Genomic DNA, 72,089 nt, shown 5'->3' with positions numbered 1-72,089 from the left:
TTAGGTATAATGTTGTTTGTGAAGCCCCATAAGTGTGTAAGCTCCAAAAGGAAATTGTTTGGTACTCTTGGAGCACCAATATAAACTAAAATATAGATTACTATCACCATTGCAAGCACCATAGGAATAGTATATACAAACTCTTCAACCACCGATATATACTCATGGATCTCCTAAAATACTTGGAACCATGAAGAATACCTTCACCTTAGGTAGAAGCTAGCATGAGGTCAAACAAGTACTTCAAGTATAATAAAACAAGACAAAGGTGCATTGGGAAAAAGTGCATAGACTTTGCTACATGTACCTTGCAAAAATATATTAGCTTGAAGATTACCTAGAGTACCTACATGTAGATGCTAGTAATACTACCATGTCAAAGGAGTTGGTGCTCAGAAGCACCGATGTAAACTCATAATTTCTATTAGGGTCCTCATGTACAACCAATATGCATTTAATGGTCGTTTAAGACCACCTTTGTAAACTCATAGGTCCTTTACAACCATGACAATACATACTAATAGGCTCTCTTGGGTACTTGGAAGCTTCAAAAGTACCTTGAGATTAGGTAGAAGCTACCATGAGAACAACATGTACTTCTAGAATACAAAATCTAGGTATATAGGTACTTTAGATGTACTCTTTGAGGTACTCATTAAAGTATCAATTTCAGGGACTTAGGTACTTTGCAAAAATTGATACTTCATAAAGTACCATTTACAGTGGCTTAGGTACTTTGGTACCTAACAAAAGGTTTAGAAAAGTACCATGTTAGGTAGCATGTTCAAGTTGCAATGACTTTAACCTTGTTTTCACTACAGGTTCTGATGAGATTTACTTTTCATTGGACATGTGGAGCTTTATAGGAGATTCCAAATGCAATATTCACACATCAAGATCTCTCTCAGATGTTTTGAGGGATTGAAGCCTTGGTTTTTTTGCAAGTTGAAGGATAGTACACTTATTGTTGAATTTATCACATACAGATGATATACATCAAGGATGCATTCAACCAGATGAGACAATGCAAGACATGAGTGCACATTGAAGGGTTTGTCTGCAAGTGTGATGTATGTTTTGTAGAAGAGGTCCTAGGAAAGGGTGGAGCTACTAGGTACACACACAATAACATCAACAAATTGGCTAAGATGGTATTATCCCCAAAGCCAAATGATTCTATGTTTCATAAGTTGTCTTGCTTGAAGGGAGAATGTGATCAATGTGGATCGCAACGGTTAGTGCTTTGTCTAAAAGAAGAATCTGAAAATGCATTCAAGATTTTAGAAAAGGTGTTTGAAGAAGCTGCATCAGCTCATCAAGAGGGCAAGAAGCACAAGGATCTAATGGTCAAGGAAATGGGATGCAAGGATTTTACATCCTTCCTTAAAAGGAATTTAACCGACTACATCAGACATAATTTTATTACGAGGTGGCAATCTCAAAAATTCAAAGAATACATTCAAATGTTTCCTAGAGACGTGGTAGTCTTTGTTATAGACTTTGATGAGAATTACTCTTTCAAGGAGAAAAATGAAATCCAATCAATGCATTGGTACTCTTCACAAGTCGCAATCTTGGTGCACATTACCTATGTTCTGGACAAGGCTGATAGGGTGTTAAAGTATATACAATTTTACATTTTTTATGACAAAGAGCATGAGACATTGTTTGTGTAGCATTTCATGAAATTTCATAGTGTGTGGCTATAAGAGCAAGGATTCAAATCCTTGAAGCGGCACTAGGTCTGGTTAGATGGATGTGCTGCTCAATTCAAGGCATGCAAGCCATTTTTCTTTGTGTTAAGGTATTCTAGCTTCTCTGATCTCTTGAACATAATTTTAAGTTTTTTGTCTTTTCCTAGCCTTTGAGATGGGTCATTGATCTAGGTACTAGTCTTTGATTGGCATTGAGATGCTTTTAGTTTCTTTGCATCGGGCCATGGAGAAGGAGAGCATGATGGGCCGGTGTAATTGTCAAAAGGGACCTGACACATGAGCAATTGAAACCTGATGCATGGCACATGAAGGGTCCCAAGGATGTGGTTAGTTTGTTAAAACATAATTTTCATGATAAAAACACCCAGTTAGAGGAGGAGACTCAAATTTTTTGGGACGTCAAAGTGACTGATGTGACGAGGGACAGGAAATGGAATGGAGCTGCAAGCAAGTGGAAGGGTCATGCTCATTGCATTGTGTGAATAGACACTCTAGGAATGACAAGTGTGAACTTTGCTACAAATCTCTCTCATGTTTTTTCCAGTTTTGTATGTTGCAACATTGGAGGTGATGCCTTAACACCACACATGTCAAAAACCGGAAATACATCACCAGCAAACCCTTGGATGGCATTGATGAAGAAAGTGATCAATCATGTACGATGAAGGATCAGATTTTCCTATGTATGGTAGACATCATGATGAAATTAGTGATGTTCTACGTGTAGGTGACAACTATGCCACAAATACGAACAAAGATGGAGCAGACTTCTACCTCTTGATGTGTTTCTCGTCTATGAAGGTAACTTGCCGATGTTTCTCATTCGCATACTTTTTATATCTATCGCGTGCTTATTGAACATTTTGACAAGAAAATTTCACCACATCCATATGTTCTTGAATCCTACCTGCTAAAGTTTCTCAATTGCCAACCCTACCATAATTGGTGATCTAGGTTGAAAACCATACATAAGCATAAAAAGACTAAACTAATTATCACATGCTTGACACTATTGTAAGGAAACTCTAGAATAAGAACATAATCTTCCCAATCTGATTGCTTTTTGCTAACATGTGCTCTTAGCATATCCTCTAGAACTTGATTAAAATGTTCAATTAGAACAATCATTTCAAGATGATCTACAGTATTGATGTTGAGTTGTGTAGCTAATAGTTTAAACACATCCCTCCATAAATGATCGTTCAACTTTGGATCACAACCACTCTCAATATTGTTGGGCAACCCTTATAGCCTATACAGATCGTCAACAAATAACTTAGCTAACTCTAGAGATTTAATTGTGGATTTGGTTGGAATAAATCTACAAAGTTGATTTAACTGATTTAAAACCACCCATACCGAGTCATGGAATCTTATAGTGGTTGTTAAACCCACAATGAAATCTGTATGAATACTTTTCCATTTACCATTAGGAATCTCTAATGGATGCAAGAGACCTCTTGCTTTTACGTGCTTTGCTTTATTCACTTGGGATTTTTAGCAATGCAAGACATAGTCTTGAACATACTTGGCTAATAAAATTATCCTCATACAAGTGCACAAGTTTTCTTTATGCCTGGGTGTCCTACACTAGGACTATCATGACATTCATAAAGACTTTGGTGTCAAATGTGTGAGTACATCATTGCACAAACTCTCACATTATGAATTAGGTACCTATCATCTATGGAAAAATTCTTCCATTTCTATAGTTCATCACTCAAAAGAGAAGAATTGGGTGTGGAGGAAAAAGACATACTACTAGCATTGGATTGAGAAGGATCCCTCATTTTCACATGGCTCCACACTTTAAAGTATATTTCATCCCGCTCATATTTTTCCTTTAGAGATTCCAAAAATCATTTTAAAGCTCCATAAAAAGAAGAGAGTTTATCTAAGTCATACGGCTAAGAGTATCAACTACTACTACATTATATCGTCCTTTATGATACCAAAGTTTTGGATCATACTCCTGAAGAATCGCAATCCACTTCCTTTTAGCCCTTTAAATTGGTTTGTTGTGTAAACCATTTTATACATTCATGGTCAATCACAATCTTAAACTGAGCCCCATACAAATAATGGCACCACGTTTTCAAAGTGACACCATTGCATAGAGTTCTCTTTCATAAGCAGAATAATTATGTTGTGTGGAATCAAACTTCTTGCTTTCAAATGCAATTGGCCTTCCCTCCTATAGATGGACTACTCCAATAGCACGATCACTAGCATTAATTTATAACACAAACAATTTTATGGGATCCACAATAACTAAAATAGGAGTTGTAACTAATGCAACATTAAGATCATCAAAAATTTGTTGTTTAGCTTCTCCCCACTAAAAGATTAAATTTTCTCTTGGCTTTTAGTTGGTTTTTCATTGGAACAAAAATATGAGCATAGTTTTTAATGAACCGTTGGTAAGAACTTGCAAATCCCAAGAAAATTTGTACTCCTCCAAATTTTTGGGAGAAGGTCATATGCTAATGTCATTCACTTTGGATTTATTCATATGTAGCCTAACATTGAAATTACATGTCGTAAATAGTGAATTTTCTCCTTGAGAAAATCACACTTGGATTCCTTGGCATATAACTTGTTTTACTGTAACAGCTAAAACAACTACTTCAAATGTTGTAAGTGCTCTTCTTCAGAGGCACTATACACTAAAATTTCATTCAATAAAACGATAACAAACTTGCTTGGATATGGTTTTAACATATTGTCCATAATTGTCATGAAAGTAGTTGGCACATTGGTCAATGCAAAGGGCATAACCAAAAACTCGTAGTGTCCAAACCTTGTTCAGAAATCAATTTTGGATATATCAGCAAGCCTAATGGGTACTTGATGATATTTTGATTGCAAATCCATCTTTGTAAGATACAAGCATGGGTGAATTTATCAAATAACTCATCCACTCTCAAAAAAGGATACTTATTCTTAACAATAACCATGTTCAAGCCATAATAATCTATACACGTACGCATACTATCATCCTTTTTCTTCACCAAAAACATGAGAGAATAGATGACCATAGAGAGAAGATTGTAGATGCACCTGTAGAGGACTATATAAACACCCATATAGAAACTATATAGACAAGCATTTTCTAATCCATTATAAAAGGATACCAATGTAGATAACCATATACAGGTCTACATATATGGTCATAAAGATAAAGGTCCACATATATAAAGGATGCCAATGTAGATGACCATATAAAGGTCCACATATATATCCATAAAGCTAATCATCTAGATGAAAATATAGAAAACCATATAAAGACCCATGTACATGGCCAAAGATCCAACCATACCAGATGATTGTTTCCTAATCTATGATAGAAGGGCTAAAATGGATTGTATGAGCCATATGTCCCATTTCAGCAAATAGTATGGCCCTTGATCGCCCAAACGATATCGGATGGTTATGTAAATTTGCAAGAGTGGGTGAATGCTACTCACCCCCACTCGTGCAAAGTATCATGGCCATCCAGTATGGTTTGTGTGGTCTCGACCCATACTATGTGCTGAAATGGGTTGTATCAGCCATATGTCCCATTTTAGCACATAGTATGGGTCTTCACTATCCATGCAATATCAGATGGCTTTGCAAATTTATAGTGGTGGCAAAATAGTGCTCACTCCTACCGGTAAAAAGTCTCATGGCTATCCAATATGGTTTGGGCGGTCCTAAACAATATTATGCGCTAAAACAGGCCGTATGGCTCATATCACCCTTTTTAGCACATATTATGGGCCTTGACCGTCCATAGCATATTGGATGGTTGTGAAAATTTATAGAGTTGGAAAAATGAGAAAAGTCTTTGGCCATCCAGTATGGTTTGGGCGATATCGAACCATACCTTGCACTCAAATGGGCCGTATGGCTCATACACCTATTCTAGCAAATAATATGGGCCTTGACCACCCATACCAATTTGGATGGATCTACAACTTTGCAAGGGTGGGGGTCAGCACCATTGTCCCACCTGTGCAAAGTTTCATAGCCATCCAATATGGTATGGGTGGTCAAGGCCCATACTATGCGCTAAGATGGATTGTATGAGCCAAACATCCCATTTTAGTGCATAGTATGGACCAGGACCGCCCAAACCATATTGGATGGCTGTGAGAACTTTAAACGGGTGGGAATGAGTACCACTCTCCCACCCTGCAAAGTTGCACAACCATCTAGACTAGTATGGGTAGTCAAGGCTCATACTAAATGCCAAAAATTAGTCGTATGGCTCATACGATCCATTTTAGCGCATAGTATGGGTCGGGACCGCCCAAATCATATTGGATGGTTGTGAAACTTTTCACAAATGGAATTGATCACCATTTCTCCACCTGTACAATTTTCCATAGCCATCCGATATGGTATGGGTGGTCAAGGCCCATACTATGCGCTAAAATGGATTGTGTGAGACATACGACCCCTTTTAGCACATAGTATGGGTCGCGACTGGCCAAACCATGTCAGATGGCTGTGAAAATTTTCATGGGTGGGGTTGAACACCAGTCCCTTACCCTTGCAGAGTTTCACAACTATCCAATATGGTATGGGTTATCAAGGCCTATACTTTGCGCTAAAATGGGCCATATGGCTCGTACAACCCATTTTAGTGCATAGTATGGGTTGGGACCGTGGACGGTCAAGGCCCATGCTATGCACTAAAATGGGTCGTATGAGCCATATGACCCTTTTTACATATATTATGAGTCGGGACCACCCAAACCATATCGGATGGCCACGAGACTTTGCACAAGTAGAGGCAATCTCTATTACCCCTCCCTTAAAAAGTTGCACAACCATCCTAAGTGGTATGGGTGGTCAAGGCCCTTACTATGCGCTAAAATGGGTCGTATGAGCCATACAACCCATTTTAGCATATAGTATGGGTTAGCACCGCCCAAGCAATATCGGATGACCATGAGACTTTACACGGTGGAGGTGAGTACTATTCCCTTACCCGCGAAACATTGCAGAGCCATCTAAACTAGTATGGGCGGTCAAGGCCCATACTATGCGCTAAAATGGGTCGTATGGCTCATACGAGGACCTTTTTAGCGCATAGTATGGGCCTTGACTACCCATACCAATTTGGATGGTTATGAAATTGTGCATGGGTGGAGTAATAGTACTCACCCCTACTCGTGCAAAGTCTCATGGCCATCTGATATTGTTTGGGTGATCTCAACCCATACTATACGTTAAAATGGATTGTTTAGCTCATACGGAGGTATAAGCCTTGACCGTCCAAACCATATTGGATGGCTATTCAAATTTTCTAGAGTAAGTGAATGGTTCTCCCAACACTCATGAACAATCTCACAACCATCCAGGACGGTATGGACCAATACTATGTGCTAAAATGGGCTATATGAGCCAAATGTCCCACTTTAGTACATAGTATGGGCATTGACTGATCATACCATATTAGATGGCTGTGTAACAATGCAAGGCTGAATTAATTATGATTATCTCCACCCATGGAAATTTTGTGGCCATCTGCTATGGTTTAGGCGGTCCTGAACCATACTATGTGCTAAAATGGGTCGTATGGCTCATACGGCCCATTTTAGCACATATTATAGGCCTTGATCGCCCATACCATATCGGATTGATATACAACTTGAGGTGGGGAAATTATTCTCACCCCCACCCATGCAAAGTCTAGTGGCCATCTAGTATAATTTGGGTGATCCCGAACTATACTATGCGCTAAAATGGATCGTATGGCTCATAAGGCCCATTTTAGAGCATAGTATGGGCCTTGACCACCCAAACCATATTGGATGGACACAAGACTTTGCATGGGTGGGGTATTAGTACTCATCCCCACACGTGAAAATTCACGTAGCCATCCGATATGGTTTGGGCGGTTTCGACCCATACTATGCACTACAATGTGTTGTATGAGCCATATATCCCATTTTAGCACATAGTATGGGCCTTGACCGCTTATAACATATCGGATGGCTGTGAAACTTTTTAGGGGTGGGGGAATGGTGCTCAAACCCACCCGTGCAAAGTCTTGTGGCTATCCAATTTGGTTTGGGTGGTCCCAACCCATACTATGCACTAAAATGGGCGATATGGCTCATACCCTGGGGGATTCACTATGTTTTTCTGTATGGTACCACACGTGAGTGTACAATAGGGGGGTTTTTGGATTTTGTACATAAGTGTATACAATAGGGGTAGTCCCTCATTATTTCATACTCATACCGTACACATAACGGAGGGGGGGGGGGGGGGAGGGTGGTTACATTGGGGGTACATTTAACTACCTAAGCCACCTTAAATACATTAGTAAGCCTCTCTCTCTCTCTCTCTCTCTCTCTCTCTCTCTCTCTCTCTCTCTCTACATCAATGAATACTTTCATGGTGTGGTGAAAGTAAGGGAAAACTTGAAATTTTCTCCTTTTTTTGGTCAAAATTAGAAGCTTTTGTCAATAATTACACTAAAACTTATGCAAATTTCCTCGTTTGCTTAAAGCCAAGCTCAAACCCCTCTAATTTGTCAAAATTCCCAAAATACCCTTCAAATTTTTAAAATTCCCAAAGTACCAATGTATCTATTTTGGTCGGATTGATCAATCTTTTCTAATTTTTATTCCTTTTTGACAACTGAGATGCATTTTTGAGTGGTTAGCATGTAATTTGTCACATATTACGTCACAAAACATGCGACTATGTCCACAAACATAACACATAAGTGTAGTCGTCAACAAATGTCAATCATTGAAGGACAAAAATACATCCTAATTCCTCTGTCCTGCCATACATTGGCTAGAGAGAGAGAGAGAGAGAGAGAGAGAGCGAGGGAGGGAGGGAGAGAAGAAGAAGAAGAAGAAGAGAGTTTTAACGTCATAGGAAACCATCCCAAGATACCTTAAAGATCTAGCCGACGAGGAGAGTTGAACTCAAGACCTGTTATGAGAGAGAGAGAGAGAGAGAGAGAGAGAGAGAGAGGGATGGAGAATGTTAAAGCTGGTATTTATTATGCTAGTTCAAATGTAGAAAGGACACATCGTGAGAACATAGATTTTCACATTATATTTGTTTCACCACCTTTCATGGCAACATAATGCTATTCAAGCATTATCTACTTGCACTATTTGAACATAGGGGATGCACGAGATCAATCTTTTCTATCACCGTCGTTTGAATATGGGGGCAGCATAAGATTAATCCGAGCATCCCTCAAGTGCACGATGTGAACATAGAGAAGGTCGAAGTCACCTCTAGTCCTCTTCTTTCGTTGCATCGTGTGAATCCAGTCTACGTCTAGAAATCTTCATGCAAATTTGACTCAGCAACAAATTTTTTTTCCCAACCTTTGAGCATTTCCAAATGTTGGTCCTTTGTTGCAGACAATGAAGAGGCTTTGTACGACACAAGAAGATTTAGAAACTTTCTCATATAGGAAAACGGAGTTCTTCTCAATGTTTTTCATACAATGCATAACATCATGAGCTTCTGCTCGAGAGGCCTAGCTAGGTAAGATTGGGTGAAGGGACCCCGGACCCCCACTGGGCCGGCGGTTCCCTGCCCCCAATCGTACCTAGCTAGGTATGTGGTGCCTCCCTCTATTGAGGTAAGTCACAATGTGGGAAATATGTGAGATCCAAAACTTATTGTGCGAGTAGGTAGTACCCATTTAGAAAAATCACAAAAAGAGGGTATCTTTAGGAGATCCTAAGCTGGAAGGCAAAGTAAGAAAAATAATCATTGACTTTGTGTGTGTGCGCGCGCACGCGCGCGTGCACACGCACGCTCGAAAACGTGCGCGCATGTGCATGCAACTGTCGGGTAACAGATGACATTGGTCAATAGATGACGGCATCCGCGATTTCAGGTGGAGTTGACTGCAGGCTCTTCATATGGGCTTTTTTGTATGTATAGCAGCAATGAACTCGTCACGCACGACCAGGCTAGGAAAATCAATTGAAGGAGGTTCGAATCCTGTGCACCACACTTTAATAAACCAATAATGTGTGGGATATATTGACAAATCCTAAGGTTGGTAGCAGGAGGGATCTCAACGAGAAACCAATAAATTGTGGAGTGGAGCCAGTAGTAGGTGGACGAGTAGGGAGCATTATTTACACACGCTCACACACACAGTGTGTCACAGCCTGCTATTGGGCGGTTAGCGAAGTGGGCACTAGAGAGAGGCTGAGAGCGCAACTTCACACAGCCTGGACAAGCACTTGCACAGAGACATGTTCGCAAGCACTTGCGACAGGTGAGAGAGAGGAGAGAGAGTGTGGGCATCAGCGACAGACATAGCCGGAGGTTTCCAAGGTTTTTGTCCCAGCTCTCTCCCCCCGCGAGTCACAGACGAGCTTCCAGACTCCATAGCCAGTCTTGCAAGGCATCTCTCCCCTCCCTTAGAGCCTCCGATCTGACAAGGTACCGTGCTTACCTCCTTTTATCATTTTTCCACCTCAGGGCCTGCTGCTTCAGCATCATCTACATCGGCAAGCTCTGCCAGCTATTGGAAAGTCGTTCATGTCCTCTTGAATCCTACATACTGTGGTCTCATGTCGGCAGGGTGGGCATGCAAGGTGTAGATGACACCTATGCATGGACACGCTACCTCTTTCTCTCTCGCGCTCGTCTAGAGTGAAGTCCTCCAATGCAGGCACAGATAGTGAAGGGTTCGAGAGCATCATTAAAGAGGCATTGTGAAGGAGGGCAAGGCAGTGCCTTTGCGCTCCAGTATAGGGAAGGGACCTAAAGGTTGAGGGTAGCAAAGGAGCCAGCGGATGTAGATGCAACGGACAAAGGTGGAGCCAAGGCATGCGCTCTCTCTCTCTCTCTCTTTCTCATGCGCTCATCTGCAAGCATGCTACCTCTGTCTGTGCTGTTAGAGCTGATGGTCATAATGAGTGTTGGTATTGTGTGAAGCAGGAGGGCACTAGGAGGATGAAAGTAGTGGCAAGAGGGGAAGGGCACCTGTAAACACAGAGAATCGAGGGGATCGTAGAAGACATGCGCAAGGTTGGAAGCAGGATGTGTGTGGCCGCAGGAATGAGGGAGAAAGGGGAGTTCCACTTTGGATAAGCTAATGAAAGCAAATCTTCAGCATGAATTAATGAATAATTTTGAAAGTGGACCGACTAGGTGTTAGCTAATATAAACAGGATCCCCCAATCTCAGAAAAATAAAAATCATTTCAAAACATCTCAATTGCACAAGTGAAGCTGGTAAAGAACTCCCGCTGCCTCCTCAATCCACCTTCAAGATTTGCATGGTCAGTTGATGATGTGGACATGTATGGTCGTGCTTGTGGCGGCCGTTGCAATCTAGGAATGGGCCAAGATGCATGATTGCTATTTGGGCCGCATAAAAATGGTAGACTAAGCTCATTAGGATAAAGACGGGCCGGCACTCAAAACGGATGAGGATGGCGGCATGATGCATGAAAATGAATGGTGTTTTATCATGTGCGACAGATGCTACAAATCGAAGGGAAGGCCACATGGCGCTACCGTGGCGGTACAATAGGAGTTGTTCGATAGGATCTCCCTATTGGTGATGGTTGAGTGTGCTGCGGATGCGCTTGCCACCCCTTATTTGAAATTGGAATCTCTAAACATATTATGGTTTTTATTTTTTTGAAACCATTAGGAATACCTATTAATTAGGTGGTACCTGTTGCAAGATTATTGAAAAATCTCCAAAATCTTTGAAAATGCTCTCCCAGGTGAGTACGCAGGTCCTAGGAGATGCCCTGGTGGTGTTAAGCAAAAGAGAATGAAAGCAAAGGTGGAGATTGACCGTAGGTGTTGGGGAGGAGAATACGCCACCATGGAGCATAGGGCGAGCAGTGAGAGGCCGGGCAGGGATGGTGCAGGACGAACGTCTTTTTTTTTAAATAACAAACAACACGTTCACAGTCTAGGCGCTTCGATGCAATGGTTTGCCAGTATGATTTGTTTATGAGAATTCCAGAGTTCGTTTTGCATGCTAGTTTTGCTTGGAAGGTGCGCTGCAAAGGTGAGGCAAAGAACTATTATATAATTGGTTTTAGAAAAGGGGACATAGGTCAAGTACAATATAATGGTTAAGATAATCATATGAGCATGTTTAGCTCTCCTCATGTTAAAAAAAATGTTCAAGGTATTCACTGAATAAATGGTCCAAAGATCCTACCTGAATTCTAATTCTATGAATGCTTAATGAGATAGTTACATATCTGGATTGCACCACTTGCATGGCCATTCTTAGTCATTAAGTGTTGATTATTAGTGGGGATGTAGGAAACTTTTTTTTTCTTGCTATGATTGAAGTATTGTTTTATATGGATTTCAGGGAATGGGTAAGACAATTGTATTGCTATAAGATAATTGATGGTAAAGCAAAGGAATCAAAAGCAAGATGTTTTCAGAATAGTTATGGCCTTCTTTTCAGCTTTGAGTAAAATGAGGACAAAAATTTGGCAAGCTTGATTTCATGGAAAAAAATAGAAGAATGGCGGAAGCATGTGGCCTCGACCTTAGGGCAGTCCAAGTGCACCTCTGAGCTCTCTCTCAACCTCATGTGAAAATAGACAAAAATGAGTAAAAGAGGACAATAAGAAAATAATAGAAGTCATTGCTAAAATATCGTTGCACCCAATAGTGTAAGCCAGCATACAATCAAGATCGACAGTGAAAACACCAAACAAACGATGGAGCAACTCTTGACAATTTAAGATGTCGGAGCTTCTCATGGCTAGGTGAGGAAAGCTATGAGGTAGCCAATGCACAAAGTCCATGCGGTCAAGGTAGCCCCTGCAAATCAGCTTGCCAAAGGCAGGACCTATGATCCACATGGCTGCATGGGCTACCTTGACCACATGGACTTTGTGCATTGGCTACCTCATAGCTTTCCTTACCTAGCCATTTGCAGCCATGGGATCACAGGTCCTTCCCCATCCTTCCCCTACATTGCGTGGTGTAGGACTATAGTCAATGTGGCCTTCCCCTGCCTTGCATGGTGTATACAGTATTGTAGCAAGTGAGCAATTTTTTATTTGCGGACAAGCATGGTACCCATGTCGTTACAGTCGTACATATACAAAAACAGTCCTATAGTCCAGCCTTTTATTTAAAAAAATTGTAGGTCATTTTTCATAAGTTGTTAGCTCCTTTAAAATTATGTATAGTCCAAAGTCATAGGTAATTTGCATATGTTTTTTAGGTTTTATAGATTATTTTGAAGAAACACACTGTACTTATCCAAATCGTACGATATAATTTGAAATACAACTTCCCAAACGAAACCATACAGTACTTTATCATATGACCATACAGTGGCAACCCGACTCGATTGCAAGATATGCGTGATGGATTGGCCATACTACTTGATGCCTTTCTCGACATGGAGCCAAGAGAGTGTAGCAAAGTGTTTGTCTTTATTTTGTATATAATTACAAATATAGTCTCAATTTGTCACATGGTCATATGGCTTGATCGAGTGTGCGATCTTGAGCTATCGATTTATTACCTTCGGTTCTTCTAGCTATTCATATGGCTTGATCGGGTCTCTTAAGCTATTTATTCTTACCAAATGTGTAGTTGTGCCTCTTTTAACGATAAAAAGCATTGAAGTTTTTAAGACTGTTAGTTTCTTTTTCATGTAGTTACAAATTCTATAGTCTCAATTTCCCACATGGTCATATGGCTTGATTGGGTGTGTTATCTTGAGCTATAGTTTCTTGCCAAGACACGTCTAGCATACCTTGGGGTCTATGTGTTACACATACACAATGTCTTTATTTTGTATATAATTACAAATATAGTCTCAATTTGTCACATGGTCATATGGCTTGATCGGGTGTGTCATTTTGAGCTATCGATTTTTATCTTCAGTTCTTCTAGCTATCCAAATAAATGGCTTGACCGGGTCTCTTGAGCTATCCATTCTTATCAAATGTGTAGTTGTGCCTCTTTTTACGATTAAAAATGTTAAGACTGTTAGTTTTTTGTCCATATAGTTATAAATTCTATAGTCTCAATTTTCCACATGGTCATATGGCTTGATTGGGGGTGTTATCTTGAGCTATAGTTTCTTGCCAAGACACGTCTAGCATACCTTGGGGTCTACGTGTCACACATACACAATGTCTTCATTTTGTATATAATTACAAATATAGTTTCAATTTGTCACATGGTCATATGGCTTGACCGGGTGTGCCATCTTGAGCTATCGATTTTTACCTTCAGTTCTTCTAGCTATCCAAATAAATGGCTTGATCGGGTCTCTTGAGCTATCCATTCTTATCAAATGTGTAGTTGTGCCTCTTTTTACGATAAAAAATGTTAAGACTGTTAGTTTTTTTTCCATGAAGTTACAAATTCTATAGTCTCAATTTTTCACATGGTCATATGGCTTGATTGGGTGTGTTATCTTGAGCTATAGTTTCTTGCCAAAACACGTCTAGCATACCTTGGGTCTATGTGTCACACATACACAATGTCTTTATTTTGTATATAATTACAAATATAGTCTCAATTTGTCACGTGGTCATATGGCTTGACCGGGTGTGTCATCTTGAGCTATCGATTTTCACCTTCAGTTCTTCTAGCTTTCAAAGTGAAATATGGTATATACCAATGTGTCACATTAGGTTAATCTAGGAGCTTTGATGTGGTAGTTTGAAATAGAATCGAAAATGAGAGTAGTTATGATGGATTTGATTTGTTAACCAGTGCTGGTGTGCTAAACAGGATCGTCGAGATTCAATCAAGCTCCATGCTTGTTTTTCCAGCAGCACACTCTAAGCAAGAAAGCATATGGACTGTAATGAATCATGCACCTGGCATTCTATTTGCCAATCTTGGTGACTACATGTCCATATCTTGTGATGAGGACATAGTACGAGGTTTAAAAGAGGGCTTTTGTGAAGCGAAGGATGTGTGCAAAATACTAGGTATTCACGATATCTCTTGGTACCATGACACATGTCAAGAGAGAGATCTTGAAGATATAATGGTTGCAAATGCAAATGAGCAACTTTGGATTATGGAGTTGTTGATGACCTTTCTCTTGAGATAGAGGAAGGTGGAGATGAGTTAAGAACATGTGACAAAGATGTGATAATCGCAGAATGTGAGTTACGCCGTGTGTTTGATGAGTTAGTTGATAAAGAGGAGAAAGTTCAGAACCAGTTCTGTTCTTTTGTAGAGATAGATGGCAAGAAAATATGTAAGAGTACTAATGTGAGTCAGCTAAATGGAAATCCAACTCTGTCTAAGGACAGACTAACAAGGGTGAAAAGTGGGATTTATTCTTCAATGGATAAAAACATCAGGTTTCAAACAGGAACTTCTCTTGTAGTAAGCTCAGATTTTGCTATTTTATTTGAAGGTTTGTCTTCCAAAGATGGCACAAGGTGCAAGAGGAAAGGAAAGATATGTAACACTAGCGAAGGTGCAGATAAAGGTACATGGTATCTTGGAAGAGTTGTGTGTATGAGAAGAAAAGTGGGAGCTGATATGAAAGAGACCAGGGGTCCTATTGATCTTCTTGACTGGCCTGCAAATGTAGACATACATCTTGCATGGTAACAAAAAGCTAAGGGTACAAGGAGCTATACATACGATCTTGTGGACAATCAATGTGTATCCTTGGAGTCTATAATTTCACTTGCAAACTTGACGTATGGTTTGAAGACTAAGAAATACTAACTTGATGCTAAGGACTTCAATGAGTATGTGAAAGGTAAATTGACTTTATTTGCAAATTAGGTTCAAGCATGTGAAAGAGAAAAGTTTATGGAATTGGTTTGTACAATAAAGAGCTATATTTATTTGTTAATTATAAGCGTAACTATTTTGAATCTCACATGTTGATACTTATGTTGGATGCAAGTGGCAAAGATAAGGGAGGACTACGCTTTGAAAATATTGACTTAGAATTGTGCTCAGTAACTAGATAGGAGTACTTGCATAAAAAGATGATGTGATCTATGAAAGATGTTTGTCTGACATGGCATGTGGATCAATGAGTGTTGATTCAGGGGTGTGTACTTGGTTTAGGAAACTCTCTTCAGACATTTTATTTTGAAGTTTTGATTTATGTATTTTATGTACACGGCAGCCATATGACATGGACATCTCATTTTGTTGATTCTGTAGTATGAGAAGCATGACATACTAGCACTCAGGGTTCTGAAGTTTATTTGGTAGGCTACTTTTATGTTTTCATTTTGTGTTTGTTCTATACATGATTGCCTATCGATGTGGACATGGCCTTTTGGTAATCGTGTGATTAGACTATGTGATTGGAGGTTTCCTATGTACTATGATATGGAAATCATTTTACCACTTTGAAGTTAGATTACTTTCACTCTATTGAAAATGTGCTTGATTTTAATGTGTAAGATAATCCTTAAATCCCACGTGGGAGCCTAAGATAAGGTGGACAGTTTTTTTGGAAAAAGAATTATGTGATGAAAATCTCATGTGGAAGCCCAAGAAAAGGGTGTACTGATCTTTTTTTAGAAAGAGGTTTCCGTATAAAGGAGGCTTTGGCGAAATTTTTAAAAGGTATATTTTATGTACAAACTTAAAATTAAATACAGATGGTGCTTTTTTAAAAGTTGTATTTTGCTTAAGCATAGACGTGCATTCATATCACATATAATTGTTTTTGTTCAAAAAGATTAATCTTTTAATGGGTTGTTTTGTAATGTGTTTTGATTTGATGAGTGAAGTTTTTCATGGTTGTTTAAGAGTATGCATTATTTGTTATTTAGAGATCAATCCATTTCATATGTGTGCCTTAAAGCCTACTAAGTAGGTGGCTAGTATCATAAGTTTTGAGATTGAGATTTGTATCAGTTTACAAGACAAATGCTACTTGTTTTTTGACAAATTACATTGAAATGATTGGTTTATTTTAATTTAGTATTCATTATATTTGTTGCTTTTCATGGTTTGTTCTCTTAACATCTATTGCAAATGAAAATACACTACAATGTAAACTTCTGTTCATTTGCAGTTCAACATGTATTTTTGCAAAAGCATGTGCTTCTAAAATTGTTATGTTACTAGTATACATAAAATAGTGGTTCATTACATTCCGTACGAAATTTGTATGAGAGGGAATGACTAATTGCGAGAACGTTCGTATCTTGTCCGTATGTAGGGGGGTATGTTAGCATGTAAGATACCATACATAGGGGGGTTTCTCTAATTTTGATGCACGCATGTGACATCCCGCCATTAGTAATAGTGAATCGTCCGGGGTTCATACGGTTCAGTTTAGCACATATTATGGGCTTTGATCGCCTATACCATATTGGATAGATGTGCAACTTTGCAGAGGTGGGGAATGGTGCTCACCCCCACCCATGCAAAGTCTTGTGGCCATCCAATACGGTTTGGGTAGTCTTGAACCATACTACATGTGCTAAAATGGATCGTATGGCTCATACGATCCATTTTAGCGCATAATATGGGTTTTGACCGCTCATACCATATCAAATGGCTATGAGATATTTCACGGGTGGGGGTGAGCACCATTCCCTCCCCCGTGCAAATTTGCACATCCATTGAAAATGGTATGGGTGATCAAGGCTCATATTATGAGTTAAAATGGGTCGTATTAGCCATATGGCCCATTTTTTTCCATAGCATGGATCGGGACTACCCAAAGCATATAAGATAGCCATGAGAGTTTGTATGGGTGGGGGTGAGCACCATTCTTACACCCGTGCAAAGTTACACACCCAACCAAACGGGTATGTGCGATGAAGGCCCATACTATGTGCTAAAATGGGATATATGAGCCATACGGCCCATTTTAGATACGTCTCATACGGCCCATTTTAGAGCATAGTATGAGTCAGGATTGCCCAAACCATATCAGATGGCTGTGAAACATTTCATGGATGGGAATGAGCAACATTTTTCCATCTGTACAAAGTTGCATAGCCATCGGATATAATATAGATGGTCAAGGCTCATACTAAGCGCTAAAATGTGATGTATGAGTCATACAATCCATTTTAGCGCATAGTATGGGTCGAAACCGCCCAGACCATGCACGGGTGGGGGTGAGCACCATTTCTCCACTAGTGCAAAGTTGCATAGCCATTCAAGTTTAGAGTTTATGGGTTAGGTTTTAGGGTATAGGGTAGCCATACGGCCCATTTAGTGCATAGTATGGATCGGGACCTCCCAAACCATATTGGATGGCTGTGAAGCATCATTCTCCCAGCCGTCCAAATTTGCACAACCATCCAAGTTTATGATTTATGGGTTTGGGTTTAGGGCTTAGGGTTTATGGTTTTGGGGTTTAGGGTACCAGATTTAGGATTTAAGGTTTATGGCTCAACGTTATCATTTAGGGGGTTTAGGGTATAGGATACAGGGTTTAGGGATTAGGGTTTAGGGTACAAGATTTAGGATTTAAGATTTATGGTTCTAGGTTTAAGGTTTGAAGTTAAGGTTTATGGTTTAGGGTATATGGGTTAGGGTTTATGACTTAGGGCTTATAGGGTTTAGTGTTTGTGGTTCAAGGTTTAAGGTTTATGGTTTAGGCTTTAGAGGTAAGGGTTTACGATATAGGGTTAGGGTTTAGAGCTAAGGATTTAGGGTTCATAGTTCACGGTTTAATGTTTTGGGTTTATGGTTTAGAGTTTATAATGCATAGTATGGATCGGGATCACTCAAACCATATCTGATGGCGACAAGACTTTGCACATATGGGGGTGAGAATAATTTTCCCACCCGTGAAAATTTGCACAGTCATTTGCTATGGTTTGGGTGTTCAAGGTCCATACTATATGCTAAAATGGACCATATGGCTCATATGCCCAATTTTAGCGCATAGTATAGACCTCGACCGCCCAAACTATATCAGATGGACACGAGAGTTTTCATGGGTGGGTGGTGAGCACCATTCCCCCACCCCTGTAAAGTTGCACAACCATTCAAACTAGTATGGACGTTCAAAGCCCATACTATGTGTTAAAAGGACCGTATGAGCCATATGACCCGTTTTATCCATAGTATGGTTCAAGACTGTAAACCATACCGGATGGCCACAAGACTTTGCACGAGTGGGGGATGAGCACCATTCTCCAATCCCTACAAGGTTGCAGAGCCATCGATATGGTATGAGCAGTCAAAGTTCATACTATATGCTAAAATGCAAAGTATGAGCCATACGGCCTATTTTAGCGCATAGTATGGTTCGGGACTGCCCAAACCATAATGGATGAACACAAGAATTTGTATGGGTGGGGTGAGCACCATTACTCCACCCATGCAAAGTATCACTGCCATTTGATATGGTATGGGTGGTCAAGGCCCATACTATGCACTAAAATGGATCGTATGAGACATAGGGTCCATTTTAGCGCATAGTATGGGTCGAAACTGCCCAAACCATATCAGATGGCTCTAAAACTTTCCATGGGTGGGATTGAGAAACAATCCCCCACGTGTGCAAAGTTGCACATCCATCCAGTATGGTATGGGCGGTCAAGGCCCAAACAATGTGCTACAATGGGTCGTATGGCTCATACGACTCATTTGAGGGCATAGTATGAGTCTTCACCTGTAGAAATAATTTGTTCATTGATATCCTTGATACCAGCAAGGAAAGTGTCCATATCATCTTTCTCATGCATAATTTTCGATTCCAACTCTTTACGCAGCAAAGCAATTTTAGCTTCATTGTGACTTGTATAAAGACCAGTCAGAATATCCCAAGCCTGTTTTGCAGATTTCGATGAACGAATGTGAGGAGTAATGGTGTGCTTCACAGACAACGCATGAGCCTACGCATCCTTTACATCCCAACGAGCTTGTTTTGTCGTAGGCAAAACAACTCTAACAGCAGCAATCCTTGCAGCAAGACCTGCAACATCCTCAACATCGTCTACATCCTCAGAACCAGGACGTACATCAATGCCCTACACAATAATCTAGACGCCTTTTGACACAAGAACATAATCCATCATGTAAGCCCACATAGGGTAATTGTCCCCATCCAATCTATCCTCCGCAACAAACATCTTGAACACATCTGTGTTGTTGTCAGCCATGGTAAATGCTGCACGTGATGTGAAAATTGTCCGAAAAGAGGAGAAACGAAGCGGGAACAACACGTGCTATATAGCACAAACCATAGAAGACTGTAAGGGACCTGTTTTGCAGAAAACGACACTAACAAAAATTCTGCACAAAATGACCGAATAGACTGTGCAATACTGTCTGAAGTGGAAAACAGAGGCCGAAATGAGCCCGAATCGAATATCTAAGCAAACTGAGCTCTACAAGCCTGCCCGAAATTTTTATCGACCTGCGAACGCTCGCCAAAGTTCACAAAAATAAAAAAAAAGTGAGCATACGTATGTTGGAGCTATTGGCGACTAAGCCCGAGAGGACGCAACCTGCTCTGATACCAATTGTTGGAATTAGGGTTGCAAAAAAACACACACAGCTTGGAGAAGACGAAGGAAGCTCAAGGCACACAACAGAGAGTATATCACTTAGTGTGGCAATGGAAAGATAAATAGCCCGAGAATGAATGGACGTATATACAATGCACGGGGGGAAAACCTCCTAAAGAGGAAAAAAATGCCCCGACGGTCCTAAGTGTGTTCACACACATCGCTATCACATCTATATGGTAACAAAAACTAATCATAAAGCATATTCATAAAGGAAGTTTAAATTAACTCTAAGCTAATATTAAAAGAAGCTTAAACTAACCTTAATCTTTTCCTAAAAGAAACTTAAAAATAACTTTAAACTTTTTCTTAAAACTTAAAAATAACTTTAAAGAACCTTAAAATTAACCAATAAAGAAACCGTTTAAGAAAATATATATATCCTAAAGAAACCCTAATATAATTTTAAACCAAGCATTGTATTAAAATTATATTTTATTTTTATTAACTAACTGTAAGATTAATCCATAACTACTTTTAAACTAATCTATATATAAGTAATATAAAACCCTAAAGTAAACCTAATTAATTTTAATTAAGCAAAAAATATAATTTTAAATAACAATAAATAAAATTTACAATTAAATTTTAAACAATAATAATTTTAAATATCAAAAACTCAACTTAACATTTAAATTTACTAATAATTCACAAATTTTTTGGCATAAACAACAACAATTTATTTAAAAATTTTACCTTAACCAATAGTTTTCAAAACTTTAATATAAACAAAGCCAATGCTCAAAATAATCAGCTATGTATATAAAGAGCTCTATAAAGCATTTAAATATGCTATTAATTACATGAATTGAACTTAAAATTAGAAAAAAAAATGTTGTTATGTGTGTGTGTGCATGTGCGCCCACACATATCTACACAATGTATATGTTTTTTGTGTGTGCATGGGTGTGTGTTGTATGCAAGAGAGAGTGAAGAGAAAGAGAGAGAGAGAGACAGAGAGAAGGGGGGGGGGGGGTATGGAGAGGATACCTCAAACAAGAGGGTTTTTTATCCTAGTGAAGATGAGGATGTAGGTACTGAAGGTGATGCATTTAATGATTTGGCTGAGTTCATAGGGTGGCACAAGCTAGAGGATGTGTAGATTTAGAGGGAGTGATGTCATGTCACATTGTGTGTATGGTCTAAAAAATGCAAAACAAACTCCAAGTTTCAATGCTTGTCCATGATACTTTATTGACCACTTGGCATTGACGGTGATGGGGGTTGGGATGTATGCCAAATAATATACATGGACGGGTTTTTATCAAGTTTGTAAACAAAATTGTTCAAATTCTATACCGGAGGTTGTTTTTGGATTTTTAAAAGAAACCTTGGTGTTGTGCTGGGTTAGGGAGACTTTCATTGTTTTCAATGCCATGATGGTGACTTACCTTAAATGTTTATTTCACTTTCATTTCATATCATGATATGTTGCATTCTATTGTTTTAGAATGTTAAAGTGAAACTTCACTTACATAATTTTAGTAAATTCTATGGATACACACACACATATATATATATTAAAATGAGTTTTTCTAATTTCACATTACATTTCACAGCCTCACATGGCTTGACTTTTCTTACATTCTAAAACTTAATTCTAGTTAATATTCAAGAAAGTCTCTTTTATTAAGCGGCCGTCGATTGAGTTTCCTTCCCACAAAGGAACGAACGAACCGGAAATACTAGAAAAAAATCAAAATTTGTAAGATTTTTGAACTATTTTTTCACATATTTCACAAGTTTTTCTTCCCGTTACCATGGTTTGCAACCACGTAGTCTCCATTTTCAACCGGCTCAAGGCTAAGCTGAGGTAGTCCATTCTTGAACAGTGAATCTACTTAAAGTCAACCTAATGATTTTATCACGTTCTAATTATTTTAGAAAGCCACCATGATTCTTTCACTTGTTTTTAAGGGGATTTGTTAGCTTTTGGAAATGGCAATGCAATGGTTGATATGTATTCAAATGTGGGGTTCATACAAAGTTATCGAGGGCCTTTACTGAAATTTATGATCTTAGTGCCAAGATGTCAAGAGTTGGGGGTTAATCTGGGGGGAGAGAAGGGGTCAAGGGGATGTAGAGTTACCTGCCAGTAAGAGGTCAAATGAGCTCGCAGCTTCTTTCAAAAAGCTTTTATCCCATTCGAGCGTCAGTATGTGCAATGATATTAACGAAGGTATCACAATTGCTAACACATATACCGACTTTGTCCAATGGTCCAAATCCATCGGTACTCTTTAAATGCTTAATAGTAAAATTTGGTATGATTTATTATATTAAAAAATCACTTTAAAATTATGTCCATTTTAATAGCTAATATCTCTCATATGAAAAATAGAAATTTTCAACACATACAATTTTGCAATGTAGCAAAATCTCCTACTTGTAGTGTACATAAACATCGATAAACGTAATTATAGCTTACCATACATCTTCATATAGCATGATGCAATTCTAAATTATACCATAAAAGTTTTTATTTCAGGCATGCTTGAATGTATGAAACTTGTGTATTGGACACATCAACATCACACAATCTGATACAACTTCAAAATCATTTTCTATTAGGTGGAATTTGTAAATAAATATAGATATCCTATAATAACGAGTCTACTTTTTTTTTTTAAGGGCTAGTATTATTATTTTTTAGGCCTCACTATATTTTTAAGCATAAGATACCTATTCTTCAAAACATCACATGCAATTTTGTGAAAGCACCCTTTATGGGTCCATTTCAAGAGTACGAGGAGAACATTTGTACAAATACTACCACTAGTTTAAAAAGGCCCTCAAAAGGTTTTTTTTTAATAAATGTGTATGGTATTTGATTCAAATTTTATTCAAATTTCAAAAAGAAGACACTTAAGTGGTCTATTTTGGTATAGAACTAAATGAACTTATATGAGGTTCTTAAGTAAAGACTCTTTCACAAATTAGAATATCTAAGAAAATTTTAGTCACTCAATACTTCACATCGAGTGTATGTCTAACTCCCATTGTTTGGGAAAAATCATTTTCACAAACATACAAAAATCCCTCCAAGACAAATCTCAACTGGAAATTTTACAATACTAACCAGTATTTTTGCAAAATTATACTATTTTCCATGTATTTTAAGCGGAATTTTCTCCTTCTTGCCATCCCCTCAACCGCTACTTTAATTTTGCAACCAGCTCAAGGCTAAGCTGAGGCACACTTTTCCCGAACAGTGCTAACTCCCTTCTTCACTAGCACTTGTTTTAAAAAGCCAATAACAATTGGATTCAGAAACTTGTACTCTTTTCTTTGTTCTCTAAGAGGGGAAACCCACGTTAACTATTTTGAGTTGCCCTCTCCTCTCTCCACTAAATGCACCTCAATTAGAATATAGCTTCTTACCCCCCCCCCCCCCCCCCCCCCTCTTGTTGTGTGTGTGATTGGGCTTGTCAAATCAAAGGCATGTCCATCTAATCCTACAAGTTATCCCCTCCCATGTGGGTCGTACCTGAGGCATGTTTTAAAATGCCAAACAGAGAAAAGAAAGAAATAGCAAGTGAAAGAGTCACGGTAGCTTTCTAAAATAATAAGAAAGGGATAAGATCATTAGATTGAGTTTAACTAGAGTTATATAAGGTGAAGCATTGTTCGGTAATGTCTCTTTATTAAGCGATCGAGTTTCCTCTTCACAAAGAAGTAAATTGGAAATACTAGCATAAGTTTTGAAATTTTTAGAATTTTTGAACTAAGTTCACATATTTCACTGGTTTTTCTTCCTTTTATCATGGTTTGTTCACATATATATCAACTCTTTTTATTATATGTATGTTTGTGTGTGAAGAATTTACTAAAATTATGCAAGGTGAAGCTTCACTTTAGCATTTTAAAAGAATAGAATGCAAGAGAAGTCAAGCCATGTGAGGATGTGAAATGAAAGGTGAAATAAAAAGACCCATTTGATATTTTAAAATCGAAATGACATTTAAGGTAAGTCTCAATCATCATCGCTGAAAACGTGAAAACGTTCAAAGTATGCCTAACTCAACTCTTCTCTAAGGCCTCTTTAAAAAGCCAACAAGCTTAAACCTAAAAGCCAATAACTTACTACTACCCATAAGTACATCCATATCAAAAGAATGTGCATGATACATTTGATTAGGATGCATTCACACGCCCTCACAAGAATGGTGTGTTTTTGCATGATTAGGAGGCCTTGGCATCTTGTTGTGACATTCGTGGAGCTCGCTCGAGTTGTCGAAGGTGTACTGCTATTGTGTTGTGGGACAATGAAGTCAATAGTTGTTGTATGATTGGATTGCATGGTTGGGGAAACTCTCTCCTTCTCCTGTAAAATGGTTTCCATCACACTCTCCTCATATGGCCATCACACTCTGGTGGTGGTTGTTTCCCCAAATATGCCTACTATCTGACTAACTCCACATGCTTCTTGCCAAAAGTGAGCCGGTGCGCAGATCTTGGCACACAAGCAGCTGAGGTGTTGAAAGCCATTACTTCAATATTTGAAGATTCACCCTTAAATCTCTACCTTTGCAAGAGGCATGCAATGTATTCAAAATGAGAACAAAGCTGTGAGATAGGCTTACTAGCGGGGCCAAGGCCACCTGTTAAATCCTTGAGAGGTTGGATTAGAAATCATTGGGGAATCCTGGGTGCCGAGGTTGAAACCATTCAAGCCCTACCTAAGAATCAATATATTTTTGTGTGTAAGTCATCTGCAATGGCTTTTAAAGTTCTAAGCTCTGGCTCATGGCTTATTTGGAATTCGCCTCTTAGCCTGTTTAAATGGGACAAAGATTACAATCCGGAGAAGGACTCGTTAACTCATTTTCCTGTATGGGTAGAGTTCACTAATTTACCTATGCATTATCATGGTCATTTACGAACTATTGGAGGCCAGCTTGGGAGGGTGCTAGGTGGGAGACCGAAAGGGGAATTGATCCCAGCTTGGCATCCGCAAGTGCTCATTGAAATGAATATATCAAAGGAGTTACCCCAGAGCATGACTATAATGCTTGATGATGGGGAGACCTTCGATCAACCTCTAGTGTACAAATATTTGCCAAATGTGTGCTTCCATTGTGGAGCCAAGGGGCATTTTGTTAGAGTGTCCCATAAAAAATCCCCCTCAAGAAGCAACCCCTAACGCTCCGACTAACTCAGGACCTAACAATAACAAGAGAAATGGGAGACCTCAAAAAGGTACCGCGGTCCCTAGTCCCACAGAGAGAAATGCAGTCCTCAAGACAAAATTCAAAAATGCTAATAGATTTGTCCTACTAGCAACTGTCCCAGGATGGAAAGACTCGGAAGTCGTTGAATCTATAGCTATCGAGTCAGGTGATGAAGATGAATCTCCCCAAAGACTAGAGAAACAGGTAAATAATGGACATGGAAATGTCACTTGACCTTAACAAGGAAAGCCCCTCATCTGACCCCAACAAAGAAAATATAGACCCTAAACCATTTAAGCCTTCCTCTCAAGCCCCAATGGATATACAAAAAGACAGTAAGAGAGCTCATACAGCAGTGTCTCAGAGCTCTCCTAAAAACGGGCAAGGGAAGCCAAGGAAAGAGAAAAAAGGCATCAAATGAAGATAGTCTCCTGGAATGTGAAGGGGTTATCTAACCCCACCAAAGCTCAGAAAGTGAAGCAGTGGCTCTTCAACAACCCTGTAGATATAGTCAGCCTTCACGAGATCAAAACTGGAGGGGCAGAGTTGGGCTAGAGACTCAAGATAGTTGCTGACAAGACCTGGAGGCATTCTCTGCATCAAAAAGGAGCAGGAGGCACAACACTAGGTGTTCCCCTAGACTAGAAGATCAACCTAAATAAAAACCTGAGAGGTGACCATTGTCTTTATAGAGGAACCAACCCCCTACTTAATTGTCTCGATTTATGTAGTTGGCTCTCAAAATGATAGGACCAAGCTCTGGGATTCGTTGTCTCACATCAGGGAAAACATTATCATGGTGGGAGACATCAACATGGTAGAATCTTCGGATGACAGATACAACAACAGAGGACTCACAGTGGCAAGCAGGGAGAAGGCAGTGTGGGACCAACTTAAGTCTCATCTAGACCTTTCAGACATAGAAACCCAAGGAGAGTTCACACGACAAAACTACTCTCAATGGTAAAACAGTAGGAAAGCTAGGCTTGATAGGTGCTATGTTAGCCTCCCTCTTGCTAACCTCTTCGATAGGCTCAAGGCGAAGACTATGATAACATCTTGCTGCTTTGATCACTACCCCTTAATAGCCACCCTTGACGACAAGGTCACCAAGATTAGAAATCAATGGTTCCACACTGACCCTAATCTGTTCAAAATCGAAGAAGTACAAAATATCATCAAGGCTATTTGGATTCAACAGTTCTCCAAAGGACTTAAGCCGGCTAAAGCATGGGGTCTAGCTATAAAATAAACTCAACTCAATCTGGTTAGGATAAGGAAAGAGGTCATAGAGATCAGAAGAAAAAGAAAGGACAGTATCTATGAAGACCTTTTTTGTCTAGAAACCTCGGCCAATACTGACTCTAATATTCAAGCACAAATCACCACCCTCAAACACACTCCGAGAGGAAGAAGATCTTGCTCTTCTTCACTCCAAAATTTTCTTCAGGGACTGATGGGCGGGCAATATTGACAGACCCACCAAGGAAATGTTTAAAATCATGAGGCAGAAACACCAGAAAGACTTCGTCCCCTATCTTGTCGTCACAGATTCAGGTACTGCAACCTCAGCTGAAGAGAACACAGAAATAGCTAAAACCCACTTGTCAATCTGTTTAGCCCCCTTTAAATAATTGACAATGATATTATCAAGGCTAGGAATGAGCTGTGGAAAGCTAGGCACAGGGTCATCCCTACAAATGAGACTGTGAAACTGGACTCCAACGTCTCTATACAGGAAATCAAGGTGGCCATTGAAGCACTGAAGCAAGGCAAAACTCTAGGGATTGATGGACTGCCAGCAGAGTTTTATCAAACGTTCAAGGATATGCTAGCCCCCATCCTTCTTCTAGTTTGGGAAGAATTTGTCAAACACAAGGCTTTACCTTCTCCTATCAACACTAGAATCATCAAACTTCTTCACAAGAAAGGCCTAAGGAATTTCTGTCAAATTGGAGACCCCTCACCATGCTAACTTGAGCCTATAAAATCTTTGCCAAAGTGGTTGCGAACATAATAATGCCCTCTCTCATGAAGTAGCTCTGCAAGGAACAGAAAGGCTTCATCAAAGGGAGAAGAATATTGGAAGCGTTCAGTTCTCTCTGGGAGGGGATTGACCATGTAGAGGAGACCGAGCAAAACTATATTTTCCTCAAAATCGACTTTCACAAGGCCTATGACAATTTGGAACGGTTATTCATCATAGAAAGCTTACTGATGATGGGATTTGGTAGGATTCTAATTAGCTTTGTGGAAACCCTGCTAGGAAATGCGAGAGCGAGGGTAGCCATTAACAACGGTATATCTGGTCCGTTCAATCTCTCCAAGACGGTACGGCAAGGTTGTCCCCTAGCCCCTTTATTATTTGCTATCTCAGCAGATGGTCTTAACTGCCTAGTTAAAGACAGAATGGACAAAGGACTCATAAAAGGAACTGCACTGGCATACGAAAAGCAGCAATGCCTATCACAATTTGCAGACGACACAAATGCAGTGTTGATCAGTGAAGACTCTTCATTGACAGCCTTCTGGGAATGTCTGCATATATTCTGCAAAGCCTCGAGCTCCAAAATCAACCATGCCAAGATTGGGATCCGAGCGAGCAAATCTCCAATTCCCGTCTGGATCCTAAGACAAGGTTGTGAGATAATTCAAGATGGAACAGTCTTCAGACTGTTAGGTATACCTATGGGCTTCAACGTCACTCTAGCCAAAAGGTGGGCATGGGTTGGGGATCTGTTTGCCATCGAACTCAACAGATGGCTAGGATTCCAAGCCTCCATTGCAAGCATAGCCGTGGTAGTGAAACACTTCCTTATGGCATATGTTTTGTACTTCCTCTCCTGTTGGAGGCCACCTAATACCCACCTCAAAGACATCACTAGGGTATGCAAAAATTTTCTTTGGTCAGGGGACCCCAACAAGAAGGGAGCTGCCAAGGTAGGGTGGAAAGTGTGTTGTCTCCCAAAAGAATCTGGGGGGATGGGGATCGATGACATTAACCAATGGGCAAAAAAACTAGCTATCAAGACCATAATAAGATCCCTTGAAGAGCCTAAACAGGAGTGGGTCGCCTCACTCTTCAAACATCTATCAAAGTTCCATGTCAAAGACAACAAAAAGTAGTTGAATTTTCCTTGGTTCACAGTCTTTTTCGGCCCTCAACCCTTCATTCCCAAAGGATCTGACCTCCTCAAATCCATGTGGGCAGCAAAGAACAGATATAGAGGGATCATCGGAGTTGATGGGACAGCAAACACTCTCTTCCCATCAGTAGCATAGACTCAATATGGCTACCCATGTCCCCCATCCCACCTGTCACACATAGAGAGTGCAAAACAACAAGAAGAATACATCTCAAGCGCATTAGAACATGGCAGCATCTCTAGAAAAAGGAAGAGCACAGATGGGCGTCCAACACAGAGCTCCTTGCTAGGTTTAATCTACTCCCGTGAATCAAAGTAGAATTTTTTTGGATCGTCTAGGTCGACAGGAACAACAGAATCTTCAACCAAGCTTACAAGACACCTAGTCTGAGAACATTGTTTTGTTTTGTTAATCTAAAGGCAAACCAACTCAAGCTTAACAAAGTTACCCTATACAATGCTGAGTATAAAGTCTTGCTGGACTGCTAGGAGTATTACACAAAAGCTGATCTGAATAAAGCTCAAGAATTAATAGCAACTGGCTTGATTGACCACCTCAAAAACATGTTGGACAAGTGTCGGACAGAAGGCGAAACGATAAGGAGACAGTGGTGGAATGGAGTTAGGCTTATGGAGATTTTGAAGGAGACACTGAATTCCCTGTAATGTATATATCATCATGATTGCCCCTTATCTTCCCAAAAATTATTTGTAACAGTCCATCTGGTAGTACGTCCAAAGCCTGTGTGACCAATGTAGCTTTTGTAATTTTTCCTTGTCTATTAATATAACTATGCCGCCTTTTACGGAAAAAGAAAAAGTTTTCAGAGGGTCTTGCAAAAATGATGGTATCAACATCTTAGCTAAAGTAGCTCATGTCTCTCCTCCTCACATATTCTATGTAGATTAAGCCTGAATAATGCAAAAGAAAGCTGGCATCCTTGTGTGGGTGGGTCGTGTGTGTGTGTGTGTGTGTGTGAGAGAGAGAGAAAGAGAGAGAGAGAGAGAGAGAGGATGCACATGCGGATCTGAAACAGGCAACATATAAGGAGAATGATGATGTGAATGGAAGTCCTTGACACGAACTACAACAGCTTGACCAATGTAAAGTAGTTTGTTTTGAAATGGAATATGATCAACCTTATTTACAATGAGGGTTTGTGTTTGCATACGCTTTAGTTTCTTGCATTTTGTACGAAATGGGTATAGTATTGTGCAAGTAGAGCTGAGGGGCTACGCGTGTCAATGGCAATGGTAGTGTCGATGGTGGCAATATTGCCGATAGCATCATCGATGATGCAAATGGGGTCAACAACACATTGGCATCTAGTGCGAGTGAGCGACCAGTGCGTAAGGACACAACAGGTGTACCCATCTTATAGCTTTGCAACTTATCACTTTGTTGTTGTGCTTATGCTACAATTTCTCTCTTGAAAGTTTTGAAAATAGTTAAAAATCAGAGATGAAAGTTGCTCAAGCTAAAAAGTATCTTGATGTGTCAAAACAAAAATCCCATGCTTGAAGAGTGTCAAACAAACAAAATTCGTCATTTCTACAAAAATAACAAGCCAATTTTGCACACAAGCAGCTTTCAACTCTAGGAAAAATAATTAGGTTTTCTAGAGTTATGTCCAATGCATCATTACAATATTTGTCGGGAGAAATATGACATCATCCCTACAAGAACTACCATTCAAAATCTGACATTTATAATGAAAAGACTGCTTCTAATGCCGTTCAAGGTGGCAAAGAAATGAGAGTTGTTCCCTACAGGCACATTACGTGAAACGGCGCAACGCTTGGGGGGTGCACCTTTAAGAAATCATTCATATAACGTGCGTTTAAAGGGTTTTAAAAATTTTCCTTCACTTACATGCTTAAAGTAGTAAAATGATCTTTTTTTTTTTCAAAAACTTGCGAGTTTTTCTCTAAAACCAATTAAAAAACCCCTTATGTTAATATAATCCTGTTAAAATTTTAAAATTTTAAGAATCAAAACACCCATTCATTTAAACTCACATGGTAACTTACATGTCTAAAGAGGTGCACCCCCCCATGTGCAACGTGGTCTTTTCAAACCTCTTTGATCTTGTCATGTACCAATCCAACCTTGTTGTCAGGAGGAAGGTGTAAGTATGACTCTAGCCTTATTGAACAGGGCCCTTGATTGACGACACTTGCCACTATCAATATTTGAAATGGAAGATTGGCTCACCCAAATGCTACCTTTTTTTGCTTCAGATCTTGATAGTCAGGCAAGTGCCATATCAAGGACTGCTACATTTACAAGGGGAAATGTTCTCTTGAATGTGAGAACACGGTGTGATCTACGACTGTATTCAAGAGCCATGCAAATCATGTCTAATTTTTGACAAAAATCAAGACAGTGTGCCAATCATTCCAAGAGAAATTTTCTAAAGTGACCCACCCTTGTACAACCAATTCAGTGTTGTTCAATATTGTGCTGGTTCTAGGCGTGAGGGACGAGCCTGAGTGGGTCAGTTTGGACCTCTGCGGCATGCTTTTGAAGCACATAGATCTTGCACACGGCATTTCGTGAAGTGCAAGATATTGCCATTTCCAAGGGAAAAAATGAAGATATATAATTATCAATGGATCACAATTTCTGTTCTGGATTTGTGTTTAGCATGGAGAAGACAGACTTACGCCTTGTATCACAGTGATTTAGCTGGAACCTTTCCAAAGAAGAGTTCCCCCAGGGGACTCAATGGCGAAGAGAGCGAATGCACCTTTGCATCTGTTGCCAGCATCATCCCTGTGATGATAACACCCACAACATGACTCTTAAGCAGCCAATTTGGAAAATCAGAAAAATACAATGATTTCTTGTAGGGATGTCCAGTCCTACCTAACCACATCGCAAGCACAGCCCCCGTGCCCCAAAAGACAAAGTTCAGTATGCATTTGTTTCTGCACATTTTCGAATACCAGCATTTCTTTCAGTACAAACAAAAACGCATGCATGATATTGTGTATGAACCAAAGCTAAACATTCATGTGAAATTTACTACTTACAGGTACATTGTAACTAGGATCCCCCACCCTTGAAAAAGGGTTCCCCAGGATGCTCCTGTGAACCTGTAGAAAGATATAAACGAGCCGTTATCATCGCAATTGAAATTGCATACATTAAAGCTTTCCAAATAACAAAGAGGAGAGGAAGAAAATAGTTAGCTTTGGAAGAACAATCACAAGAACCTTAAAGATCTAAAGTCCTCGTGTTTTCATGTGTGTGTGTGTGTGTGTGGGGGGGGGGGGGGGGGGGGGGGGGGGGAGAGAGAGAGAGAGAGAGAGAGAGAGAGATCTTTACTTATTAGAGGCGACTATGAGACAAATCAACAAATATACATGAGTGTGTCCTCCATCTATCGGGAAAGGACAAAAGTACGAAGTAACATCCTGTGGTGGGGGGTGGGTGGGTGGGTGGGTGGTGGGTGGGGGGTCGGGGTTGTTGGGGTTTGTCAGTCTTTCTCTAGGGGGTATAGGTGCACATCTATATGCTCAGGAAAGTACAATCATGTACTGCATCAAGCTGACTAGCTCCACCATTCTATGTCAAATTGGGGGTGTAAGAACGGGTACATGGGGGGGGTGATGTAAGGGCTACGCGTATGATCGTAGGTGGGTCTACGAGCATCTGGGAAATCTCTCTTGAGCTGTGCCTGGTGGTGAGTCTAGATCTCTTGGCTCTGTATGAGATGGACTCCTGGAGCTCTGCATCCTGCGGCTCGAGGGCATCTCCTAGCTCTGACAGCCTCAGCCTGCTGTAAGGTGACCCCTCTCTGTGCCTGCATGACGGGTGGCGGTACGGTTGTGGCCCTCTCAAAGAAGTCTGTAATCCATGATTGTCTATCACCCTCTAGTCCCACTACAAGTGCCAGCAGTGTCTCTATATGTCTTATGTATCTCCACTAGAAAATGGCGAGATTGGTGCTGATCTCTAGACTCCATAATCTGTCATAGGGTGGGATGTCTTGTGAAAAGAGCCTCATCTCTATCTCTGATACTCTCATATGCTCTATGTTTGTAGACAAAGTGCTCCTCGTCCTCAATCACCTCTGTACGAGGCTGGCAAAACCTCTCAGCTCGGGGGGTATGTGTCACAAGTTTGATGACCTAAAGGACAGACTCGGGGGGGGGGGGGGGGGGGGGGGGGGGGGGGAGAGAGATCTTTACTTATTAGAGGCCGACTATGAGACAAATCAACAAATATACATGAGTGTGTCCTCCATCTATCGGGAAAGGACAAAAGTACAAAGTAACATCCTGTGGTGGGGGGTGGGGGGTGGGTGGGTGGTGGGTGGTTGTTGGGGTTTGTCAGTCTTTCTCTAGGGGGTATAGGTGCACATCTATATGCTCAGGAAAGTACAATCATGTACTGCATCAAGCTGACTAGCTCCACCATTCTATGTCAAATTGGGGGTGTAAGAACGGGTACATGGGGGGGGGGGGGGGGGGGGGGGGGGTGATGTAAGGGCTACACGTATGATCGTAGGTGGGTCTACGAGCATCTGGGCCAATCTCTCTTGAGCTGTGCCTGGTGGTGAGTCTAGATCTCTTGGCTCTGTATGAGATGGACTCCTGGAGCTCTGCATCCTGCGGCTCGAGGGCATCTCCTAGCTCTGACAGCCTCAGCCTGCTGTAAGGTGACCCCTCTCTGTGCCTGCATGACGGGTGGCGGTACGGTTGTGGCCCTCTCAAAGAAGTCTGTAAGCCATGATTGTCTATCACCCTCTAGTCCCACTACAAGTGCCAGCAGTGTCTCTATATGTCTTATGTATCTCCACTAGAAAAAAGGCGAGATTGGTGCTGATCTCTAGACTCCATAATCTGTCATAGGGTGGGATGTCTTGTGAAAAGAGCCTCATCTCTATCTCTGATACTCTCATATGCTCTATGTTTGTAGACAAAGTGCTCCTCGTCCTCAATCACCTCTGTACGAGGCTGGCAAAACCTCTCAGCTCGGGGGGTATGTGTCACAAGTTTGTGACGTGGCATGACCTAAAGGACAGACTCGGGACAGAGGGGTCACTACCCTATGGAAAGATCCAAAGAAGTGCTACCAACTTGCAGAGCCTAGCCGAGAGACTTGAAAATAAAGACCAAGGTTCCAACTTATAGGCTCCTGTCCGACAGGGCATATAGGGACACTGGAAGATTCAAACAAAGCAAGAACCCCCATATCGCATGGAGATGCTGGCATACCAGTGCTGTACGAACATTCCGAAATTCGCACTGGCTACTGACGTGGCACTTGTACGGATTTCCGCAATTTGCATTGGCAACAGTAGCTCTAGTGCAATTTGCATTGGCAACAATAGCGCTAGCTTTTGGGACCCAGATGCTTCAAGCTTTTCATGTACACTTTTGGAAGGCCTAGGGCCTATAAATAAAGTGTCAGGGCCTCAGTCTCAAGCGGATACGCTTAGGAGCACTGTTGAAACGAGGACCCTCAGACATTGTACTTTGTGAAGCATTAATAATAAAGAAATACCGAGAAGGGTGCCAGTCTTTGGAGCCAATCTCTCTGGGCGCAGAACTACACAATGCCATGTTGTCTCTCCGTAACAAACTTGGGCACCCCAAGTCTAGATTCTATCGCGATACAAGAGAGATTCACATAAAATACTTCACAACTTTAAAATCACAGTTCAATTTAGTCGACACGGCCCGACATAGTTCCATGCCCAGAAAGATTGGCCCCAAAGACTGGCACCCCTTTCCTTTATATTAATCTTTGAGCAAAGTACAACTCCCGCAGGGTCCTCCGCCCTCAAACTCTGCGTCCAGATGCTTTGAGAAGTGAGACCCTTAGGACTCTTTTATTCTTACAAGGGATGCCAAAAGCAGAGCCCCAAAATCAGTCAAACCCAAAAGCAAAAGTTCCAAAAGCTTCAAACTTAAAAACAAATACGTCCAAAAAGCTTTTGGCTCCAAAAACTCCTCAAAAAGCAGTCAACGCAATTTACGAAAATTCCGTACAGCCTGCCACGTCAGCCTGTTGGCAAAATTTAGGGTGTTCCGTACTGCTGCCACGTCAGTGGCAGTAGTACGGCCTGTCACATCAGCATGTCAGCCCAGAATCCGAGAATTCGTACAATCAGCAAGTGTATGTGTCCGGACAGAACTGCCACGTCATTAATTTGTGACATACCCCCCTCTTGAAAGAATTGTAATCGCCCTCGATTACACTTGCAAAACAGACAGAGGCCATAAACTGTCTTAGTAGACACTGACTGTTAATACCGACGCACTAGACACAACACATCTAGCACATGTACAAAGACGACAACCACATCACTGCACATGACATCACAAGACATCACATGATTATCAATCATGAAAACATTCATTCCAAATCGTAGACAATGACTGCCAGCAACGTATTCAGTAACCACATCTAGATCCATTCTGGACCTCGTTGATGTCGGGTTAACTAATCCCATATTGCAATCATGTCTATAGAGATTTTTCGATTCAAGCATTTTCGTGTATGAGAATCTGTCGCCTCAAGCACTGTCGTGTGCGAGAATCATTTCAGGGGATCCCAATCCATCACTAAGTTCATACTGAACAGAGCTTGGAAGCATCTCGAAACCCTGAAAAGCGCTCAAACTTTACTGCATGTCCTCCCTCTTTGAATTCTTTGGGCTTTTTGCCCTTGTCGTGAGGAAATCATATTGATTGGCTCTGTAAAAGTGCTTTTCTTTGCATAAAACGTATGATCTTTCCGTCGTTTCTTGCCCTTCCTGTTCTCATCACTGGAGTCATAAGAAGATGAGGTGTCCGAGCTGTCACACAATGAGGACGAACTGGGCAATCCTTTGAAGCGTACATGCTTGTTCTACTTTCTGGAGTTTTTAAAAGTGGATTTTTGACCCTCGTTGCTTCAGTTGCTTTTCCGATACTCCGAGAATGTTTACAAAAGAAGAACTCCATGGTGCGGTTCAGGCCCAAATCAATCAGCTTCTGGACACGAAGAAGCCAAGGAGGCTTCTTGATTGCCGGTTTAATTGGTGGTTTGGTGGCTTTTTGCCACTGAGTATGCACTTCAGCGATGAATTGCTGAGACAAAAATTTTGCAAGCTGAGAGTCCTTCGCAAATTTAATCATCTGCCTCGTGCACTCCTCAACCTGCTGTCGCCGTTCCATCTCTTGAAGTTTGTCACAAGACGCGCACCACGTGCCAATAGAAAAGAACAAACTGAACATACTATTAGCAGTTCAATAACAACTAAACTAAGAGAGAGAAACGACACGCGACAAGGAGTGGCGGAATTCCACCCAAGAGAGTATTGGCCCCAAACCTTGGCACCCCTTTCGGTATTTTTTTATATTGCATCAACACAGTACAAGTCGGTACTCCAGACTCTACACCTTCTCCAAGAAGCATGCCAGAGAATGAGTCCATGGCCTCATACCCCAAAAGCAGTTTACAGTGAAAAGCTTCAAACTCAAAAGCAATTGGTTCAAAAGCAATGCACAAAAAGCTGTCAGCGTAAATCACAAAATTCCGTACAACTGCCACGTCAGCAACCAACCCAAAATGCGGAAATCCGTACAGTCTACCACGTCATCATGTCGGTGCAATTTCCGGATTTTCCGTACAACTGCCACGTCATCAGTTGCGCGTGTGTGTGGGTGGGTCTTGCTTTATTTTAATTCCTTTATGTCATTGGGGCCCCATCGGACAGGGTCTCCATAAGTTAGAGGACTTCTTCTTCTGCTACTTGTTCTTCTTAGGGTTTAGGCCCCTCCGCCAAGATGTGCAAGTTGGCTCCATTCTTCAGGTCTTTGACACTTGAGCAGTTTGTAACATCTACCCTTCTTGAAAGAGAGTAATTGTCCGCGATTACAACATATCTGTAAAACAACTCAAGTTAGCTCAAAAATTTCCGAGGGTCATTCTGAGGGACAATTAGTTTGCTCTTTTTGTTAAGGAGTGAGCTTCTCCTTTCGGCCCTTTTGATCAAGGAGTTGGCTTCTCCTTTTGGCTCTTTTTATCAAGGAGTTGGCTTCTCCTTTTGTCCAAATCGAAACTCTTGATAGTCCAGCGTAGTAAAATTAGCCATCACACCCAGACTGTATTGATCTTCCACGGGTGTCTTGATGCACTAAAATTACATACCCAAGCAATCTCATCCAGTTAGGAACATTCAGTAGTTGGCACATCACAATGCAACACAAATGCTCACATATGCAAGTTACAAGACATAGAAACATAAAGCCGCCGATGAACACTCCTCCCGCATAACCTAACAAGGTCCGGACCGGGAGATATTCAACAACTCCCTCATCACTCCTCCCGTATAACCTAAAAAGGTCCGGGCCAAGAGATATACAGGCCTTTTACAACCAAACGCACCCCAGACCGCAGCCTGCGTCATTTGGAGGTGTTGAGAGTAGCCACTGCTCAGACTTCTTAATACTCCTCCCGCATAACCATCCAGGTCCGGCGGGCCAGGAGTCACAACAACAATACTCCCCCCGTAAATAACCACAAGGGTTCGGGGCATGAGTAAAAACAGCATGTTTCAATCATTCAATACTCCCCCCGCAAATAACCACAAGGGTCCGAGCCATGAGTAAAAACAACACATTTCAATCATTCAATACTCCCCCCGCAAATAACCACAAGGGTCCGAGCCATAAGTATGAACAAGCATTCTCAAACATCATTTCTCACTACTCCACTCGGGAGTAAATTCACGAATCATTGAAACCAGTATTAAAACTAGAGTCAAACAATTCAAATTGGCACCAAGACAGGTTCAAAACAGATACCATCCATTTCAAACAAATTTTAAACAAGATCACCAAACAAGTTCTCAAACAGATTTCAAACTTAAAAAGCAATCTCGACATCAATCGAGCTCGAAAAGTTGACCGACTTTCCATCATGAAACTTGTACCAAAAAATAGGGTTAGGTTTATTCCATAGGGTCGTAGCCGAGCACAACATGGTCCATCAGCTCTTGGACAAACAGGGTCTCTTTGGCGGCCATGGTAGTCCCAAGATAGCAATCGCACTGGACCTCCAAGGTCATCTGCTCATGAAGAGACACCTACTGAGAGATGTCGAGAAATTTCGAGTTATAATCTGCTAGGGTTTCCATGGCAAGCATTTCAGGATACCCCACTCTGCCAGAAGTTGCACTCCGAAGGAAGATATCAGAAACCATATAACTTCGGGCAAAATTTTCTTGAAAGCTTGCCAAGTCCTTGGAGTGTGCTGCTTGGTAGCTATAGACATCAACATCTGCATGGCACTGCTTTTGAGAAAAAAAGTGACTCGAAACAAATCTTGAATCCTTCTCTTGCAAGTGATCTTTATGGCTTATGCCCTGTAAGACATGAGCAGTGAAGACGAGAGCGCGCTTGATGCGCGATGAAGTAAGGGTGGGAGTGACTAATAAGTCCGGGATCGGAGCACGGAGCTAAAATTTCCAATGAACTTTGGAAGTGCAATCTTACTCTGTCTGTTCTTTGGTGGGACCGGTATGCTTTCAGAAAAGCACACGCCTGATGCTCAGATACCACTGTCACAAGACACGCACTACGCGCCAATAGAAAAGAACAGACTAAACATACTTTTAGCACTTCAATAACAACTGAACTGAGAGAGAGAAACGACACGCGTCACGGAGTGTCGAAAATCCACCCCAAAGAGTATTGGCCCCAAACCTTGGCGCCCCTTTTCGGTATTTCTTTATATTGCATGAACAGAGTACAAGCCGGTACTCCAGACTCTGTACCTTCTCCGGGAAGCATGCCAGAGAATGAGCCCATGGCCTCATATTTAAAGGCCCTAGGCTCCAAAAGCAGTTTATAGTGAAAAGCTTCCATACAACTGCCACGTCAACAGTCAACGCTAAACGCAGAAATCCGTACTCAGCCACGTCTTCATGTCATCACAATTCCCGGATTTTCCATACAACTGCCACATCATCAGCTGCGCATGTGTGTGGGTGGGTCTTGCTTTATTTTAATTCCTTTATGTCATCGGGGCCCCATCAGACATGGTCCCCATAAGTTGGTAGGACTTCTTCTTCTGCTACTTGTTCTTCTTAGGGTTTAGGCCCCTCGACCGGGATCTGCAAGTTGGCTCCATTCTTTAGGTCTTTGCCACGTCAGCTTTTTGTGACAAAGTTCCTACAGAGTAGGCCGAGGTGGCCCGTACTCTTCCTCTATTAAATCGTTAAAGTCTTCTGCATGGTCTCCTCCCGCATCAGCAGATGCAGAAGAAGTCGATTGATTCTTGTCAGAATCCATAAGTGTCACGAGAAAAAGGATTGGATTTCCCGATAGAAGAGAAATCGGCCGTGCTCAAATACCACTGTAACAAACTTGGACACCCCAAGTCTAGATTTTGTCGCGACATGAGAGAGATTCACTTAAAATACTTCACAACTTTAAAATCATAGTTCAATTTAGTCGACACGGCCCGGTGTAGTTCCATGCCCAGAGAGATTGGCCCGAAAGACTTGGTGCCCCTTTCGGTATTTCTTTTATATTAATCTTTGAGCAAAGTACAACTCCCACAAGGTCCTCTGCTCTCAGACTCCGCGTCCAGATGCTCTGAGAAGTAAGGCCCTTAGGGCTCTTTTATTCTTACAAGGGATGCCAAAAGCAAAGCCCCAAAATCAATCAAACTCAAAAGCAAAAGTTCCAAAAGCTTCAAACTTAATAACAAATAAGTCCAAAAAGCTTCTGGCTCCAAAAATTGCCCAAAAAGCAATCAACGCAATTTATGGAAATTTCGTACATTTGTCATTGCAAAAAGCGGGTCTGTTTGTACAACCTGCCACGTCAACCTATCAATGGAAATTCCAGGTGTTCCGTATTGCTGCCACGTCAACGTTTGTACCGCCTGCCACATCAACATGTCAACGCAGAATCCGGGAACCCGTAAAATCAGTACGCGTTTGTGTCCGAGCAAAATTGCCACGTCATCAATTTGTGACACTCACTCAGTTTTGTTTAGTTTTTTTTAGTTTGCTCCCCTGTGTTGTGGTAGATTCTCGACTTGGGAGTGTCCAAGTCTGTTACAATGGTATCATAGCTCAATCGATTCTTCTTCTACGAAAGATCAACCCTTTATTGTAAGGTGTAGCGGAAGATGTTGGATATTTGCTCAAGATAAGTGCTCCGAATTGTGCTCAAGGGTTCCTTTTACTTACGAAAGGGAAGCCTTCCGTTCCTTTAGTGAGAGAGTGCAAATGATCACAAACAAAGTGAATGACACTATGAATGAGGTGCTGAGACTGAGAGAGAGAGAGAGAGAGAGAGAGGAATACGACACCAGACGGTTGTCAAACCCTCCTCTAAGGGCCCCCCTCTCTATGGCGAGAGAGGTCTATGCTATTGATTGCACAAATCTGGTACAATGGTCTAGATGCAATAGACTTGCCAACGATGTCGACGACAATGATGACGACAACAAGACGGGCTGAAATCTGCAAATCTGCTAACTACTGAATTCTGACACTGTATCAGCGAGGACGGCGATGGCGACGACGCGACGATGATGGGCTGAAAATGCAGATGCTGAAATCTGCGGACAACGGGCTGAAACTAAAAACGCTGGCTGATCTGATAGTACGGGGAGGATCTGCTGCGGGTAGGTGAGATCTGAGAGGCTAGGGGCAGAATCTGTTGTGTCTAAGTGCTGAAAACTGAAAACGCTGATGCTAGGGGCTGATCTGTCACCATGAATCTGCAAGATGCAAAAACGTTAGGCCTGATTTGGGGATCTGCAAAACGCCAGGGCTGATCTGGTACTGTTGAAACGCTAGGCTGAAACTGAAGCCAAACACTGGTCTTGATCTGTTGTTGGCTGAAAAGGCTATGTCACCTGCCGGTCTTGCTGAGAAGGTGCAATGTAAGTTGGTGGACTTTTGCTGCCTCTTCTGCCACATAGTGCTAGCGCTAGGTTTCTTTTGTAAATGCTTCGCAAAATTGCCCTACCCAGTTTCCCAACAAAGTCACTTATTAATAATAAGTGAAAAATGAATAAAATAGGGAAAATGTTGTGCACTGAAAAATGCTCATGATGGGTACTGACTGTCATGCTGATGATCATGTTGTGTGCAACCAGAGGATATGCAACTACTCTTAAGTGTCTGGACATGCACGGCCTGCGCACAGGCTCACAAAGGTGTCAGAACACTTCCTAAGCTGACCTGAACCCTGGACCTAAAGTAGCTTGTCCACATGCACATAGGGTTAATGTGCACGTGACATTTACTCACAGCACACATGGATTCAATCAACGAATCCCGCCAAGAGGAAAGTGCACCCGACCATTCCGGCTCACACGAGAACAATGAAGATTCCAACGGACATCATCCATCTTTTGAAGATTCAGAACCGTACGGGCCATCTCCACCTACTGAGTACGAAAGGATGGAGATGCAGCGGCAATAGCAGGTTAACGCTTGTGCCCAGCAGATGCTTCAGTATTCCAAGGATCCTCAGTATGCGAAATTTTTGGCCAAGCACTCGCTTGACGAGATGCATTCTAGATGGCGTTCCGCCATCAGATCACCTCTAAAGTCAGCACTGAAGAATCCGACCACACCAAGGACTCTTGCTTAGAAGGTGTATTTAGAGGATAAGTTTGAAGGAGCAGTAGAACGACGAGTCAGCAAACTCTTGAAGACCAAGAAGTCGCCCGAAAAGCAAAGTCGATCAGCAGACTATCCAGGCTACTTGGGACGGAGATATATTTTTGAAAAGCCAAAAGGGCAAAGAGACGAGCGAGATTTGAGGATGTTTCCAAATCGTCCTCATCTTCTTCTGATAGCTCTAACAATTCTTCGATCTCCAAGTGTCACGTGACACATCCAACCCTATGTGTCCGTGGACAAGCTACAGCATGACCAGGGTTTAGTTCAATCAAGTCTAGTCTAGAATAGGAAGCTAAAGCATGACCAAGGTTCAATTCAATCAAGTCATTCTAGAATAGGAAGTGATCTGGCACTTTTGTGAGTCTGTTCGCAGACCGTGCATGTCCAGACACTTAGATTAGATACATATCCTCAGGTTGCACACAGCATGATCATCAGATTTCCATCGGGAGCATTTTTACAGTGCATAGACCTATTTTCCCTATTTTTGACATTTTTCACTTATTATTTTTAAGTGACTTTTGTTGGGAACTTCCTTTTACTTATGGAAGGGAGAGCCTTCCGTTCCTTTAGTGAGAGAGTGCAATGGACAAAAACAAAGTGGATGAACACTGTGAATGAAGGTGTTGAGACTGAGAGATGGAGAGAGAAGAATACTACACCAGAATGTTGTCAAACCCCCCTCCGAAGGCCCCACTCCCTATGGCGAGAGAGGTCTACTATTGATTGCACAAATCTCTACAATGCTTGGACTTGCCGACGATGAGGACGATGACGAGATGGGCTGAAATCTGAAAATGCTAAGGCTGAAATCTGCAAATCCTTATCTGCTAAATTTTTACTCTATGCAGTGACGATGTCGATGGCATCGATGCGATGACGACACGCTGAAAACGCAGATGCTGAAATCTGCGTTTTCCGGGCTGAAACTGTAAACCTTGATGAATCTCACCGTGCGGCGAGGATGTGTTGCGGGAAGGTGAGATCTGCAAGGTTTGGGGGTTCTACTATGATGCTTGACTGCTGAAAATCGAAAACGCTGGTCTACTTGTTGATCTTGTCACGATGGAACTGCAAAACGCTAAGGGCTGAACTGCAATCCAAAAACACTAGGCTGAATTCTGCTTCCTGTGGTAGAAATCTGCTAACGCTGGGAATCTGTTGTCTTCTGGGGTCGCCAAGGCTGATCTGCTGTACAAAACGCCAGGGCTGATCCGTCTTGCAAAAACGCTAGCTTCTTAGTTGGGCTGAAAACGCTAGGTCAGTTGCGGGGGTTGGTCTTGCTGAGAAGTTGCCTATTGAGCAAGCGCTCCTGCTACCTCTTCTGCCAGAAAGTGCCAGTGCTAGGTTTCTATATATACAAACTTAGCAAAATTGCCCTACCTACCCTTGAGCACAGTTCGGAGCACTCATCTTGAGCAAAGTTCAAGATTCACTTCTGCTGCACCTTACATTGGTATCAGAGCTTTGGTAGTGTTCTGTATCACTCAAGGAAAGAACCACAAGAACCACAGATTTTATTTTTTATTGCTTGTTGCAGTCGCACGTAACCCAAGTCCTCTTGGGCGTGTCGATTCCTAATCTTGTTTTTGAAGAGTGACAGGAAACCCAAGAAAGAAGGGCTTGTCCAGCCTCCCCTTGTGCCTTTTTTCACTCATTTAGAGTGGACCGTGCACTTAGCGGCCGGCCAATCGACGTGAGGTGGGAAAAAGCAACCTTGGTGTGAGCGCAAGGCCGCCAAGGGGTGTGCCCACAAGAAAGAGAAGAACTCGGGTGAAGAGAATATCCTTCTCTAACATAGATTGCAAGCTAAAGAAGAACCTCAAGACACTCAAGAACCCAAGAACTTCAAGACCCTCAAGAACCCAAGAACCCAAGACCCACAAGAACCCAAGTTCCTCGTGAACTTAAGAACCCAAGACTTCAGTGGATGGTCATCACCTGAAGCGGAATGGATACTTCGCATGGAGGTGGTGAGCATGGGAGTGGCGAAGAAGAGTTTTCCCCACCAAGAGGTTTTTCTGACCCTCTCCATTTCCCATCTACGCCAAGGATTGCACTAACTCCTATGGAGGCTTTGGAGCAGATGTTTATGGACAACAAGTTCGAACGCGAAGCAAGGAAGTTAGAACGCGAAGCAAGGAAAGCAGAAATTGATCGTAAGTACGAAGAAAGAATGGCAGCCATAGCACGTGAATGCGACGAAAGAGAAGCAAAATTTGATCGCGAGAACAAAGCAAGACAAGCAATGAACGACCGACACATGAAAGAAATGTTGCGACTCTTTTCTCAAGTTCAGGCACAGATGCAAGAGATTCGGGAAAAGGAGACTCTCTCAGTCTCTTCTTCTCCAAAGCATGATACACAGGATTTGCATGATGATTTGAATGATAATGATGAGCATGATGATTTGACTAATGATGATGAGCATGATGATTTGGATGATAAGGACAAGCATGATGATTTGCATGATGATCAAGATGTGATTTCTCACGAGCATGATGATTTGCATGAAGATGATGTGATTGTTCACAAGGATGATGTGTTAGTTGATACTTTCTCTGGTGAAGCTAACCTCATTGCAGATTCGATCAATCACGAAGAACCGATCTTGGCTTTCGAGTCAAGGTCCAAAGAACCCCCTCAGAAAGAACCGATCTTGGCTCTCGAGCCTAGGTCCAAAGAACCCCCTCAGGAAGATTCGATCTTGGCTCTCGAGCCTAGGTCCAAGGAACCCTCACAGGAAGTATTATATGTTCGAATGATTAGTCAGCACACATTGTACGAGTGTTTCATTCGTGATCATTTCTTGTATTTTAGTCACCGTCTTTATGTGATCCCTTTTCCTAAGCATGACATATTGTACGTTGAGCACCTTTCACTCATGAATGAGCAAGGATGTATGCGGATTTCTCATGAAAAGCTGAAAAGTATGCATTCAAGGAAGTCACATTCCATGTCTCTTCCTTGGCACGGCACAGTCGTAGAAAGAGCACAAGAAGGATTGAGCATCAAGCATCGGCATTTCCATTGTGATTTGCCACAGTTGACTAATTTAGATCAAAAAGTCAAGATTCGATCTCATTGTTCGCGTGTGTTTGATGAACAGTTGGGCACTCCGTCTCTATGTTCATCTACGTTGCATGCACAGGCTCTACAGAAGAATCATATTTTTCCAGTCACTTTATATGGAATAGGTATGTTCATGTTTTTGTGTTGGAAGTGGTTTCGGGAATTTTTAGCCTCAGAGATTCTAGAAGAGGATAGAAGCATGACTATCGACGAAGTTGAAGCATTGAAGAAGCCACAGAAGACTGTCGCTTTCGGCGCGGCCCAAAGAAGCAAGCGTTGCAGACCTTTATGAAGTTCAAGTATCGCATGACCCACGCATCAGAGTGAGCCGACGAAGAATCCTTTCCAGGAATCCAGACGCAGTTGGCGATCTCCCTCGACGCCATACAGTTCGGGACCAGTACCTCACTTTGAAAAGAAGGGGATGTCACGTGACACATCCAACCCTATGTGTCCGTGGACAAGCTACAGCATGACCAGGGTTCAGTTCAATCAAGTCAGTCTAGAATAGGAAGTGATCTGGCACTTTTGTGAGTCTGTTCGCAGACTGTGCATGTCCAGACACTTAGATTAGATGCATATCCTCTGGTTGCACACAGCATGATCATCAGATTTCCATAAGGAGCAATTTTGCAGTGCATAGACCTATTTTCCCTATTTTTGACATTTTTCACTTATTATTTTTAAGTGACTTTTGTTGGGAACTAGGTAGGGAAGTGACTTTTGTTGGGAACTAGGTAGGGCAATTTTCCTAAGTTTGTATGTATAGAAACCTAGCACTAGCACTTTCTGGCAGAAGAGGCATCAGGAGCACTTGCTCAACAGGCAACTTCTCAGAAAGACCAACCCCCGCAATCGACCTAGCGTTTTTAGCCCAACTGAGAAGCTAGCATTTTTGCAAGACAGATCAGCCCTGGCGTTTTGTACAGCAGATCAGCCCCGGCGACCCCAGAAGACAGCAGATTCCCAGCGTTAGTAGATTTCTACCGCAGGAAGCAGAATTCAGCCTAGCGCTTTTGGATTGCAGTTCAGCCCTTAGCGTTTTGTAGTCCATCGCGACAAGATCAACAAGTAGACTAGCGTTTTCAATTTTCAGCAGTCAAGCATCATAGTAGAAGCCCCAAACCTCGCAGATCTCACCTTCCCGTAGCACATCCTCGCCGCACGGTGAGATTCATCAAGGTTCAGAAGGGGCATCGGGAGCACTTGCTCAACAAGCAACTTCTCAGAAAGACCAACCCCCGCAATCGACCTAGCGTTTTTAGCCCAACTGAGAAGCTAGCATTTTTGCAAGACAGATCAGCCCTGGCGTTTTGTACAGCAGATCAGCCCCGACGACCCCAGAAAACAGCAGATTCCCAGCGTTAGTAGATTTCTACCGCAGGAAGCAGAATTCAGCCTAGCGCTTTTGGATTGCAGTTCAGCCCTTAGCGTTTTGTAGTCCATCGCGACAAGATCAACAAGTAGACTAGCGTTTTCAATTTTCAGCAATCAAGCATCATAGTAGAAGCCCCAAACCTCGCAGATCTCACCTTCCCGCAGCACATCCTCGCCGCACGGTGAGATTCATCAAGGTTTACAGTTTCAGTCCGGAAAATGCAGATTTCAATATCTGCGTTTTCAGCACGTCGTCGTCGCATCGTCACCATCGACATTATCACTGACATAGAGTCAGAATTCAGCAGATAAAGATTTGCAGATTCAGCCTTAGCATTTTCAAATTTCAACCTGTCTCGTCTTCGTCCTCATCGTCGGCAAGTCCAAGCATTGTAGAATTTGTGCAATCAATAGTAGACCGCTCTCGCCATAGAGAGTGGGGCCTTCGGAGGAGGGTTTGACAACATTCTGGTGTCGTATTCTTCTCTCTCTATCTCTTAGTCTCAACACCTTCATTCACAAAGAGTTTATCCACTTTGTTTGTGTCCATTGCAATCTCTCACTAAAGGAACGGAAGGCTCTCCCTTACGTAAGTAAAAGGAACCCTTGAGCACAGTTCGAAGCACTCATCTTGAGCAAAGTTCAACATTCACTTCAACTGCACCTTACACCAAGTCTAGTGACGAGGGAAGAAAGAGCAAGATCATGAGACACAGCAAAGGCAAGAAGAAGGCAAAGAAAAGTCGATCCCATAGAATTTGAGGTATACTATGATGCTTGTGGCTACGATCTTGGTGCAGGAAGGCCATGTTGTAGCCTACGAGAGTAGAATGTTTTCTAGATCAGAATGGGTTGCACAGATTTATAAGGAGATATTGTTTGCAGTTATCTATGCTCTTACTTTGTGGCGACACTTTCTCCTCGGAGCCGGTTGTACAGTGTTCACCACTCATGAGAGTTTACGCTATTTCTTGTCTCAAAAACAGCTTTCGGACAAGCAGATGCGGTGGGCAAACATTTTGTCACTGTTTCACTTTCAGATTCTGCATGTTCAGGGAACAAAAGAACGTGGTGGCGGATGCACTGTCTCGTAAGCCTTTGGTTTTGGCTATTTCGGCGGTTCATCACCACAGTTTCGAGGATATGGTAGATCAATACACCACAGATCCGGATTTTGTAGAAATCTTTGACCATTGCAGAGTGGGGAAGTAGTTGCGGGCTATTTGCTCAAGGAAAGCTATTTGATGCGAAGAATTTGTTAGAGTGTTACACAAGCGCTGCGAAATAAGGTTTTGACAGAGTGCCACTGTCATGACTTATTAGCCACTCCCACCCTTAGTCAGTCGAGCGGGCACGCTCCCATCTTCATCGCTATGTCTTTGAACAAAGATCGACATCGGATACACGAAAACCCAGATCTTGAGTACCAAGATCTACTTGCATCCTATGCGGATATGAAAGGAGTTGGAGAAAGGATCCCTAACCCTCTTCTGCATTCGCATTCCCATGTAGTGTGCATCCCCCTCGACAAACAACCATTAGAAAGACCTCCGAGTGCCCTTACCTTTCAAATTCACCCGGAATGTTTTCACGACAGGACTATTCAAGTGGTAGTACATGCTCGCAAGGCAGAGTCACCATCAAGGCTAGTATTCTGTGACAGTAGTAAGTCTAACTAGTAACTCGTATGGTCGGTGGTTACATCGCAACAGTACCCACATCCGTAGTATCCACAAGTTTCGAGGAGTTTTCATTGGTTATGCATACACAAGCATCAAAAGCATTCAGTATCAGAAGTACAGAAAGTATCCACATATAGAAGTTCGGCAATTGTGCCTTACTTTTATTTTTTTTATTTTTATTTTTATTTTTTTTTGGGGGGGGGTCACGTGCGCACTGCATATGTGCCACGTGGAAGCTTCTGCTATAGTCTAGCTTAGGATCTAGACTGGCACTTTGTGAGCCTCTAGCAAGACGTGCATGTCCAGGCAAATCATAGGTGCATACCCTCTCTTGCACAGTGCAGTCAATTCAACATATAGGCATAGGAACAATCACTTAAGTCGTTTAATCATAATAGGCATTATTTTACCAAGGTCATGGGGCTGGATTAGTGGCTGCCTGACCCAGCTTTGCTTGGCTACTTAAAGGACATGGGGGGTCACCTCCATAGGGAAGAAGCAGTACCAGCACACAAGCAACACCCACAGTACAAGTATCGTCAATATCCAGTTCAGCGTTTTGCCTTCAGCACTCCAGCGTTTTCAGCAGCCCATGAGCTCGCCCTTTCGGCCAGCAGATTCAACACTTCAGATCAGCGTTTTCAGCCTGCAATATCACCAGCATTTTTAGCATCATCATCAGTTTCGGTATCATCAGATTTCAGCCTTTTGTCACATCCAGTAGCAAGATTCCAGCTTCCAAGCATCAACGTTTTCAGCATTCAGCACTTAGCCTCTCAAGCACCAAGTATCCACACCAAGTACCCTACAGCATCTCAGCAGTACCAAGCATCTCTAGCAAGTACCCATCAGCATCTAGGGTCATTGTAACAACATTGTGCAAGTCAATAAAGCAAGTACTTGCTCTGGCAACAGAGCAAGGGGGCCCTTGAGGGTGGTTGGGACCCGACATGCCGTGTCGTCTCTCTTTTCTCTCTCTTAGTCTCTCTCCTTCATTGTCTTAAGTTCAGTTTCTCTTTTCAAGAGAAGTAAAGTAACCTTGTGTTTGTGCGGAGTACTAGATCCGAGCTAAATCCTTATACTCTTCGACAAAGGATGCTTTTGAAGCCATACTGTCAAGAAAGGACCAAAAAGGGGGAGATAGGGAGTTGATTAACCCGGGATGGAAGGAGAAGAGCCCATGGCTTGTCTATGTGTGCACACAGCGTGCAAATCCCAAGTTACATCGAAATCTTCTAATTCGACTGACGCTTTGGCTGAAGATTACAAAGAAAAACAGAAGATTTGAACCGCTGCAATTCAAATCCCAAGTTACATCGAAATCTTCTAATTCAATTGATGCTTTGGCTGAAGATTACAAAGAAAAACAGAAGATTGAACAGAGTAAGCCTTTCTAGAAGGTTGCCTTTATTATGCAGCTGGAGGTCTCTTAGGATCAAACACCTTTGGCAAAAGGGGGAGTTTACTCTCCTCAACTCTCGAGATTGAATAATTGACACAGGTGCTCTTAAGCACATGACTTTTTCTCGTGATTTGAGGTCGTACCAAGGTGGAGTTATATTCTGTTACTAGAGAGAGGACCTAGTCTATGAACCGTCGGAATGGGGCGGTCACTTACAAAAGGAGACCAAGGCCTCATTGTAAAACATGACCTCCAATGGCAAGAGTGCCAATGGTCAACCCGTGAGACTAGGCATATGCGAGTTCAGCTTGAGGAGGTTAAGTATAGTGGTATTGGACAGTCAGTCTTACAGAGGTGTGTACCTACGTCCTGGACGTTGGCCGCAGCTACAGGGTGCTACCGGATGGTGGTTAAGGTTGAGTGATTCATCCAAACGTGTGTCCATAGGTGATCCAGGTAGCTAGAGATTCTTCTTTCGTATTTGCTCCATGGTATCAAAGCCGGCTTGGCTATGAGGTAGGACCGTGTGCACACCTCTAGACCAATTCAAAGTCTGATGGTCTCAATTTTCATATAGTTTTTTTATGAAAAGATCTCTTCAGCATGTGTTTTAAGTGATAAATCCCAGCTTTTTGTTGATTTGTTTAAAAAATCAGATTTCATCAAGTACTTTTGCTGGTTTCTGAAAAAAGATAGAATTCCAATTTGATGAATTTTTTATTTTAGATAAATTTGAGATTCACCAACAAGAAAGCCGCCATGCTTGATGATTAATTTACAATGTAAAACATACATGTTTCTTTCAAAAAGCATAGTAAGTTTAATCTGATCTCCAATCAACCAAACAAAAACTAATTACAGAAGCATACAACGCTGTACTCGAAGAAAATTGCAAATTTTGAAAAGCAGGTAAGAAACATTACCACATTCTATCTCGTGTAAACAATGCACGTGGAAGTAGGAGACCATTTCCAATCATAGCAAGCAACACCGTATAGACGGACAGCCCTCGAATGTTTGTAGGGTTTAGATAATTTGTCCACTGAAATACAATTTTCAGAGTAAATACATTGATCACTCTTCAAACATGTTGACAGTGCAGATCGGTCACAAGTAAAACCTTAAAGACGTCCAAAAATTTAGAAGTATGCCCAAATCAACTATGTGTACACAAAGTAAATCGAACAGATCAAGGGAACTGTTTTGAACCCTAGATCATGCAGGTAAACATGGCGCCATAAATCCAATAGACCCAAATGAGTTACCAGATAATTCCAAGCTAACCGTTCAATGCACTAAGTTTGGTAAAACAAGAAACTTACCATTTGAGCTACTGGAGCCCACATGAACAGGAGTGTTGCAGTCCAAGCTGAGACAGCACTCAGCAGCCTTGTCGAATTTGAAGACAATTTATTCAATCGCCGCTGCAAACCAAGTACAGTTTAAGAAATTGCCAACTCTAGTGGAGCTTAACAGCACAAAGCTTATCCAGAGCCTTAAGGTATGCAATGCATAAGCTGATCTAGTGTAACATCAAATACTGCTCACCCAAATCTTTCTAAGCACAAAAGTCAGCCAAACAATGCCTACAATCTACGTTAATAAGGCTTCTTACCAGAACTACCAAGCTCAAAGCGATAGCCATTGTTATCAGTCCAGGTAATACACTTGGTGGTAGGACGGTATCAAATGTAGACCACATGACCTGCAAATTACACACAAGATGTCTCACATTATCTGTGAACACAAATGTGCAGATAAAGAAGTAATTTTCATACGTACACATCTACCTGTGGTAAGACACCCAATCCACCAACGGTTATAGCATCCTCCCAAATCTCCCATATTTGAGGGCTTAAAATTTTCTTATAGTTTAAAAAGTTCAAAAGAAATCCAATGCCCACAGAGGTAGAGGTTACTGTGAATGCTGGTGTAGGCATGGAACCAGCCATAGTGAGCTGCAGCAGGACAACCCAGGTTGTAACGACTCCAACAGCCTGAACAACCATTGCTCCTACTTCTCTCTTTTTGGCAAAATATGACAATAAAGAGAGGTTACCTAGAAGCCCCGTCAGCTGACCCTGCATGCATTACATTGACAATTAGATATGAAAAGCGAGAACGGTCCAAATATTTTGGTTGACGAGGGAACTCTCTCTAAATGCAACATTATGTCACAATCATAAACCAAGACCAGTTTGATCGGTAATGCCAATTGACTTGAAAATCAATATCAGAATACTGGCCCTTTATCAGCTTGAAATTAAGTTCATGAACAAGAAAGCTGCCATGCTAGACAATTGAAAAATGAAGGAAGTTAAAGCAATTTGTTACCATCCAAGGGACAGCAAAAAGGGCTGTAGTGTTGCCCTTCATAAGATTTTGGTAGTTAAGGTAAATTTGTGGCAGCTGGAGTAGAAGGAAGGCGAAGGTAGCCGATCCTGCCATCTGGCTTGTGATGGAATCCCATGCAGAATAATCATCAGAGGCATTACGGACTCCGTTATGAATAGAAGATATTTCCTCATGCTTCACCTGCAACAAACAAAGGGCTAATATGGACACCAGGAAACATGCATTGAGAATGTTTCTTCAGATTGTAATGAAAACAACCACATAACATAGTCATGCAGAATGTGCTTCAAACAAGGTCGTCTACAGTAGTTGAAGGCATTGCCTTTGATTGATGTCTGCATAAAAAGACAGAAAAGAGAGAAAGCACAATCCAAATACGACACACAAAAAAAGCACGGCATAGCCCTGCCTTAAATGCAGTGCCGACAGGAGGAAAAAAATACCTAACCTCTTCCTGAGTTGTAATGGGCTGAATGCCGCCTTGACCACTCTCTGCAGCAACAACAATTTCTTGTTTTCTGTTGCAAGAGGAGGAAAGGGAAGGTATCCCTTGAAGTGACTGATAAAAGACCGAAAAATGATCTGGGATAGCCTTATTTCCTGCTCTTGAAGTGAGCCTTGTAGGAGTGGTACAAATGGTTCGAAAGCTTCTGTGCATTAGCTGATTACTCATGGCTACAAGCACACTCTCTCTCTCTCTCTCTCTCTCTCTCTCTCTCAAACACACACACATACACTCGCAGTCTCGCCACGCGTGCAGACAACTTCCTGGTGAGTGAATCTCTTACTACTTCCCCTCTCCTTCCTCTAGCAGCAAAATTCAAGCGCGCCCTTACTTTTCGAAAACAGAGGAGGAGAGCAAACGGATGTTCTCAGATCCCCAAGTGGACGCCTTACAGCTTGCCACGTGTGACCTTTTTGTCCTCTTAAGTGGGTCTTACTTTTGCAAGCCTGCTCCTTCACGTGACCAATCTCTCTCAGCAACGGGACGAGCTTTTGGGGGCGGCAGGCAAGATCGCAGTCGTAGATTTATCGCCCCGAACCCCTCAATTTTCCGAATTTACATCGGCGTGTATTTACGACATCAAGCCTACTTTCATATATTTCACAAAGCACAAATGGGTGAAGTTGTTAGGGCATCAACATGACGTCCTAGGTTAAAGTCGCGGGCAGGGGTTTTCAAATTTACAGAAAGTGCATCAGACGGGTCTCACGCTCTTAATCATTGATCCCCTCCCCCCATACGCATGTGAGGCATATCATGGCAATGACCAACAAAACACCCCAAAATTCTTGTGGAGGGATCGATGGCCCAAAAAGGTCCCCCTCGTGCGAGTTAGTTTCTATGGTAGCATCTCTTTTTGTGAGCACATAAAAGGATCATATCAACAACGTTATTTTGTATCCTCAAAAATCGACAAAATCTACATTAGAAAAAACATTCGCAATCACGAGCCTCTTTGTGTTAAGCTTAGGACATAGCTCAATGATATTTCATTTCCACTTTTTCTTCCCTTTATCACTAGACTTCTCGATCTTCATAGATTCTCATGAGAAAAGTAGTCACATAATATCCTTGTAAGAGGTAGTCATAGCATAGGCTAACTCCAACAAAATCATCAATTCGGAGAGAGCATCACTTGGCTAGGGCATGGAAACATCACACAACGAAGTGTGAGCGCGTCATCGGACACAATGAATAAGAGGATTCAAGGGGTCCTTCTTCCCATCATAGAGAGAAGCCATGGAAGGGACTTTCTCTAATCAAACACGCAATCCTAATCATCAATCACTTTGCACACAATCATGTGATTGAAATTAGCCTTCTCAATCAATCACCCTAATTACAACTCTTAATCACACACCTACACAAGCATGCAATTAACTTGTCTACTCGCATTAGTGTGGCCATTTCGGTCCATCCCCTAAATGCTACTACACATGCACACACACTAGTCACACACTTTCTAGAGAGAGAGAAAGCGAAGGAAGACATAGCCTTCACACACCATGGCCAATGGTGTGGATAGAAGAGATTAATTTGAAAAGAGATTAAAGATCTAGCATCACACTAGTACAATCTCACTTCACATAATCAAAACAAAGAAGACTAATAAGAAAGAAAGTGCATTTGATTAGTAGAAATCAAGAGCTACATGGGCATGGAAAGCCCATGAGCCTCATGACCATCAACTCTACAAAGAGGAGAACTCACCCAAGAATGACTTATCTTTTAGCATATGGCTCTTTTATAAGCATGGACCTCAAGTCACTATGCATTATAATTGAACCAAGCACTAATTAGCCTTAGTCTATACAAATTGTAACTCCTATAACCGCAAGACCTTATACAATGTGAATAGAAAATATTGTTCACATCCATAACATATCCCTAACTTGGTACATAATTGGTGTAGCATGTGTAAGCCGCTACTAACATTCCCCCCCTCCTAATTTGGTGCACGTCCTCGTATGCCACTGAAGCAAAACACGGTGACATAGTTGAAAGTACGTCCTTGGAGAAAAGTTGAGCTGTCAAAACATAAGACAAGTGTTGACCGCTGGGTCAACAACACAACATAACTCAAGTTTTGTACCAAAGTCTTATCTTTTGCGAGTTATGAAATGCTGTGGATTATGGCTATAAACATCATTTGTAATGATTAGTTATTCTAGTTTCAGAAGTCGGGGTACAATGGCACTTCCAGATTGTAAATACAAAGCCATTTGACCCTTTCAACCCCATTTCTGGTTAAACCTAAGGTAGCCTTAGTATATAAGGTACCTAGGTCATTTTGTAAAGAAGACTTTTAATCATAATCAAAACTTAGCGCTGTCGTCTACTGTGTGTGAGAGAGAAAGAGAGTCAGCGTGAGCTTTATCCTCTCGCTACGCGCGGCTCTCTCAACACATTGGAGATCCGACTACACCATTGTTGTAGACTCGAGGAGAGCTACGCGACAACGTCAAGCATTCCACGCGAGACGAAGCGCACACGCCGACGCATCTACGAGCTATTTGTGGTCGTAAGTGTATCAAATGATGTCTGTTTTCTACGTGCTAGTAGTCTATAGAATCGTGGCGACATAAGCTACGCATAGGTACTCATAAATTTCAGTTTCGGGCACTTTCAAAATTTTGCTCTGTCATCCTACGCGTTTTCTGCAGATGGGTTTAGAGTGAGGGTTTTGAGTGTAGAAGCTTAGGGACAGGTGTATCCTAGTGAGGGGATGGTGTTCCTTAAGTTTCGTATGAATCTGGCATGATTAGGTGAGTTACCTTTCGTATGTGTGTATGTGGCTAGGTGGTGTAGTTGAGAGCAGTGAGGTTTTTGATTGTGGTTTAGTTGGCCTTCCTGAGTGTTGTATGTGTAGGATGGTCTCAGCCTGACAAGCTTAAGAGATTTCCTCCGTGTGCCTATCGTGTCATCTGTGTCCTCGATTGACATTATGTTGATCTAGGTAGTGTTTGCATGCACTTCATAGGTATGTGAGTTGCCCCATCCAACATTGGCGCCGCTGCCGGGGACACAAGGACCTAAGTAGGTTTCCTACTAACACTCGTGTGATGGTTGTTTGATTTAGTTTCGGCTAAAGAAAGTGTTTTTCTTAAGTGGATCCGGAAGAGGATATTCCGCGATCAAGTGGATAGCCAGGAAGCGTGTGTCTTGCCAAGGGTCTGCGACTAGATAGGTTTAGTTAAGATCTGTGGATTAGAGTAGTTGTTGGTGGTCGAGTGATTTGTGAGGTGATAAAAGCGTTTACTAGTCCGTGTGTGGCAGTGAAGCGTTTTTCTACTCATAGATGCAAAACCCCATATGATTTGTAGGAGTAGCTTTAGGTAAGTGATCCGATTCTGATCTAGAGCTATTCAGCACTGAATTATTTGCTATTGTGCTTGATTGCATTTGAAATCATGGAAAAGTGTGCTTTTGAGGGTAAAAATACATTAAACAAGCTTTTGTGGATATTTTTGTATGACTGACTGATGTTGTGCATATAAAAGAGCATTTGCAAGGGTTCTATGAAGAAAACCTACAATTCTGTAAACATAGACATCCTACGCGTAGGATGTCTCAAGGGGGTTCTGGAGACCAAATTTGAAAATTCTGACTGCACCAGTGGGTTTAGAGGGTAGGTTTTACCCTAGTAGCATATTGACTTGGGTGTTTTTCCCTATTTTTGTTGACCAAAAGCCAAAAGGAGGAGTCAGAAAACGTAAAATTTCAAAAAAGGCTTAATTGAGTGATTTTTGCATGTTTTTGCAATTGTGAAGCATACTTGCACTGGCTGAGAGCATAAGGAAGCATCAAGGACACTTCAGTCTCAAAAAATCAGCAGTAGACATCCTACGCGTAGAATGTCTACAGGGTGATCTGGTGGAAATTTTGAAAATTTGAGGTTACCAGTGTGTTGAGAAGGTAGGTTTACCCTATTTTCACCTGGAAAGTGGAAATTTGACCAAATTTTGACAGACCAAAGCCAAAAGACAAGAATTGCCAGACATCCTACCCAAATTGTGTCCAAGGCCTAATTTTGAGACCAAACCATAGCATGACTCCAAAGGCATGTTCTAAATGTTGTATTGAGTGCATGTGATCAATTTCATCTCATTTGGGTCAGTGAAAGGGAAGATTGAACAGACTTTAGCATTTTTGATTGAAAAAGGCAAGGATAGCTAGTTTTGGGGTCTTTTGACATATTCCAAGATATATTCATCAATGACATCCCTGTGGAGTTACTTCCAAAACGAGGGGATGATGACCATAGGATAGAGCTTCTACCTGGGAGCTCACTGCCTATTAAACCTCCTTGTACAGCTCAACAATAGGAAATGATGAGGCAAGTGCATGAGCTGGTAGACAAGGGGATGGTGAGGCCTAGCTCCTCTCCCTTTTGTTCACCAGTCCTTTTAGTGCAAAAGAAAGATGGCACGTACCGCATGTGTGTGGACTATCGAGCACTAAATTGTATCAATATCAAAAATAGAATTCTCGTACAGCGAGTAGAAGATCTGTTTGATAAGCTACTAGGTTTAACCTACTTCAGTACGATTGACCTTAAAAGTGGCTATCATCAAATAAGGATAGTGAATGGAGATATCGTAAAACCCGCCTTCCGTACAACGTTTGGTTTTTATGAATATCTTGTCATGCCTTTTGGTTTGACAAATGCTCCAGCCACGTTCAACTGCCTAATGGAGAAAATCTTTAGATCCTACCGCAAGTTTAATGGAGTGTTTTTTGACGACATTATCATCTACTCCAAATCTTTGGAGGAGCATAAGCAACATCTCGAGGTAGTTTTTCAAGCTATGAGGGAGAATAAACTTTTCATTAACCAAAAGAAGAGTGAATTTTTCCTCCAAGAGATTTAATACTTAGGTTATATTGTCTCTCAAGATGGTATCCATATGGATCCAACCAAGCTTGAGGTAATAAAAGGATGGCCTAACCCAAGGAATCTACATGAGCTACGAAGCTTTGTTGGTATGTGTGCATACTATAGATGCTTCATAGCTAAATTCTCCCAAATAGCAGGACCACTACACGACTTGACCAAGAAAAATGTTTACATATGGACTGCTAAAGAGAAAATTGCTTTTGAAAAGCTTATCTCTCAACCGGTGCTTACACTACCGGGTCTCTCAAAACCATTTGAGGTCCAATGTGATGCTTGTGGAGATTGCCTTGGAGCATTTTTGCTTCAAGAAGGGCATGTCATAGTATATGAGAGTCGAAGACTCAATTTTGACAAGCGAATATTGGGCATCTACGAGAAGGAGCTACTAGTTGTCGCACTATCTTTTGGGGACTCCATTCATCCTATGCACGGATCACCAAAGTCTTAAGTACTTCATCACGCAAACCAAGCTCTCCGACAAACAAATGAGGTGGGCAAATTTTCTTTTGCAATTCAATTTTCATATTGCTCACATAGCTAGAAAACACAATCAAGTAGCTGATACACTATCACGATGGCCAAGAGCCAATGCGGTGTCCATAGCAACTCACAATGATCTATCTTTTATGATAGATGAGAATGCTACTAACCCCGATTTTAAAGATTTAATTTCAGCCCTTGCCTTAGGGAAGAAAGAAGAACCATTCACCTTGCAGGATGGTTATCTTCTCCATGTCAATAGGCTATGTGTTACTCATTCTCTTCATGAGAAAGTGATGTATGAATCCCATGCTCCTCATAGGGGGAAGCAACTGGATTGCTCCAACCTTTGCCAATTCCTATTTCACCATGGGAGAGCATATCCATGGATTTTATCTTTAGATTTTCCAAGTCCATCCATGGAAATACGGGAATATGGACAATAGCAGATAGGTTTAGCAAAAAAGCACATTCTATACCTGTCAAAAAGACTATTAAGGCACACCAAATGGCAACCCTCTTCGTATCCCAAATTTTTAAACACCATGGCTTGCCAACATCAATAGTGTTGGATAGAGATTCTCAAATGACAAGTAATTTTTGAAAGGGTCTCTTTGAGAATCTAGGTACTAGGCTCAATTTCTCTTCGGCCTATGACCCACAAACGGATGGCCAAAGTGAAATAGACAACCTTACGATTCTCGATCTACTTAAGACCTATGTTACTGAAGTAGATCAACGCTCACAATGGAAAAAGTACCTACCTCTTGTAGTGTATGCGTACAATAACATTGTCCGTATTACTGGGAGAAGGCACCTTTCGAAATCATTGAAGGAAGACCTAAAAGTCCCTTGCTACTTAAGGTACATGGGAAGATCTTCGCTGCTGATGAATATAGCCGAGACCTTCAAGAATCTTTCCAAAAGATTAAGGAGGCTAGATTCATCTCGCAACAAAGGCAAAAGGTTGATGCTAACAAGCACAGAAGGGCCTTAGATTTCAAGGAAAATGATTGGGTCCTACTCAAATTTCCCAAGGCTCGATTGAGGCAAACTACGGGCAAAAATCCTATGGGCCACCAAAAGTATTATACTAAACTAGCAAAAAGATACTATGGTCCTTGTCAAATCCTAAAACCAATCAATGAGATGGACTTTCAACTCAAGTTGCCCAACCATTGGCTCATTCACAATGCTTTTCGTGTGAGCCTACTTAAGCCTTACAAAGGTGAGCCACCACAAGAACCAATCATTGATGACCCACCTGAGATCGAAGATCAAGAAGAGGTGCTTCAACCCAAATGGATTCTTCGACATGAAGACAAGGTACTAAGACATGTTAAGATTATCCAACGGTATCATATTAAGTTTAAAATTATCCTTTTGAAGATGCTAGATGGATGCAAGGAACACATCTTAAGGATAGTATGAACCTTGTCAATGCTTACAATGCTACATTAGAGTAAGAAAATGTAAATACTTTTAAAATGAAACATGTTTTTGTCTTATAATACTATTTCTCTTTTTTATTGTGCACAAATTTAAGTAGTATGCATTCTTAGAACCATGTTTGTGATGACAACGTCTCTCAAACACCAAGTAGAATTTGTCACTCTACTTTGGAAGTATGATATGGACTCAAGAACAGACATGCTTGCGACAACTAAGTCTCCCGAGCACCAAATACATTAGTGATCTATTATGGTATGATGTCGAAGGGTAAAAAGGGATCCCCTACCTGCTAAGAAACATAGACTAATGACTTAAGACTTTATCTCCTCTACCTCATAGTCAAGGATGACTATGATTTCAAGAGAGAGGTAATGTCATAAAATCTAATATCTAACTAACCCAAATTATCTTCTCATATTAAAGTGATCATTTAATTGGGGAGAATAAACGAGAACAAGAGTTAGAATAGGGACATGTGCTTTTAGATTTATCTCGACACGGGACCAAAGGCAATGGGTCCAAATGGAGATGGTCTAGCAAAGAGAAATGCCAGCTAATGGAGCTTAAAAGACTTTAGGGTTAGCTTCATTAAAGACCTCCAAAGGTTAGTGTTAAAAGTCCTTAGACCTAAGAACTTAGGCAAGCTAGGGTTGAGCTTGAGGTGGGAACTCGGCCCAAGCTTGAGGTGCTTGTCGTGCTTGCTGACTAAGGTGTTTGAGGTGCTTGTCATGCTTATGGGACAAGGTCCTTGAGAAGCTTGAAGTCAAACCAAGGCCTACAATGAGGGGGCGAGCCATGCAAGTAGGGGATGAGAGAGAAGGACCTTCCCCTCACTCAAGGGACACCCCTTGCTCAAAGAGGCATATGAGACACATGTCAAGCTCCTAGCTAGGTTGCTCCCATACTATGCCTAAAGCCCGTTGGATGTCCTTGAGAGAGGTCCCAATGAGCATTTACTTTAATTAAACAATTATCTAGGTGTTATTATGCCCTCTCTCTCAAAGGGGTAAGGAGGACACTTGTCCAAAGACTACCCATGTTGCTTGAAATGCATTGTGCATGTGATTGGCTAGGCTTAGAGGGATCCAATGAGCTCCAAGCCCAACCTACAAGGAGGGGTCGACCAAAGCAAGCAAGGGGGGTATAGTCCATCTCACACACACTCACTTTCTCTCATTCTCACTTTGTGAAAGTGCAAGAACTCCATCTCCTTCTCCAAGCTTGAGAAGTTGAGAGCCTACTCCAACACTCTTAGTTATGGAATGCAAATCCAACCAAGAGCCATGCTTCAATGCTATGATTTTCATCTTCTTCATCTCCATTACTATGCGACTATGCTATGATAAGATCTATGAGTAATGGTATGAGAGGACACTACTTCTTTCTTGTAAGAATAATTCTTCTTCCACTTCCCTACCCTCGTTCCCTTCTAGCTCTCTCTACCTTCAAAGGTGTTTGAGGTCTTTGGGACTGAGGCCGGGAACAAGGTAATGCTTTCATTAGATTAAGCTACGGGCATAATTGTGGTGCATGAAGTTCTCTATCTTCATTGCACCATCAAGGTCTCAAGAAACACAAAGCTTGTATTGTACCAAGTTTCTCTTTATGGGAGAAGCTATAATACAAAAGCCTTTTGGAGGGGGGACTGGCTCCACATAAATCTGGTCTTCAATTGTTGTCAAGTTCTCTAATTCTTCCCTTGCAAAGTGTTGTTCATAACAAGTTAATTAATTATAATGGTTATGTTTCTACCTCTAATCAAGTTCTCTGTCTATATTCTCAAAGTATTCTCATAAAAATACTCACTGCTACAGTTCTCTAAATTTCGTTATTCTCAATGTTCATAGTCCAACTCCGTTACACAACATAAAGCAAAAAAACACCTAAACTATTATGAAGATTAAACCACTAAAAAGTTTAAATTTATGCATATAACACAAGCAATCAATTATGACCCTTAGCTAATGCAAGTTCATAAACCTACTAGCCTAAAAACTATATGATCATTCTTAATAAAGCATCCAAGTTTATCATGTTTATGGCCACAAAGAAGCTCCTAATCTATTAGTACATTGTCACATAGCTTTAATGAAGCACATGGAAGATTTATTTTTGGCATTTCATAAAAAAAAGTAAAGCACATCACAAGGCACCACCCCAAGGCAAGTCAAGCTACAACTGTTGTTTTGGCTCCTTGAACCCTCAAGGAGGTGTTCCAAAAGTCTATAGCCTACCAAGGTGACGACTAACCCCTATCAGCCGAGGGCATTGGTTTAGGGCCTTGACCAAGCGAGTTGAGGTGGTTCTCCTCACTTACCAAGTGCCAATAAAGTGCTAGGCCCCACATAGACACAAACCTAGCATAGAAAGATTATTTTCATGTGTCTAGTAGCATTTTCACTACTCTATTTGGACACTTTTTTGCTTCATTGTTCATTTTTTGCATTTGTTTATTTCTTTCATAATGAGAGTGCTTATGAAAAATGGACTAAGGGAAATAAAGCCTAATCATAGCCCTAGGTCATGTTAAAAATGAGTGGAGTATTAAGACAATCACTAGGAATCCAAGAATAACAAGCAATGATCTTACATTAACCTAAGGTCAAAGCAAATTATCCATGATTAACACACATAAAACCAAGTTTCTAAAGTGTTTAATATTCATAAAGCAAAAGTGTTGAAACTTTCATGTATGTGTAGCTTTTGAAAATGAAAGGAACCATAGCTTCAAAGCAAAATCTTTAATCCAAGCAAGCAAAGAGATGTAAAGATAAGAACGAGCATAACATGGAAGGATTTCACCTCTTCATGCTCTTTTGAGAATCCTCGAGCAAAGCATCCACTTTAGTAGAGGCCTCTTGATTCCTTTTATTTGCAAACCTGGCTTCTTGAACCTAAGTGTTAGCAAACACAAGCTACAAAAGCCATTTATTGAAAGCCAAGAAAAACACACAAGAAAACATTATTGAAGACCTAAATTTGAGGTCTCAAATACCCAAATATGTCAAAGGGAAAAAACCCTAGGGAAAAAAAGTGCCTTTGGTTATGCACATGGTGCTCTTTAGTAGCAAATCTATGTATACATGTAAAAAATGAGAGAGATAATGCTTCTACATCAGCAAATTTTGCAATTTTTACATTCTCTCAATTATGATTAAAAGTTGAATAGCACTAGCTTAAATGAAATGTGAAATTTTGGGTCAAGCCAGATATCATTCAATTTTTAGCAAAGTGAATTGGCTCTAAATAGCCACATATTGCACTATATTGCAATGCAGACTCCTCTTGGATTAATGGAAGCTCATGCTTGCCCCCAACCATTCAAAATAAAGCACATTCATTAGTGTTCTTAAGCATATTCAAGCAAAAATAATCAATCATAACCCCCAAAAGTTTAATGCACTCTTTTGGCCATCAAACAAGCTCAATTTTAGTGCTTTGCAATTATTTTTTATTCAATTCAAGCACTAAAATGTATAAGCAATTATGCAACCTACACTATTTTTTATTCAATTCAAGCACTATGCAACCTACACTATCACTTCTCCATTAAAAGTACAATCATGACTGCATGAATGCATCTTGCATACACATTATGGACCGAAAAATTTCAATGCCATCACTTCTTCATGCGGCTCAAGATGAAGTTCATTCATAATCTGATGTCGAGGTGAAGAGAGGGGTGGGAACCTCTTCTTCCCCCCTTCTTTTTAATAGAAAAAACTCATTGTGTCTTCTTTAAATGATTCTTTTCTTGAGTATTGCAGATGAGAGCGAGCGAGATAGAGGCAAGGAGAAGGTGATTGAGAGAAAATTTGAGGGTTTGTAGCACGACCAACACAAAGGTTTGTATATTTTTGGGGTGTATGGTTTTGAGTGTGTATATGGCCAGATATCCTGAGAATGCGATAGTTGAAAGTGGACTAGCTTTCATGTGGTGCCGAGTCAAATGATGAGCAGAAGTGGCAGAATGAAAACTTTGTAAATGTGCCCAAGTGTGACCTTGTGGGTTCACAAAGGGAGAATGCAAAAGGCCCAACCGCCTAGTCCGGCATGAGCAAAACTGTGGATTAGGGGTGTTTGGGTCATGAGTGTGTGGGAAAATTTTGGGTCTTTAGTGTTGGCAAAAAGCATATGGGTGGTTGTGTGGGCTCAAATGAGCACAAGGCAGCGAACCAAGGCAGCCAAGAAGATCATGTGTGTATTGAAACAATGCAATGAAGATTATCATGAGCAAAAGGATGTTTTGCCAATAGCGGGTAGCCGCGCAATGCGGGTTGTGTGGGCAATGTGGGAGCTCTTGAAGACATCCAAAGTGGGCTTGCCAAAGTGTAGCAGGACTCAAAACTCGTACTCCATGGTGAGTCGTGCTCAATGTGGTTTGATGCCAAATTGCCAGCTGCAAATAGATGGGGTGGGCCAGCTCAAGGCGGTTGTTGATTGTAAACAGCCGAAAGAAGTTTCAAGTGGGCGAGAGAGTGGGCCACAAGATCACCTGTCGATTACCCATTTTGTGTGTGTGTGTGTGTGTGTGTGTGTGTGTGTTTGGTTTTGAAGGCGGGGTTGAGTTCGGGGCTGTTTTTCATAAATACCTGTAGCTTGTGACAAGCCACAATGAGCATTGTAGGTACAACATAGTGAGTTTTGATCTATGTATGTGTGTGTGTGAGAGTGAAGAGGATTGTGAACATGTGGGCTCGGGATTTGCAAGGAGAGCGAGAGAAAGACAAAATAGCCATGGCCAATTTGTAGGTAGGGTCATGAGGTAGCACCAAGCCAGGGCAAGTGGGTCGATCCTAAATTTTATTTTAATTTTTTGAAGAAATATTTCCATGAGGATGTTCCCACAAAAAGAGTGTGTATGTGAACTCAAGAACAATCATATAAAAAATGATGTGCAAAAGCTGACCCAATCGAATTCATGCACCCTTTCTTCCATCTTGATCCAATTGCAAAGTTGTTTGCACATTTGCACACATATATGTAAGCACAAGTTACATATATGTAAGCACCAGTTACATATGCACACTCATCAAGTATTGAACAACCTAATGAGTATTCAAGCCAATTCTTCATCAAAAAAGTTAAAATTCTCACTAATTTGGTTACAATACTACTCCATTCCCCTATTCCTATTACTTCCGATTGAAGATCATTTGACACACACTTGGAGCTAGAAGAATTCAAAAACAAGATTTGGATTTAAATCCATCAACTAGTTATTTCTTCCACACAAAATGAGTTAGCAATAATCATCGCAATATTAATTGCTCATATCCAATAGCCCTAATCATCCAAACCCAATCGGATTTGTCATTTTGGTTTGTGATGACAAAACATACTTTGAACTTTGGGTATCATTACTCACATATGTCATCAATTCCTCAATTTCTATGCATGCACACACTCAAGATTAGGTGTACAAAAACTTGAATTTTATGGTAGTTTTTTCAATCTTTGGTGCATTATACACACAATGATCTTTACACACACATGAATTCTTGATGAGAACTAAGAATTATCTTGTTACACACAAAATTCATTAGTCAAAATTGAACGTTAATTTCATTCCAAGTGAAGCAAGTTAGGTACAAAGTGTATGTCAATTGATTTACACACCTAATTTTAGGAAGTGATTAGCACACATTGAACCACATTACTCAATTAAGAATTGAAATGAGCAAGTGAGTGCACTTCATCGTAATCACACTCCAATCTCTTCTTTTGCTCCACGTCAAGACGCATCATTGCACACACAAGTGTGTGAACCACCAAATTGATTCCAAAATTGACCAATGTAGGTAAAAAATCAAACACTCAAATCAACAAATTAGCACAATTTAACTTGTTTAGAGTGATGATTCCGCCTCCTATAATAAGGGGAGTAACATACATTACACATCAAAGGTTAGTGGGGTTAGGTTAGCAAAATTAATCAAATGTTATAGAAGTTAGTGGTTGTTAGTATGAAACTAGCATGAAATTAGTCAAAATTAGCATGAAAATGAAGCAAAATTAGTAAGGGTATACTAGTGAAATTGGGGGGTGAAATTAGGGGTTTGGGGTATTCACAACTCAAAAATCAGCTTCCAATTACTTGTACACACAATCAAATTAAAATAAAATTGAGTTACACACACTCAAAATCGATGAAATTAGTAGTGAAATTACTCTTATCAAAGCATCCTGTACTCCTCTAGCTTAGGCTACCGGACCCTGACAACGGCGCCAAATGTAAGAGGTAGTCGTGGCATAGGCTAACTCCAACAAAATTATCAATCCAGAGAGAGCATCACCCGGCTAGGGCATGGAAACATCACACAATGAAGTGTGAGAGTGTCATTAGCAGACACAATAAATAAGAGGATTCAAGGGGTCCTTCTTCCCATCATAGAGAGAAGCCATGGAAGGGACTTTCTCTAATCAAACACACAATCCTAATCATCAATCACTTTGCACACAATCATGTGATTGAATTTAGCCTTCTCATCAATTACCCTAATCACAACTCTTAATCACACACCTACACAAGCATGCAATTAGCATGCCTACTTTGCATTAGAGTGGCCATTCCGGTCCATCCCCTCAATGCTACTACGCATGCACACACACTAATCACACACTTTCTAGAGAGAGAGAAAGAGAAGGAAGGCATAGCATTCACACACCATGGCCAATGGTGTGGATAGAAGAGATTAATTTGAAAAGGGATTAGAGATCTAACATCACACTAATACAATCTCACTTCACATAATCAAGAACAAAGAAGAATAATAAGAAAGAAAGTGCATTTTATTAGTAGAAATCAGGAGCTACATGGGCATGGAAAGCCCATGAGCCTCATGACCATCAACTCTACAAAGAGGAGACCTCACCCAAGAATGACTTATCTTTTAGCATATAGCTCTTTTCTAGCATGGACCTCAAGTCACTATGCATTACAATTGAATTAAGCCCTTAGCCTTAGTCTATACAAATTGGAACTCCTAAATGAGCCCAAGACCCTTGTTAGCAGCAAGCTAACTTGGATACCATTTTTCAGAGCTCTCATTGTAAAAACATCTATTATTTTGATGAATCGGAAATATTGTAACTCCTATTTTCCAGATAAATATTGTAATTGATGAGCCGGGGCTACAAGCTTTTAGATTGTATCAACTTTTCTTTAGTTAGAGTTCCCAAATTATTAGTTTTGACCACCAAAAACCTTGGCTAAGGTATAAAAGCCAATTTTTGTAAGTTTTTTGGATAATAGAAACACATCATGAGCTAACGGTGCTCACTTCTCTCCTTCTTGCGCTTCCTACTCCCTCCCCGATTGTCACATTGCAGTCGCGTCTGTTGCGTTGTTGCAACCGCAGGTAAGAGCTTTACGCATTGACGTAAGCATTTCACGGTATTTCATAGCTCGTGGCATCGTCGACCCACGGCCTAATTCCATCATAAGTAAGAATTTACACTTCAAAATAAAAAACTAAGTATAGGCGGGGTATTGGGGCATCATTGCTAAGCATTTAGATGCATTCTGGGTCGAAAATGACTAGGTCAAAAACTCACTGCTGTTAATAATTGTGAATTTTGTACTTGACCTACAGTGAGATTTGAGACCATAAGCATGTCTGTTTAGGTCTTATAAACATGTCCTAGAAGTTTCGTTACACTTGGATGTCGTTTGATGCTGCAACGGATGTGGTTTGTTAACGATGAGCGATTGGCTTTTGGTGATTTCAGTCACTTGAGTGTAGCCTGAGTTAGATGTGAGTTGTTTGTTGTTTTCCAAGAGATTGAAAACCTCTTGTAGCCTCTATGCACTAGTCGAGTTGGCTTCATCCCATGGATTGACAATTATATTCGTGGTTCTCTCTATGTCTGCAATAAGATAGGAGTGACGTTAGACACCCGTCTTACATTTGGCGCCGTTGTCGGGGATCGAAGAGACCTAAACTAGGAAAAAACACGAGCATCTTGTGAAGTTAGCCTTTAACTTCCTCTAGGATCACGTAGATTAAAAACTTTCTTCTTAAAACCGCATAGCTTAAGATTGTCATATTTTGCTGTGTAGAGGTAGCTTGGAAGTAATCGTACTTGCTGAGTACCTTTAGGATTGTAGGATTGTAGAATTAGATTAGGGTTTTGAGAATGATTGATGGACGAGACAAGTTTTAAGATCAAAGCTCAGAAAACCATAAAAAACAAGAAACGAGTGTTTGTGGACACTTTCCACAACCCCATTGCAATAGAACCTAGGAGTAGGGTAAGTAGAATCCGAGGTGGATTTCAGAACATTGCTCTCTCCAAAAGAATCAGTTGTGAGTTGTTATATGAAGTTGCAGAATTTCAGGTCTACGGCTAGAAATAGCACCAGAAGACTGCCAATCACTCAATCCGACTGGAGAGTATGCTTTAAAAGTTGTATGAACTAGTGGGTAAGCTCAAGGACACATTGAGGTAAAAATTTCAAGAGTTTGCAAAAACACAAATTATTTACTTTTTCTTGACATTTTAGGCCAAATGAAGTTTTGACTTGACTCAGAGGCTTAAAATAGCTCATGAAGAGACTGTCCAGGGAAAAAGTGCAAAAAGTGTTCATTTTAGGCTTAAAGTAAATAATCACGATTATTTATTTCTGGCTCAAAAGTGACCAAGGTTGATACCACAGACTCTATGCATGTGTACACACAGCTTTTGTAAAGGCCCATAGAATTTGGATCACTAAACATACCAAAAATTGGGTAAAAACTAAATTTTGTACTGACTTTTGAGAACTTGAGTGTAAATTGGGAAAAAATTTGTTCAAACTCAAGGAAACTTGATTCATAGGCTTATATTGATGTGATAGACATGTGTACATGCTCAATTGACCAAAAAGATGTAAAAATTTACCAGATGTAAATAATCGTGATTATTTACATCTGTCCCATTTTTTACTTTTTTGACCAAGTCAGCATACCACTAGCTTTACCATGTTCTATTAAACCCATAAATCAAATTTGGCAAGATTTGAATCATTGGATTGAAAATTGTGGCCAAATTTACGAAGTCAGTCTACAGATACAAAATTGATAACCATTTGAACAAAATTGTCCAAATTTGATGAAACTTGGCTAGGACCTCAAGTTAAGCTGCTTAATAGATCTGTGTCAAGATTGGAACAAAAACTTGCAAAAAAATAGCCGGAGTAAATAATCGCAATTGTTTACATTTGCTACAAAAATTGATATTCTTGCACATTTGAGTATATCACAAGGTCAAGCATATCAAGTAGACCACGCAAATCAATTTTGGTAAAATTTGGATCACAAAAGTCAAACTTAAGCCAGATTTTTGAAAATTGAGTCTGCGGATACGAAACAATTGATAACTTGAACAAATTTTGTCCAAACTTAGTGAAACTTGTCATATTTGGCAAATCAAGCCAGAAAGTGTAAAAATTTGAGAAAAGTAAATAATCACAATTATTTACTACTGCTACACGAGACACCATTTTTGACTTTTGAACTTGTACAATGTTAGACCAACATAATACAAGGCCACCGGGAAATTTTGGGTTCAATCGAGTCCAAATTGATACATGTTCACTCAGTTTCCAGGTTACAGATTAGTCCTTTGACTTTTTGCAAAAGTAGAATCTGAAAGTCTCAACTGCTGACTCACTTAGCTTGATTTGAAGTGATACACATAGACTAGTCACAATAGTTAGCAAGAATTGTACAGTCTTTGTGAAAAAATAGCTAACTTGATTAAAACTGATACAGGAATCAGGGTGCAGACAAGGAATTAAAAGTTTGACAAAAGTTGCAATCAAGTCAAGTGGAAGAAATTGACAACAAGTCAATCCGACGGTAAGTACTCTATCCAGGGCTTCACAAGTCTATATGAATCTTAGATCTGGTCATATACTAGGAAACCAAGGCATATTTGGAGAGACTGCTAGTAGAGTATCCACCGAAGAGAGTGTTAATCAAGGCGAACACTTAGACACTATCTTTGAAGAAGTCTCAGACACCTTTTCAAAATCAACATCTGAAATGTCTTCCTATTCGACTCATTCAGAAATCGAAACGATAGTGCGCTATAAGCATATACTCTCTTTTTATAAGACTAATCGCCATGGAGCTCACGTTTACCTGGATCTTAATGAGGAGTATGCTATTCGCATTGAAGACCATGGTATTGAGTTTGAAGAGGAAATAAGGACAAACAAACAAGGAAAAATGTACATGGATAGAAACGGAACTCAATATTTACAAGTTGAAAACCCTGACGTGATAGATAAATGGGGGTTAGAGGTAAATACCATAATTCTAGATATGGCAATAAAAGAAGGACCATTGACTTTAGCATTTGAGGGATACGATCAAGTTGATTTGAAGCTTTTGAAACAGCTTAGTACGGATAATCCTAGAATTGGAGTCTATTGTTGGGAGGATAGAAACGTCAAAGATCTTCTATGGACTTCTCATGCCAAATCAGGACAACTAACGTCCGTGAGATCATTTATATCTTCAAAATCAAAGATAAGGATTTAACAGATCTACCAACCTACCTGTTTAAGGATTGTTATGATGACTACTGAAGAGGTAGAACAAACCAAACACCAAGGATACTCCATAAGGGATTGGATATTGGGCCAAGGACCAAAAACTATTCCACGAGAAGAACTCCGCAAGAGATCTTTTGAGAGTAATATTAAAAAACCAAAAATCACCTCATCACGAAGAAAACCGAGTGACACTAAAGCCAGTCCAGGGCTACATGAGTCACTATTTTCAATAGACTGGTTTGAAGGACTCAGAACAGGACCAACAGCTGCCAGGAGACCGGGAGTTGAACCAAATAGACGTGTCAGACCAGCTGATTTTCAGAAATGGATCAAAAAATACAGTGGATCTGGGGATCTATACGACCACTTAGCAAGCTTTAAACAAGTGCTAAGAGCAGAACGAATATTTGATTTCCATACTCAATTCGAGGGATTTGGAATGACATTAGAAGGAAAAGCATTGACATGGTTCCCAAACATTCTACCAAGGTCAACCATGGATTTAAATACATTAGCTCAAGGATTTGTAGCTGCTTGTTCCAAAACAGGGATAAAACACAATATGATAGCTCAAATCTATAGCTTTAAACAGAAGCAAGGTGTGTATGTTAGGGATTGTGCAACTCGAATGAAGCAATACATTGCAAGATGCCCAGAACTATAGATACTTGTAGAAGAAAGACTAGTATCATTGTTTCTAGAGGGACTGCTAAACAAAAGAACTTCATGCTATACTACTGATAGCTGTTTTTTGGCTTTCCATACTTGCCATAGTAAGCTACCTCACCCTATCAAATCACTCAAACACTGTGGCTATGCCTACCATTTCACTGTACATAGGCGTGTGTGAGTTAGGGGACTTTTCCATATCTTCTTAAAAACCCTCAATTAGCTAGTCACTGGGCTAGTTGAGCCAAAAAAATAAAATAAATAAACAAATATAAGTATATTATGGCTCATTTGTGTGTAAATATTTTATTGTATATAGGGCCTAAATATAAGGATTTTTCATAATTATTTTGGTATTTATTTAATATTTATACTTAGGCGTGTGTTATTTATGCTATGTACATTGACTCACCATTACCATATTTTTTCTTACCATTTTACATACTCTTTATTCCATATAAAAATAATTTCATGCAAGCTTCTCTTATTTTTGGTGTAACTCCATCCCAACAAAAATCCAAAAAAACTAGTTCTATTTATGTGTATATTTTTTCACTATTGTGATTTTTTCCTTCCTACATCTATTCTCTATTACTCTCATAAATTAGACCACAAAAAATATTCATCTTTTTATGGTAGACTTATAATGAGAGATTTATTTTGACCCCTTTATATTTTTTCCACCTATATTATTTATATTTGACATGTACATATTTTTTTAGACCCCTCAATATTTGATTTTCTTAGTTATACTATTCACTTATATCATGATCTCAACAATATCTTCAATTATAGATCTACCAAATAAGGTCAAGGGTATGTGGAATACATGCATGCACCATGGGGAGCTCACTCTTGGAGGTATTCAAAAGAATCATCCAAAGAAGGACCTCACAAGGACCTTGTGCAGTGGAAAAAACAGTCGGTTTTGCTGAATTTTTAAAGATCACATGCTCCCCGAATTTGAAAAGGTGATACAAACAAAAGTTGTAGCTCGTGAGCTGAACTTTCATTTTTTATATTTTTTTGAGCTAGAGCTGTGAGCTATGATTTTATTGGTGGACCCCAGTTTGCCCATGCTATGCAGTCACACTCCCTCTTCCACTTTATCATTTTCCTCTTTCATACACACTCCTCCCTCTCCTTCCCACTCCCAAATCTGCAACTCCCATGTCCTAATTCACCCTCTTCACCATTGCCACATCCCTCATACCTCCATAGCCTTCATCCTCCATTTCTACACCCTATGTGTACCCCTTTCTCTCTACATATATGTCCATATTACCATACTCTCTTCAGCTTTGTAAAGAACTTCAAAAAATCAGAAAAAATCCAAGGATAACCTCTGCAAATAAAGGCTTTTATCATGAATTTTCCAAGGTTTGAAGATAACATAGCTTCATCGACACGCGCTACTTCGCCATGCTGACCGCTTCTTCTACCGGTGCTGTAAAGAGGTGAATGCCAACTTCTCCAAGCTTCAACCTTGCTTTACAAGCTTATCCTTTCTCTAAATTTTCTCATCATATATCTCACCATTTGGTGAATGATTTTGTAAATATTTTTTAGTGATAATTACTAACTACTAACCACTAACCTTATTGTAAAATGCACCCTCTACTAGAGTAGGCACTCCCAAATTATTCACTCAATGCTCTTTCCTTTCATCCTCAATAATTCTCTTCCCTTGAGCCCACATCCATGTGACTCAAAGGACAAGAGAGACCCACCCTCATTAAAAAAAATAAAAATATGCATAATCTTTTATTCCTTCAAATAAACTTGATTAGGCCTAATCTTAATCGGGGCTTCTAAAACCTATAAATAGAGCCCTTCTCTCCCTTGTAAATCATCACATGATCACACTACACCACACCATTCTCAACACATAACACACTACTCTTCAAGCCTAGTTGTGTAGAGTGTGTGCATTGTGAGTGCTCTATTCCATCACTGCACATAGGTGCATGGAGAAGCTTGAAGTTAGTTATGCCATCTAGAGGAGTGGAGTGTATGCCGTACTCTTCACCACACTTGTAGCCTACTCTTGTGCATAAATAAGATTTATAGTTTTGGGTGCAATTGTATGTTGCAACTACGACTCTTCTCTCCAAATTGACTGGATAAGTTGGCTAATCAGGTGGTTGAAGGTATATTGTCCTTGAAGTTTGTTGTGCCATTTCATGCTTGGTGGTTTGAGGGCTTGTTGAATTGTTTGCCTAAAAGGTCAATTGTAAGAGGGTGCTCGGTGAGAGGACTCCCGTGACCCTAAGACAATTTGTGTATTGGCAACAAGGTCAAGTTTTGTGTTGTCTCTCTATTTCTCATCAAGATTTGTGTGCATCTAGTCTTTAAGGCTAAGACTAAGTTGCTCAAGTTGATTTGTGCTCTTTACCTCTCTCTGGCATGGTGAATGTTTGTGTTTGGTGTGTGTGGCTATCTTGCATTCCCCTCTCTTTGTGCGTTTGAGTACAAGGAGATATCACGTGCGTCCTAGTTCGCAT

General features: G+C 40.9%; 1 protein-coding gene and 1 long non-coding RNA gene across 2 annotated transcripts; one reads left to right on the top strand and one right to left on the bottom strand.

Moving 5' to 3' along the window:
* The first annotated feature begins 9,821 nt into the window (after positions 1-9,821).
* On the top strand, positions 9,822-12,127 carry LOC147429684 (uncharacterized). The gene is made up of 2 exons (XR_015185895.1): positions 9,822-10,530; positions 10,644-12,127. It is a non-coding gene; the product is annotated as an uncharacterized LOC147429684 (long non-coding RNA).
* An 18,585-nt stretch (positions 12,128-30,712) lies between these two features.
* On the bottom strand, positions 30,713-52,022 carry LOC147429683 (maltose excess protein 1-like, chloroplastic). The gene is made up of 9 exons (XM_086495239.1): positions 51,488-52,022; positions 51,019-51,219; positions 50,475-50,765; positions 50,300-50,389; positions 50,007-50,108; positions 49,608-49,726; positions 31,538-31,600; positions 31,371-31,432; positions 30,713-31,277 (listed from the first exon to the last, which is right to left on the bottom strand). The coding sequence occupies exons 1-9, from the start codon at positions 51,770-51,772 to the stop codon at positions 31,177-31,179; spliced, it is 1,314 nt and encodes a 437-aa protein (XP_086351365.1). The 5' UTR covers positions 51,773-52,022; the 3' UTR covers positions 30,713-31,176.
* Positions 52,023-72,089: the final 20,067 nt, after the last annotated feature.

Source organism: Adiantum capillus-veneris, chromosome 22 (assembly GCF_014529385.1).
Source record: "Adiantum capillus-veneris isolate H3 chromosome 22, ASM1452938v2, whole genome shotgun sequence".
Lineage (NCBI taxonomy): Eukaryota > Viridiplantae > Streptophyta > Polypodiopsida > Polypodiales > Pteridaceae > Adiantum > Adiantum capillus-veneris.
Note: the sequence above shows the minus strand (reverse complement) of the source record. Positions and strands in the feature narration are given on the sequence as shown.

Excerpts from the sequence above, each read along its gene's own strand:
- LOC147429683 (XM_086495239.1), bottom strand. The coding sequence starts at position 51,772 with ATGTGTGTGTGTTTGAGAGAGAGAGAGAGAGAGAGAGAGAGAGAGAGT. Across the intron at positions 50,390-50,474 it reads GATTGGGTGTCTTACCACAG|GTCATGTGGTCTACATTTGA; the intron begins GTAGATGTGTAC and ends TGTAATTTGCAG. Across the intron at positions 31,601-49,607 it reads TTTACACGAGATAGAATGTG|GTTCACAGGAGCATCCTGGG; the intron begins GTAATGTTTCTT and ends ATCTTTCTACAG.